Source organism: Phocoena phocoena, chromosome 19 (assembly GCF_963924675.1).
Source record: "Phocoena phocoena chromosome 19, mPhoPho1.1, whole genome shotgun sequence".
Lineage (NCBI taxonomy): Eukaryota > Metazoa > Chordata > Mammalia > Artiodactyla > Phocoenidae > Phocoena > Phocoena phocoena.
This window is the reverse complement of record NC_089237.1, coordinates 25,204,768-25,276,856: the sequence shown is the minus strand read 5'-3', so window position 1 is coordinate 25,276,856 and position 72,089 is coordinate 25,204,768. Positions and strand designations below refer to the sequence as shown.

Here is a 72,089-nt window from a genome sequence, read left to right as displayed (position 1 = left end):
TAAAAGCACACACACACCATCTACATGCTGATAACTCCAATTGATGTCTCTGTTCCCGACATCTCCTCAAATTCAGACGTGTATTCCAATTGCCTACCTGAATCTCCATTAGGAGATCTAATTAATGAAGCCAAACATTCCCCCACCTCTGCCCCAAACCCCACTCTTCCTGCATCTCAGTCAATGGTTATCTTATCCTTCCCGTTGCCCCGGCCAAAACCCTTGGACTCACTCTTCCCTCACCGTCCGACATCCAGTCTGTCAGCAAATACTGTTGTTTCTACCTTCAAAATCCCATCCGTCACCATCCAAGCCCTCCTGACCATCTCAGACACAGCACCTGAGTACACGCCCCATCTTCAGTCACCTGGACCTCCTGACTGGTCCCCAACCCACCCTGGCCCCACAGTCTATCGTCCACAGCAGCCAGGGCAGCCCGTTTAAACCATGAGGAGGCAGGTCTTCTCCACCGATAGCCTGCATCTCCACTGCCCCCTCCGCCAGCCACGCTGCTGTCCTGGCTTTGTTCCTGGTGTGTCTGCCTGGCACGCTCTCCACGTCTCATGCCCACGTGGCTGTCTCCTCCACCCCCTCAGGCCACCGGTCAAACACACTCACCAGCGAGGGCTTCCCCAGACACCATCTTCCATCCATCCTCCCTTCTCTGCTTTATTTCCCTCCCAGCAGCGATCCCATCCTGACACACTGTACAGTTTACATAGTTTCGTGTTTATTGCCTTTTCCTGTTGTTGTTCACCGATTGTGGTCTCACAGGGGTCACAATCAGTGTCTGCGCTGTGTCCCCAGGACAGGGCATGTGACCAGTGCTCACCGAATAGCTGTGCAATGGTGAGTGAGTGGGGGGATGAGTGAGCGACGGCGAATCTCCCGTAACAGAGCCCCAACTGACCAAGGAGAAATCCATTCTCGGCCTGGAGGGCTTCCTGAGAGAAGGATCATCCACAGACAAGGGGCCTTCGTCCAACAGAACGCAGAACTTTCCCGAAGTCTGGGCAAAGTGAAGGTTGACAGACTAACATTTTTGGACGCCTCTGTGGGTTAAGAGGACGAGCTCTGGAGCCCAAAAGGCGGGGCTCAAACCCCAGCTCTGTCACTTACCGCCTGTAGGATGCAGACAAGTGCATGAACATCTCCACGCCCCAGTCTCACAACCGGGAACCAAGGACAGTAAATATAACAGCCTGGCAGGGCTGTCTTGAGGATTAAAGGAGGTCATGCATGTAAAGCCCACGGAACAGTGACTGACACCTAGGAAGTCCTCTGTAAGAGGCCGCTGCTGCAGGTGTTCTGTGCTTCGCATATCTCGTCTGAGGCTTATAGCTACACTGTTGGGTAAGGGGTATCAGCCCATTCTGCAGATCAGAATGTTGAGACTCGGAGACAATCAGTTGCTTACCAAAGGCCTCACAGCTAGTGAGAGAGGATCCCAGCACAGCTCTTTCTGACTCTGTTTCTCTCGAGGGGGTGGGTGGCCGAACACTGAGCCCTGAATCCTGTCCCTGAGCCCCTCCTTCCCCCCGCCCCTCTCTGGTTTCTGCTGCTGCCACAGCCATCAGGGCAGCCTGGTGCTTAACGGTCTCTGCTTTATAGCCCTGGCCCAAGGGAAACACAAACTCTTTCCAGCTCTATTAGCAGCTCCAAGTCAGGCTGGCATCTTAAAGAGAACTTCGCCCAACACTAAAGCAGTCGGGATCCTCAGGTGGTAGTTTCTGTTCCCGAGCTGACTCCCCACCAGCCCTTCCCTGTCCCAGTCGGGAGGAGACCACCAGACATGGGGCAACACCACAGCAGAGGTCCCACTGACCCCACCCACTTCCTGGCCCTACCCTGGGGATTCTTATTCAGTGGGGCTAAGATGGACCTGGAATCTGCATTTTAACAAGCTTCCCAGGTGATTGTTTGTCTCGGGGAAGTTTGAAAACCACTGGCATTGAACTGAAGGCATGGACTCTGGAGTCAGACCACCTGGGTTCAGATGCCAGCTCGGCCCTTTCCTGTGTGACCCTGGACAGTTTTCTCAACCTCTCTGACCCTCCACTTCCTTGTCTGTGAATTGTGGGTCATAAAAGCTGCTAGCTGGCAGGGTTCCATGAAATAATGTGTTTAAAGTGCTGGAGACAGTGGCACTCAGTACACAAGTTATTATTGCTATTGTCGGCATTGTTGCCTTAGGTATGATCCAAAGAGAACATTCCAGATTCTCAGATTCCCTTGGGCGCAAAGCTCAATGCAGTGTGATTCACAAGTCCTTGGTGCCACGCAGACTCGGGGACCCAGCCTCGGGGACTCAGAACAGTAAGGGCATGGCCTCCCCCTCTAGAGGGAGAGCTGACACACGTTATCACCCTGGTAACATCTCCCTGAACCACACGGACCCCTCCCCCTGCAACCAGAGCCGCGCACACAGGAGGGACATGGCCCTCTCGGACACCCTGGGCCTGCACTGAGCTGCAAAGTCACACAGAGGTGCCCGAGGCCAGCAACAGACCCCATAGCCCAGAGGGAAAGGGGCACATGGAGGGTCCTGGGCATCTCCTCTGGGCCTCGGGGAGCCATCTGTCTATGGCCTATGGTTAGGTGCTAACTGACCTCCACGTGTGCCTTGGAACGCAACCTCCTTTGCCTGGAGATAAGCCGCCTTTCAGGAAACCAGTGCTCCCCGGCTAAGAAGATGCTGGCCCTGCGTCAAGTCTGTGTGACTCTCCGACAGAAAGCACAGCAATGGAATTATACCCAATATCTTGTAATAACGTTTAATGGAATATAATCTGCAAAAGTACTAAATCACTATGCCGTACACCCAAAACTAACGCAATGTTGTACTTCAACTGTAATTTTAAAAGAGAAAGAAAACATAGCGATGGACCAGCTTCCCAGCCAGCCAGCGGGAGGCACCATCATGGGACGTCCTGCTCTCTGACGCTGGCCCTCCTGACCCTCCCTTCCCCAGCCCTCCTCTCCTACAGGAAGTGGAGGAGGACGTAACCAGGTATTTGGGGAGCGAGGTGCTGGGCCGGGAGCAGAGGGGGACGCACAAAGGGGCTTAGAAGGTGAGAGACAGGAAGGAAGCTCCTGGCCTTGACCCTGGGTGGGGTCAGGCACCCTCACTCCCGCAGGGTGCTGACTGCTCCCCTCCCCTCTGTGCCCCAGGCTTCAGGCGCCTGCCACGCCCATTCACAGGGCACCCCTCTCTCGCTCTGGTCCAGGCCCTCACTCTGCCCTTCCCCTGACCAGAGGCCTTCCACACAGACCCTCTCATACCAACTGGGCTGAGTCCTTCTTGTCTCCCAGGGTTCAGCCTGAAGTCTCACTCTGCAAAGCCTTCCTGACCTTCCCCCTTCCCCAGTCTGGTTGGTGTCTCCTGGGACCCCTCAGCTCCTGTGCGTGAGACAGCCCCGCTTTGCCCAGCATAACACTGTCCCCGGCGATCGTAACTGCCCTTTGTAGGACCGTCTCCATGCAGACTGGCCTCCTGCAGGGATCGGAGAGTCTGTCTCCGGCCACCTCTCCCCCCAGCACCTCCCACCCAGCACAGCACTGGAGCTGCCAACAGAAGCCGGTGGAAGGAAGGAGGCTCCCAGGAGCCCCTACCCAGAGGACACACCACCTGGCCTCTCAGTGAACTCCTGGTTCAGCCCCTCTCCCCAGCACCCCAGGCCAGATTCCCTTGGTGGCACACTACAAGCCCCCAAGGCCAAAGCTGCAGGTACCACTTCCCACACGAGAAAGCTAACTGGGAGTCCCAGGCTGTGGGCTGAGCATCCCTAGCAGATGAAGTGGTCCAGAGCAGCTGGGAACATCTGGATGAGAGAGAGGCCGTCAGGAGCGCAAAGTGCCCCGCCAAAATGGCCCATCAGTGGAGCTGAAGCCAGCGGGGCCTGGAGACATCAAACCTGCCAGCTAAAACGCCCCATGAATATTTAACAGCCTTCAATATTTAATTAGTGCAGACAGATTAACTCGGAAATCGCACACACTTGGGCTGGGGGAAGGGGGAGCGTTAGAAGGAGAGGGGTGGGCTCGAGGAGGAGGCCGTGCTTATTGCATAGGGCCAGGGAGGCAGCTCACCTTCCCTCCCTACCACCCTTAGCCACCTCTCCCTGCAGAAAGCAAGTGACACTGAGAAAAGTCATAGGGAAAGGGAAACTGGGAGAAGCCAAGGGAGGGGTCTGCATCTCAGGCAAGATTTGGGTAGGGTGGGGTGAGGGTAGTGCTGGGGTGCTCACCCTGTCAGCAGCCCTCCGCTGGGCCTGCTGGACCCCAGCCTGACTTCCGGCAGCAGGTGTCCATGTGTGATTACATCTGCGCCTTTGGCATTCCCGGATTATGCTGTTTGTTTATTGTATTGCAACACTACCATGAGTCTTTTATCCCCTTTGAGTTTCTTCGAGTTTTACCACATCTTGTGCCATTTTTTATCTAATAGAGTTTCCCTGAACTTCATCATCTGGTAATAAATTGTCATCATCGATGTCGCTTTTTTGTCTAAACATTTGGTCAGGGACTTGTAAAATGTCAGAGCCAGACCTGGGCTCAGGCTGCCTGTCTATGCTGGGGGTAACATTCCAGCGCAAAGAGGGCTTGGGTTCCATGAATGGACCAGCTTGCTTCACACCCTCATGTCTTTGGGCACACTGTACTTTCTGCCTTGAGCATCCTTCCCCTCTTCTCCTTCCCCCAAGAATTCACTCAGCGATCTTTACCACCCGGGAAGTTTTCATTGACATCATATTTTGTAACCATCTTTTTGCTTCCCCCAGGCTGAGCTCCTCAAAGACAGTAACCCAAACTTCTAAATACATCATGGGAATGGACATGTTGTGGGTGCTTAATGATTTGTTTTTATTTTTAATAAATTGAGGAAAAGAGAGATTTTAAATAGGAACTAGAGCCCTCCAAGCACATTGTGTCAATGGCTTGTGTACCAGTTAGCTATGCTGCGTAACAAACAACCACAAAAAATCTCAGTGGTATATTATTATGAACATCTATTCTCAGGGATATTCAGATCAGTGGAAACTTGGCTGGTCTAAGTCCAGACAGAAAATTCTGCTTCAAACCATGGTAGCTGGGACAGCTCTGATTCTCCCTGAAAGGCTGGAGTTGGCTGGGGAGGCTGTACTCCAGCTGTGTCTCATCCAGCCTGGATGAGTAGGCTGGCCGAGGCATGTTCATCTCATGGCAGTGTCAAAGGTGCACAAGGAGTTGCCCAACCACACAAGCACATTTCAAGTCCTTGCTTTCTCCATGTTGCTAACATCTCATTGACCAAAGCAAGTCACATGGTCAAGCCCAAGGTCAAGAGGCAGGAAAGTAAACTCCATATGTGAGGAAGCCGTGGCAAGGGTTAGATGAGGTGGGTAAAGACTTTGGGCCAGTGTTTGAATCAATCACAGGTGGGTTCCCACCACACCATGCTCAAGACCCCTCAATGACAGGACCCCAGTGGGACAAGAGCCAGATGAGTCCTACATGCCTCTCCCTCTCTTCCTCACCCTCCCATCCCCACCCCCTGCGGCCTCAGGGTTAACAAAACAGCAACAGACATGAGATGGGAGGTTAAAGAAGCCACTGATGTGAGCCACAAAAAGGAAAGAGAAGGGGATGGAGTCAAAGCTGAAAATCAAAGTCAAGGTCAGTCTCACATGACAAAGGACAGAAGTCAGCGATGAGGGCAAATAATGGGCTTAGGCTGAGAAGTGTGGAAAGCAGAGCTTTGGCCCTCAAGTCAGCTCCAGCTCCCGGTGCTGCCTTGGGTGAGTCACTCCCTGCTCTCAGGCCTCAGTTTCCCGGTGTGATAAGGCCTTTGGACTCTGGGAGCCCGCATACCCCTGAGGACACTGATGCCCTGTGCCCTCGGGCCCATCATTCCTCAAACTCTGCCCCATTTCTTTCTCTTCAACATGCAAAGTCTGAAATCCTCCCTAAATATCTCAAAGTTACAATCAGACAGTCCTCTGTCTATGTCATCAGAATCCCAAGGCTTCAGGACAAAGGACAGTCACTAAAAGTAGGTCATTGGCAGGTGGGTGTCTTTCTCTCTGATGTGTAGAATCAAATCTTGAGAGTTAGAATAAGCAGCTGGTAGAACAGAAGGGAATCCTCTTGGGAATCAGAAAAACGTGGGTCCAAAGTCTACCACTACCATGTGTAGTTGAGTAATCTCGGAGGGACGCATAGACTGAGACTCAGTTTCCTGGCCTGTGAAATGGGCTGGTCATGGAAGCACACAGGGCTGCTAGGGGGATTAAATGATAGGACATTTGCAATGTACCTAGCACGGTGCCAGGCCCCATGAAGGAAGTCAACATACGGTAATATAGTACTTCCTTTCCCTCTTCTATCTCAAGCTCCTGAATCTTCACTGATTCTGTCTCTTCCCTTAAAAGAAAAAAATGTATACATATATATATGTTTAAACATATATATAATTTTATATGTATACATATATTTAATTATATATAATTATATATATATATATATATATATATATATATATATATATAATTAAAACAACTGTCAATGGTTTAATCCTTGCATCTGGATGTGGTGATTCTTTTTTTTTTTTTGACATCTTTATTAGAGTATAATTGCTTTACAATGGTGTGTTAGTTTCTGCTGTATAACAAAGTGAATCAGCCATACATATACATACATCTCCATATCCCCTCCCTCTTGCATCTCCCTCCCACCCTCCCTATCCCACCCCTCTAGGTGGTCACAAAGCACCGAGCTGATCTCCCTGTGCTATGCGGCTGCTTCCCACTAGCTATCTATTTTACATTTGGTAGTGTATATACGGACATGGTGATTTGAACTGGGTCAGCACTATCCAATTTTTCTAAGTATTCTCTTTCCTACCTTTCATCAACTCTATTGACAGGGCTTCTGTCCCTTTCTAATTGCCCATCCCTCGGATTTCTTTTTCTCTTCCTTGTTAAAGACCAATTTTACAAAGCACTTCAGCTGCTCAGCCATTTTTATCATCATCATTAATTTGATTTCCCTTCTCATTTATTAATGGGCCAGGCAGCTCTCAAGGATTCTTTTTCCCCTGATATATTTGTAAAACGCCCTTCTTATTCCCTTTGGTGGCCCCAAGACTCTCTATGCCTTTTATTTCCTCCCTTGGCTGCCCTTCTGTTTCTCCGAAGCCTTTGCTGACTTCAGATCTCCCTCTCTGTATCCGGCTCCCCACCTGTCTCCTGCGGCGCCCCCCTGCCTTGCCCTCCCTCCTCAGACATCCTGGCCTCTGAGGCTTCTCCATCTTGAGGCCCCATTAGCAGCAAGGGTTTTTCAGCCTCCTACCCATCCTTGTTCTGCTCCCACCCCGTGAGCAGAGAGGCCCTTTCATCCACGCTGGCAACCTGATGGAAGGGACCAGAAAAACCTAGGTCCTGCCCTGGTCCCCACCGTCAGCCTCCATCTCCCCAGGATTCCTGATTAAGGAATGCACAGGAGCATCCATTCATTCATTTTTCAAAAACAGGATTGAGGTATAATTTACATACCATACAATTCAACCATTTTAAGTGTTCATTCATTACATTCAATGATTTTTCGGTAACTCTACCAAGTTGTGCAACCATCACCAACAATCCAGTTTGAAACATTCTCATCACCCCAATAAGCTCCTTCACAACCATTTACAGTTAATTCCACTTCCCATCCCCATTCCCAGGCAACAACAGGAAGAAGGAAGTAGGCTGTTTACTCTGCATTATCAATAGCAGTTGTGACAATGAAAAAACCACCAATGTGATGCCACCTCTTGTTTTGTCTAGCATAGCAGGGTCACTAATGCACAGGTCCTAACCCCTGTTCCAGGGACACGTGCAGCCTCTGCACCCAGGCTCCTTACCTTGCACCATCCACCAGGAATGCACGGAGCTCCAGCCCTCCATGTTGCCCATCATGGTTGGAAGTTCCTGGCACTTTTCATTCTCCACTACATTCCCTAATAGATTCTTTTAGTTTCTAACATTGCTGATCTCTCTAACATGTTCTCCCCACCTTGCCCTTTGAACTTGGTTCTTGGCATTGACCTTCCCAGGCCAAGGAACTTGTCAGTCTCTTGCTTATGATTGGAACTTTGCTCCATCTAAATTGTCTCGGAATACCTTGGGGTCTCATCATCTGTCTCCTCCACCTTCAATCCCTCCCCTTCACTCCACCCACCTCATTTCAGCCTATGGGGTCATAGATGGAGCCTTTTTATAGGACTGAACACTCTTCAGAGCAAGCCAAAGTAACAGATACAGAAAAGCAAAAGACACGATCTTATAAAATAAATGTCTCCTATCCCCAAATTACGGTATATGTGGAGTATAATACCTGTTACCTTGCAGGCCAAAAAACAAGTTATTAAGTTTAAGTATAGGGTCGAGGTATCTGAATTTCAAAGACTATCTGTGCTATGCAGAAAAAAATTGCTCCAAGATTAGGAAGAGAGTTGATACAAATGATGACTGACATAGTGCAACCCAGTGGTCCTCAGACTTCGAGATTTGGTAGTTCAGCAAGATTTTTAAAGAGAAAATTGGAGGATTCAACATAAGGTTGCCGGCTTTACAGCCTGCCAAGCATAGAAGCTCAAGAAATCAAGTCTAGTCTACTATCACCACAGTTTCATAAATGTTTTAACACCAAGAAAGGAGGAAAGAGAGAATCCCAGAAGAAAAAAAAGACAATCCTATTGAAAATGAATAAATTTAGCTTTGTGGAAAACTCACTTATGTTTTTCTCACTTCCCCACAAGTGCATGAAAACTTTTGCGTGGGGCACTGGAACACCTAAATTAAACACATATTAATTCTCATAAAATATGCAGAGTCTCGTAAGCTTTCAAACCTCACCCAGATGTTGCCTTTTACACATCTGCACACAAACTGGAGGGGCCCGGCGATGATGTATGAGGGGTGAGGGAGAGGGGTCCTGCCTTGCCCTGGGGACCTCCTTCCTTTGAGAACTGCTCCCTTTGTCTTTTTTAAGCAGCTGAGTTCATCATCATTCCCAGCCTTCCCAAGCTTCTCAATTTTATTTTCCCATCACCAATTTTCCCCACAGGTTTCTGATGACATCCAGCACCACTTTCCAAGGAACTGGTTGCTGGATTTCCAAGAGTGGCCACTTCTCAGTAAACATCAGTTAAGTCTGGGATTAAGGGTAAGGCTCCTCCCTGCTGGGCTCTGCAGCATCTCCTGGTCAAGCACACGTAGAGCCAGACCTTTAACCCTCCAACCCCACCACATTTCCTATTGGTCTATTCTAAACATTTCCCATCATTATATGTGTTACTATTACTATGTGTGGTCGGTATACCTTCCAGGGGGATGGAACATAGTGGGAGTAAATGGTATGAGAAAGGAAGTTGCTTTAGAGTCTACAGAAGTTTAGATGTCATAGAATTATGTGGTTCCTGAGTCAGAAGGGATGGGAGAGTCTATAGCTGCTGCTGGGGCAGTAAAAGCTCAGGAGCTGAGAGATAGAGGGAGGAACCAGCGTGACGCCAAGGCGGTCAGGCGCCTGTGGGCTCCAGCCCTAGTTCCACCAGCCACGTAACTGGGAAGGTCATTAACTTTACTAAACCTCAGTGTTTACACCCACAAAACACACAAGACGACCAGCCTCCAAGGGCTCTGGTGAGGATTAGAGGAGTAAGGTATACAGAGGCACTAGTACTATGCTGGCCCAAAATGGGGGCTCCTCTCTTTCCATCCTTGTTTTCTTAGCTCTAGGGGAGGGTGGCCAGGCAGAACTGACTTGGAGAAGAGAGGTGTGTTAAAGGTCAAGGGCAGAATCTAGGTGAACATGGGACAGATTCAATAATATCACAAATAACTCAACCCTGGGTCCGGCTGGCTTACGTGACCAGGCTCTGTAGCACTGAATTGGTTTCACGTACCTGCCTCGGACACTGAGATGTTCCCGTGATGCAGTGGGGTCCTTGCACCAACTGCCTGAACGTGTGTCAGGCTGGAGGGCAGGCAGCAGCCCCTGCACCTGGGCTGGGTGCTGCGCTAGGTACCTTGCATACAGGAATTTCTGCGAGGCAGATGGTAGCAGCTCTGAGCATCAGGCACACTGCCTAGCGAGAGGGATTTGTAAGCTGCCCCAAGTCTCCAGCTGGTACCTGAGAAAATCCTCATTCAAACTACGTGTGCCCTTGTTCTGGGCACCCCGTGTTGCTCCCGCCTAAGAGAGGAAAAACTACAGGAGAGATATAAGCAGGAGAGCCCTCTCCAAGGCGTCAGTTCAAGAAGAGAAACTCTTGGACCATTTGATGTGTGCTCCTTGAGTTACCCACAGAGGTAGGGCCAGCGGGGGCACGACTGAGGGAGGGCGTTATTTACATGTAGAATTAAATAATATATGAGGAGAGGGGGTGGTGCGGTGGAAATGAGGAGGGATGGAAAGGGAAGTCAGAGTCTTTATCACCACCTCCTGCCTCTCGCCTTCCCCCGCCTCCTCCTCTCCCTCCCCTCTTCTCCCTCTCTTCCCACTCCAAACAGGAGCAGCAGGGAACCCAGCCCACCCTGCCACAGCTCCTGCCTCCCCCAGCCATGGCCCTGGCTCTTCCCCCCTCCCCCAACCTCCCCCACCACCCCCTGTCCCCCGCTTGGCCCAAGAGAACATTCTGCCACCTTCCATTCTCTCTTCTAATAATTGCGCATTTCCCTGAGAGAGACTCAAAGGCAAAGGAGAGAGAAGATGATTTCTCGGTCAATAAGCCCTCAAGCAAGTTTCTCAGAAGGATGCTTTCCTGACAGCCTTGCAGGCCTTGGTTTCCTCCATGATTTCAAATGAAAGCAATGTCACTTATCCTCAACTGATAGAGGTTAATCGATCGGTCATCTCTGAGTGCCAGTGATATGCTTGACACTAGCAGGACACTTAATCCTCACAATAATCCAGGGAGCCCTACCCTCCATCCCACCCCTCACTATACAGAAGAAGAAACTGAGGCTCAGAGAGGTGAAAGGATTTGCCCAAGGTCACAAAACAAAGAAGTAATGGAGACAAATATAGAAAACATTCAAAAGAAAGTTCCTCCATGCTGTCATTGAAATACGTATAAGGCCTAGAGGTGTAGAAGCCAGGTTCTTGAAAGATAAGCTCAATGAAGCGAATGGAACTTTCTTGGAAATATATCTGAGGCTCAAAGAATCAGAAGGGAGGCTGGGGAGTTGGGCTCAGACGTGGATGGGTCCCAGGACCACTTGGAGGGCCAGGTGTGGAAGGGGGAGAGCAGTGTCCCTCTGCTGTGGGCCCTGCCCCGTGGGTGCATGAGCTCCCTGTTTTCTGAGGTTTGTCGCCTCTTTTGTACTCCAGAAGATGCTTTTGGATGGCTGTGCTTATTCACGTGTTGTCCTTTTGGTGACAGGCTCACAGGCTCCAGATTACCATCCCACCAGATTGTAGTTAATGGGGAAGAAGTAAACCCTGAACAAATTCCACCAGGAGAAGACAGTCCACAGTGGTGGGGGATACAGATCAGAGTGGGCATCACAGAGCAGGTGATGCTTAGCCGAGGCTGGAAGGGAAAGCCGTAGCAAACTAATAATGGCTCATCGGGACCGCATTCTGGGAAAGCTGGGACCAGCCCGGGCATTAATTCCTTTACTCCTCCCAGCACCCCTGAGGTAGGGACTGGTATCACCCGCTGCATAGGTGAGGAAACTGAGGCTCCAAAACCTTAGGTTTCTTACCCAAGGCCTCACAGTTATAAGTGACAGTCAGAATTCAGTTCCGGCCTCACTGACTCTAGAATCCAAGCTCTTAACTGCTCTGCTAGCAAATAATGCCTCGCTATTAGAGAGGCTTCCACATGTCAAAGTGCTCCCAGATCCATTATCTCAGCTCACACTCACAGCAACCCTGCAAAGTAGATAGGGCAGGTGTGATTATGCTCATTTCCCTGACAGGCAGATGGGGCCCAGAGATGCTAAGTGACCCACCCAAGGTCACACAGCCGCTTAACAGAAGGGTAAGGCTGCTGCCCCGACTCAGCATCCTCCTCATTGCTGCATATGCTCTGAGGGTCCTCGTGCCCAGCCAGCAAGAGGGACCAGAGTCCAGTCAAGAGAGAACAAGGCAGAGCCGTTCATTTCCAGACTTCAACATTTAATTCCCAGGCAGGCACCTGACCCATCACCCCACGGGAGCACTCGTGGGCCATCCAGTGCCCGGCACGCTGCCGTCTCGGGGTCTGGGCACAACGAAGCACAAACCAGGAATTGGTGCCTAACAAATTAGCAACAGGTAAAAGCCATCAGGCCATCTGTTGCCTCCCACCCACTGCCACCGCCGAATCCCCTTTCTCGGCAGCGTCCGCGGCTCCGTGCTCAAACACAAATTAATATCCTGGCCTTTGCATATGTGTTTATGGCTTCAGGTGGGGAGAGAGCCACAGGAGCAGGTAGCAAGAAGGCAGTCGCTGGAGATGTTTTGCTCGTGCAAAAGTCCTTCGCTAGGGAGGGAAGTCAGCTGAAGGGCGGGGGATGGCTGAGCTGGAAGGCAGACCAAGGGCCTTGAATAGCCAGTTATGGGGGCAGGGAAGGGGGTGGAGGCGCGGCTCTTGGTTCCTCCTGGGAAGCACTCCGCCGGCCCACTCATTCCCCCCCTCCCCCGCTGCCCCGAGGCCTTGCATCATGCATCCCATCAGCCACATTAGAAACGCTGAGGCAAGAGGAGGCCGTACGATTATCCACGGTCAGCAGGAGGCCAGGACGGAGCAGGAAGGAGCCCCAGGCAGCCAGGTGGCCAGCCTGCCTAGGAGACAGCCTTGAGCGGCCTCTCCGAATCTGGGTTTCCTCACTGCAAGTTTCCAAGATGCTCATGTGTGCCAGCCATGCCTAACCAGTTCGACTCAGGAATGAATATGAATATGAATAGAGGCTGGTATTTCCTGGAACTTCATGCTGAGCGCTTTACTTCGTTTTGCCCTTGCAGCAACCGTATGAGGTAGATGTCACTACACCCATTTTGCAAATAAAGAAGCGGAGGTTGCCAGAGAGGTTAAATTCAATGATTTGTAAGTAGGTACTTCTGGTGGACCTAGGCTGGACCAGGCTCCAGGTGGGCCCTTGGGATGCAAAGATGTACAAACTGGAGCCGATCCTTTGTCCCCACGGCAGGGTCAGAATCAGCCACAAGTGTTGCTGAGTAGATGGCAGGGGGACAGTGGCAGATTAGATGGTCTGGGATAGGCAGGCTTCCCTGAAGCCCAAGGTATGAAGAGGAACCATCTAGAAGTGAGGGAAGAGTGTCCCAGGAAGAGGGGACAGTATATGCAAAGGCCCTGAGGAGGGAAGGGATGGGTGAGTGGGGCTGGAGTGGCTGGGACCTGTGCGAAGAGAGGATATAGCTGGCTGCAGCAGAGACAGAGGCAGGCCCAGACCAGGCAGGACCTCACCAGCTCTGTAGAATGTTCCGGATTTTCTCCTAAGTGTGACGAGAGGCTGCTGCCCAATGTCACCCGGATCTGTTGGACTCCAAAGCCAGGTTCCCACTGCCATCCCATGCTGTCCCCTCCCACCTCGTGCTTCTCCTCCTACAAGAGGGACAGGAAGATGGCGGCCACCTCCTTGGAAAGTCTGCCCATTGTCACATGGTGGGCAGAGTGAGGACTCTGGGGGTTCCCAGGCTGGGGTTTTCTTCTCCTAGTCCCAAACCGGGGCTGCACAGAGCTGAGCTAGTGTCCTTAAGATTTTAAAGTCCCAAATTACCCAGGATGGGGACAGCCAAGAAAGGAAGGATCACCCTTCAGTAAGTCCTCCTGGTCGACCAGAAAGATGATTCAGGCTTGTGAAGCACATCTCTGAACGTCCAGGAATCTGTCTGGGGGCAGGGAAGGCAAAGAAAGATCTGAACCCCTACGCTTTCTATCTCATGGTGGGACAGGGTCTGGGAGGGGTCCCAGTCCCTTCAGCATCCCAGCCAAGGGAGTGGGTACAGCCAGACTCCACCCCTTACCAGCAACGTGACCTGGAACAAAACTTTGTTTCTCCACATGGAGAGTGAATTAAGTCTGCCTCACAGAGGCGTGGGGAGGAGAGGATGGCCGTCAAGCACCCAGCTTGATGTCTGCACTTAGGTGCTCAGTCAGTGCTAAGGGACATTACTGTGATCCAGACCTGCTTCCAAGCCACTCCCCTCTCCAGCCAATCAGCATCAACCCTCTATCTCCCATTGTCCCGGAGCTTTGAGGCATCTGAAGTTTCAAATCCCTTGTTAAAAATAAGCTTAAAAAAAAAAAAAGTCAGAAGAGGAGTCAGAAAAGGAAAAAAGGGAGAGGGAGAGAGGAGGAAGGAACTTTTTTCACCTGAAGCCAGATCTCTAATTCTGCTGGTGGCCAGGGACAGCCCTGCCGCCAGCCTCTCTTGCAAATCAAAGGGCCTGCCGAGTAAGCAGCTGCAAATAGAGCGCTGGGCTCTTTGAAGGTGAGGAGCCAGAAGGGAGCTCTTATCATCCTCCTGGGCTCACAGGAATGCCTCAGGCTGGCCCAGGCTGTGCCAGACAGGAGCCTGGTGGGCATGTAACTGGTGGGGAGGGGAGGGCTGTCAGTGCCAGCTCAGGCAAGAGGGAGGGAGGGAGGGGGTGAGACCAGCATTGGCTGTGCTGTCAGACCTGAGTCCTCATCCTGTGATTCCAGCCAGTCACACACATCCTTAGCCTCCATTGTTTCATCTGTGAAATGGGATGATACAGCCACCTGGCAGGCCCCGTGCATAGCACACAGTAGGTGCTCCTTGAGTAGTGCTTCTCATCTCTGCAGACAAAGGGGAGGGATGGGGTGGGCTCAGGTGTCCAATCACCAAGGCTGCTATCCCCCTGCCCCCACCAAGCTGCCCTTCCTCTCTGGCTCCCTAGAAGCATCTTCCCCGTGACTCAGAGACAGACAAGCCTCACATCTGGGCTCTCGCGCCATTATTCTCTCTCTCTCCCCATTCTGACCCCCATGGCTAACCTCCCCACTGTCCTTCTCCTGAGCTGCCCCAGCCACCTCTTCACAGGCCTCTCTGCCTCCAGCCTCCCCCGGGCCCACCGAGCACACAGCTGCACATTCATTTCCCAGAAGCCGAGGTGTGGCTGCTCGCGTCCTCTGTGCAACACCCCGCCTCACTGCCCAGAAGACAAATTCTCTTATCCTTTATCCCTCCAATGTACCATTACAAGGAACAGCTTCTCTGTCCCAAAGCATCCTGTGATCTTAAGTATTGGATCTACTGAGCAATCAGCTATGTCTGTTGTGACTTACTATAAAGTAGTAGCCACTTTTCTTTGAATGCCTCTCATCTCTCCCCGACTCATTTTCTTTTTCCCTATCCTTTTAACTGCCAAGTGAATGCGTGCTGATTGCATCAGAATTCATCCTTGCCTTGGGCTCTGTTTTGATGCAGACCTGTGACAAATGCATTGATGGATGGATAAATGAATAAAACAAATATTTATTATTATACCAAGTATGTCGATATAATATGAGAAGCACTATTATAAAGGTCACATGTAGCCCCTACATCTCAGTCCAGAAATCATAACTGTAAATTTTTTTACAAATGTATATTTTTGGTCCCTTTTTAAAAAAACTTCTTCAGCTTTATTGAGATATAACTGACATATAACATTATGTAAGTTTAGGGTGTACACTGTGATGATTTGATATATGTATATATTGTGAAATGATTAACACAATACAGCTAGTTAACACATCCATCACCTCCATTGCCTTACAGAGTTACTTTTTTTCTTTTTTTTTTTTGGTAAGAACATTTAAGATCTACTCTCTTAGCAATTTTCAAGTATATAAAACAATATTATTAACTCCAGTCACCATACTGTACATTAGATCTCTAGAACTTAACCCTCTTATAGCTGGAAGTTTGCACCCTTTGACCACCTTCACCTGTTTCCCCCACCTCCCCACTCCCCACCCCGGATTCTAGAGGCTGGGAAATCCAAGATCAAGGCACCATCGGATTTGGTGTGTGGTGAGGACCTGCTTCCTGGTTCATAGACAGCTGTCATCTCACTGTGTCCTCACATGGTAGAAGGGGCAAGGGAGTTCTCTGAGATGTATAAGGACACTAATCCCATTTATGAGGGTTCTGCTTTCATGATCTAATCACCTCCCAAAGGCCCCACTTCCAAATTCCATTACACTGGGAATTAGGTTTCAATATGTGAATTTGGGGGAGACACAAACATTCAGTCTTTGGCAGGGGTGATGCTAAAAGAACTATTCCTGTGTAAATTACAGGGTCTCCAAAATAGAAGACAGCAAAACCCAGTGAAGCCTTCAACAATATCTGTATCTAAAGAAAGGAGAAATCCTTAAAATAGCTTCTTTTTGTTTTTACTGGCACCTCTTATCAGCTTGTTTACAAAGATCATTTGTGGACGGGCCCAACTCTGGGAAAATAAACCAGGCTAAAGGCGGCTTTACTGATACTATATCATGAAAAAGAAAAGGTGGCAAAAGTCAACCAACTATGCTTCTAGGAGAAGCTTACAAGTATGTTTGCTTCTTCCCTTGGAAGCGAAGCTCAGGAAAAATGTCAGGAAGAAGACCACACTAGAGAGAGACTATATGTAACTGGGAGGGGGCAGCTGAAATTGAGTAAGACTATAACAGCGAGAACAGAAATAAATTTATTTCCTTGTTACCTGCAGCTTCTATTTTTCTGCAGAAGTGAACAGAGAAAACCATCTGATGGAAGTAAAATAATGCACTCTTCCCACTGTAACCTTATGAGTGGTAATATATAGGAGCATCCCTTTTAGAAACAATTCTTGATTTTAATTTTATCAGTGCCATTCAGGTTTGGAATTCATATTTGATTTAGATTAGGTCCTGTGCTGAATCTGCCATTTAAAAATCATAAATAGACATATATAGAGAGATAGATATGTGATTTGTCTATTTTTATATGCTTTAGGAATGAAAGGATTCAGTGATCTTGATCATTTCTTGAAGCAATAATATAGAGTTGGGAGAGCAAAGGCATTTGAATTCTGAGTCTTTTCTTAAAAGACAAGAAAAAACAAAATAAAATATTTTTGAAAAACACATTGTCTGGCTTCTTCTCACTTTTCAATTCTCTATTTGCTTACCACAGGGCTTAAAGCATTTTTTGGAGTGGTAGGATTAAACAAAAGGCAAGCACGTTTCTCCACAAACTTCCCCATGTTCTCTCACCTCAACTTTTAATTAAAATATTGTCAGCTGGGGATAAGGGGAGCAAAATACAAAAGCAGTTACGTACAGAAAACAAAACAAAACAAAGCATATTTCACCACAGCACAAGCTGTCAGCACTTTCTTAGCTATCTGACCATCTGAATTTAAAATCACATGCTGAGCTCCTGTGAGACACCAGCATCCAACTCTGTGGAGAGGGGGAGTCAACATCAAACCAGGGAAATGGAGCAGATGCCCTTGTGAATGAACCCAAGTCCAGAGCTAAGGACAGGGTGCCAGTCTGTCTATGGTAAATCCACACAGGCCTGAGCCTCATCATAAGGGGCACCGATGGCTAGTCGCAGTCCCTTGCAAGGGACACACAACAGACATGAGTACCTAGGAAAGTAGAAGCCCTGGTTTTCTACAAATGAGGAGGAAGAGAAATCAGCTGTGATCAGTGAGTCCATTGATCGTAATTCCCACCATGTTGTTTGGAGACCATGATTCAAGCAAAAGTTTAAAAGATAATGAAGAGTTCACATGGAGCAAGAGTCAGGCTTGCACCCGCGTCGCCTCCTCTCACTGACACCCCCTGAAGCTCTCCAGAGAACACTAAGGCTCTCCAGAGCACTTTGAAAATCACTGATTTGGGACATAACTGTTGCCAGTGCTTGACTCTCTCTCCAACATGCCTGAGGGATTTAACTTTCTGTCAGTCCTGTCCCTACTCCGCAAATGGGTGGCCAGATTTCCACTGGCTGAAGATTTCCACCTACTTTCCATCAACGAAACTAAAGGTATCTACTTCAGTTGGCTTTGATTCCCTAGTTTGGTTGACTTTGTAATGTTACATCAGAAAAAACATAGGTTTTTTGTTTGTTTGTTTGGTTGGTTTTGTTTTTTTTTTTTTGGCTGTGCCAAGCGGCTTGCGGGACCTTAGCTCCCCCAGCTGGGCCCCGGCAGTGACAGCGCCAAGTCCTAACCACTGGACCGCCAGGGAACTCCCGGAAAACATAGGTTCTTAAAGACTGTTACAAAAAGGAATGTTAATGCGTATTTTTAAACATCTATTATGTGAGAAGTGCTTGAAACAAATTGCTCATTTCATAATCTGGATGAGACACATATTATGTCCATCATTCACATGAGAAAACTCACCTGGGTCACACTGCTTAACCTCCCCGAGCCTCAAACAGTTAATGAAGAATGAAACCTGGATTTGAAATCATACACACACACACACACACACACACACACTTTTACCTCCCCTACAAATGACAACTCACAAGGGCCCTAGGGAACAAGAGTATCTCTCTTCAGATCTTTTTAAGCAGGCCAACTCATCTACTACAGTTCATCTCAAAGAGAGGTGATGAATTTGAGCTGATGATTGGATGTAAACTTTGGTTTAAAGAGGACTTGGAAGAAACTGCAGGAGGCTTCCGGGAAGATGGCGGAAGAGTAAGACGCGGAGATCACCTTCCTCCCCACAGATACACCAGAAATACGTATACACGTGGAACAACTCCTACAGAACACCTACTGAACGCTGGCAGAAGACCTCAGACCCCCCAAAAGGCAAGAAACCCCCCACGTACCTGGGTAGGGCAAAAGAAAAAAGAATAAACAGAGACAAAAGGATAGGGACGGGACCTGCACCAGTGGGAGGGAGCTGTGAAGGAGGAAAGGTTCCCACACACTAGGAAGCCCCTTCGCGGGCGGAGATGGCAGGTGGCGGAGGCGGGGAGCCTCGGGGCCGCGGAGGAGAGCACAGCAACAGGGGTGCGGCGGGCAAAGCAGAGAGATTCCCGCACTCACCAGCCCGAGAGGCTTGTCTGCTCACCCGCCGGGGCAGGCGGGGCTGGGAGTTGAGGCTCAGGCTTCGGTCGGAGCGCAGGGAGAGGACTGGGGTTGGCGGCCTGAACACACAGCCTGCAGGGGGTTAGTGCACCACGGCTAGCCGGGAGGGAGTCCGGGGAAAAGTCTGGACCTGCCGAAGAGGCAAGAGACTTTTTCTTACCTCTTTGTTTCCGGGTGCGCGAGGAGAGGGGATTCAGAGCACCGCCTAAATGAGCTCCAGAGACTGGCGCGAGCCGCGGCTAAAAGCGCGGACCCCAGAGACGGGCATAAGACGCTGAGGCTGTTGTGGTTGCCACCAAGAAGCCTGTGTGCGAGCACAGGTCACTCTCCACACCCCCTTTCGGGGAGCCTGTGCAGCCCGCCACTGCCAGGGGCCCGGGATCCAGGGACAACTTCCCCAGGAGAACGCACGGCGCGCCTCAGGCTGGTGCAACGTCACGCCGGCCGGCACCTCAGGCTGCTGCAACGTCACGCCGGCCTCTGCCGCCGCAGGCCCGCCCCGCACTCCGTGCCCCTCCCTCCCCGCCGCCTGAGTGAGCCAGAGCCCCCGGATTAGCTGCTCCTTTAACCCCGTCCTGTCTCAGCGAAGAACAGTTGCCCTCAGGCGACCTACACGCACAGGCGGGGCCAAATCCAAAGCTGAGCCCCGGGAGCTGTGAGAACGAAGGAGAGAAAGGGAAATCTCCCCCAGCAGCCTCAGAAGCAGTGGATTAAATCTCCACAATCAACTTGATGTACCTGCACCTGTGACAACAAATCATCCCAAATTGAGGAGGTGGACTTTGAGAGCAAGATTTATGATTTTTCCCCTTTTCCTCTTTTTGTGAGTGTGTATGTGTATGCTTCTGTGTGAGATTTTGTCTGTATAGCTTTGCTTCCACCATTCCTAGGGTTCTATCCGTCCATTAAAAAAAATTTTTTTTCTTAATAATTATTTTTTATTTTAATAACTTTATTTTATTTTATCTTACTTTATTTTACTTTATCTTCTTTCTTTCTGTTTTCCTTCCTTCCCTCCTTCCTTCCTTCCTCCCTCCCTCCCTCTCTCCCTCCCTTCTTTCTTTCTACTTCTACTAATTCTTTCTTTCTACTTTTTCTCCCTTTTATTCTGAGCCGTGTGGATGGAAGGCTCTTGGTGCTCCAGCTAGGAGTCAGTGCTGTGCCTCTGAGGTGGGAGAGCCAACTTCAGGACACTGGTCCACAAGAGACCTCCCAGCTCCACATAATATCAAACGGTGAAAATCTCCCAGAGATCTCCATCTCAACACCAGCACCCAGCTTCACTCAACGACCAGCAAGCTACAGTGCTGGACACCCTATGCCAAACAACTAGCAAGACAGGAACACAACACCACCTATTAGCAGAGAGGCTGCCTAAAATCATAATAAGTCAACAGACACCCCCAAACACACCAACAGACGTGGACCTACCCACCAGAAAGACAAGATCCAGTCTCATCCACCAGAACACAGGCACTAGTCCCCTCCACCAGGAAGCCTACAAAACCCACTGAACCAACCTTAGCCACTGGGGACGGACACCAAAAACAACGGGAACTACGAACCTGAAGCCTGCAAAAAGGAGACCCCAAACACAGAAAGATAAGCAAAATGAAAAGACAGAAAAACACAGCAGTTGAAGGAGCAAGATAAAAATCCACCAGACCTAACAAATAAAGAGGAAATAGGCAGTCTACCTGAAAAAGAATTCAGAATAATGATAGTAAAGATGATTCAAAATCTTGGAAATAGAATAGACAAAATGCAAGAAACATTTAACAAGGACCTAGAAGAACTAAAGATGAAACAAACAATGATGAACAACACAATAAATGAAATGAAAAATATTCTAGATGGGATCAATAGCAGAATAACTGAGGCAGAAGAACGGATAAGTGACCTGGAAGATAGAATAGTGGAAATAACTACTGCATAGCAGAATAAAGAAAAAGGAATGAAAAGAACTGAGGACAGTCTCAGAGACTTCTGGGACAACATTAAACGCACCAACATTCGAATTATAGGGGTTTCAGAAGAAGAAGAGAAAAAGAAAGGGACTGAGAAAATATTTGAAGAGATTATAGTTGAAAACTTCCCTAATATGGGAAAGGAAATAGTTAATCAAGTCCAGGAAGCACAGAGAGTTCCATACAGGATAAATCCAAGGAGAAATACGCCAAGACACATATTAATCAAACTGTCAAAAATTAAATACAAAGAAAATATATTTAAAGCAGCAAGGGTAAGACAACAAATAACACACAAGGGAATCCCCATAAGGTTAACACCTGATCTTTCAGCAGAGACTCTGCAAGCCAGAAGGGACTGGCAGGACATATTTAAAGTGATGAGGGACAAAAACCTGCAACCAAGATTACTCTACCCAGCAAGGATCTCATTCAGATTTGATGGAGAAATTAAAACCTTTACAGACAAGCAAAAGCTGAGAGAGTTCAGCACCACCAAACCAGCTCTACAACAACTGCTAAAGGAACTTCTCTAGGCAAGAAACACAAGAGAAGGAAAAGACCTACAATAACGAACCCAAAACAATTAAGAAAATGGGAATAGGAACATACATATCAATAATTACCTTAAATGTAAATGGACTAAATGCTCCCACCAAAAGACACAGATTGGCTGAATGGATACAAAAACAAGACCCATATATTTGCTGTCTACAAGAGACCCACTTCAGACCTAGGGACACATACAGACTGAAAGTGAGGGGATGGAAAAAGATATTCCATGCAAATGGAAACCAAAAGAAAGCTGGGGTAGCAATTCTCATATCAGACAAAATAGACTTTAAAATAAAGACTATTAGAAGAGACAAAGAAGGACACTACATAATGATCAAGGGATCGATCCAAGAAGAAGATATAACAATTGTAAATATCTATGCACCCAACATAGGAGCACCTCAATACATAAGGCAAATACTAGCAGCCATAAAAGGGGAAATCAACAGTAACACATTCATAGTAGGGGACTTTAACACCCCACTTTCACCAACGGACAGATCACCTAAAATGAAAATAAATAAGGAACACAAGCTTTAAATGATACATTAAGCAACATGGACTTAATTGACATTTATAGGACATTCCATCCAAAAACAACAGAATACACATTTTTCTCAAGTGCTCATGGAACATTCTCCAGGATGGATCATATCTTGGGTCACAAATCAAGCCTTGGTAAATTTAAGAAAATTGAAATTGTATCAAGTATATTTTCCAACCACAACGCTATGAGACTAGATATCAATTACAGGAAAAGATCTGTAAAACACACAAACACATGGAGGCTAAACAATACACTACTTAATAACGAAGTGATTACTGAAGAGATCAAAGATGAAATCAAAAAATACCTAGAAACAAATGACAATAGAGACACGACGACCCAAAACCTATGGGATGCAGCAAAAGCAGTTCTAAGAGGGAAGTTTATAGCAATACACTCCTACCTTAAGAAACAGGAAACATCTCGAATAAACAACCTAACCTTGCACCTAAAGCAATTAGAGAAAGAAGAACAAAAAACCCCAAAGTTAGCAGAAGGAAAGAAATCATAAAAATCAGATCAGAAATAAATGAAAAAGAAATGAAGGAAACAATAGCAAAGATGAATAAAACTAAAAGCTGGTTCTTTGAGAAGAAAAACAAAATTGATAAACCATTAGCGAGACTCATCAAGAAAAAAAGGGAGAAGACTCAAATCAGTAGAATTAGAAATGCAAAAGGAGAAGTAACAACTGACACTGCAGAAATACAAAAGATCATGAGAGATTACTACAAGCAACTCTATGCCAATAAAATGGACAACCTGGAAGAAATGGACAAATTCTTAGAAACGCACGACCTGCCAAGACTGAATCAGGAAGAAATAGAAAATATGAACAGACCAATCACAAGCACTGAAATTGAAACTGTGATTAAAAATCTTCCAACAAACAAAAGCCCAGGACCAGATGGCTTCACAGGCAAATTCTATCAAACATGTAGAGAAGAGCTAACACCTATCCTTCTCAAACTCTTCCAAAATACAGCAGAGGGAGGAACACTCCGAAACTCATTCTACGAGGCCACCATCACCTTGATACCAAAACCAGACAAGGATGTAACAAAGAAAGAAAACTACAGGCCAATATCACTGATGAACATAGATACAAAAACCCTCAACAAAATACTAGCAAACACAATCCAACAGCACTTTAAAAGGTTCATACCCCATGATCGAGTGGGGTTTATTCCAGGAATGCAATGGTTCTTCAATATACGCAAATCAATCAACGTGATACACCATATTAACAAATTGAAGGAGAAAAACCATATAATCATCTCAATAGATGCAGAGAAAGCTTTCGTCAAAATTCAACACCCATTTACGATAAAAACCCTGCAGAAAGTAGGCATAGAGGGAACTTTCCTCAACATAATAAAGGCCATATATGACAAACCCACAGCCAACATCGTCCTCAATGGTGAAACACTGAAAGCATTTCCACTAAGATCAGGAAAAAGACAAGGTTGCCCACTCTCAACACTCTTATTCAACATAGTTTTGGAAGTTTTAGCCACAGCAATCAGAGAAGAAAAGGAAATGAAAGGAATCCAAATCGGAAAAGAAGAAGTAAAGCTGTCACTGTTTGCAGTTGACATGATACTATACATAGAGAATCTTAAAGATGCTACCAGAAAACTACTAGAGCTAATCAATGAATTTGGTAAAGTTGCAGGATACAAAATTAATGCACAGAAATCTCTGGCATTCCTATACACTAATGATGAAAAATCTGAAAGTGAAATCAAGAAAACACTCCCATTTACCATTGCAACAAAAAGAATAAAATATCTAGGAATAAGCCTACCTAAGGAGACAAAAGACCTGTATGCAGAAAATTATAAGACACTGATGAAAGAAATAAAAGATGATACAAATAGATGGAGAGATATACCATGTTCTTGGATTGGAAGAATCAACATTGTGAAAATGACTCTACTACCCAAAGCAATCTACAGATTCAATGCAATCCCTATCAAACTACCACTGGCATTTTTCACAGAAGTAGAACAAAAAATTTCACAATTTGTATGGAAACACAGAAGACCCCGAATAGCCAAAGCAATCTTGAGAACGAAAAACGGAGCTGGAGGAATCAGGCTCACTAACCTCATACTATACTACAAAGCTACAGTAATCAAGGCAGTATGGTTCTGGCACAAAAACAGAAAGATAGATCAATGGAACAGGATAGAAAGCCCAGAGATAAACCCACACACATATGGTCACCTTATCTTTGATAAAGGAGGCAGGAATGTACAGTTGAGAAAGGACAGCCTCTTCAATAAATGGTGCTGGGAAAACTGGACAGGTACATGTAAAAGTGTGAGATTAGATCACTCCCTAACACCATACACAAAAATAAGCTCAAAATGGATTAAAGACCTAAATGTAAGGCCAGAAACTATCAAACACTTAGAGGAAAACATAGGCAGAACACTCTATGACATAAATCAGAGCAAGATCCTTTTTGACCCACTTCCTAGAGAAATGGAAATAAAAACAAAAATAAACAAATGAGACCTAATGAAACTTCAAAGCTTTTGCACAGCAAAGGAAACCATAAACAAGACCAAAAGACAGCCCTCAGAATGGGAGAAAATATTTGCAAGTGAAGCAACTGACAAAGGATTAATGTCCAAAATATACAAGCAGCTCATGCAGCTCAGTATCAAAAAAACAAACAACCCAATCCAAAAATGGGCAGAAGACCTAAATAGACATTTCTCCAAAGAAAATATACAGACTGCCAACAAACACATGAAAGAATGCTCAACATCACTAATCATTAGAGAAATGCAAATCAAAACTACAATGAAATATCATCTCACACCAGTCAGAATGGCCATCATCAAAAAATCTAGAAACAATAAATGCTGGAGAGGGTGTGGAGAAAAGGGAACCCTCTTGCACTGTTGGTGGGAATGTAAATTGATACAGCCACTGTGGAGAACAGTATGGAGGTTCCTTAAAAAACTACAAATAGAACTACCATATGACCCAGCAATCCCACTACTGGGCATATACCCTGAGAAAACCATAATTCAAAAAGATTCATGTACCAAAATGTTCATTGCAGCTCTATTTACAGTAGCCCAGAGATGGAAACAACCTAAGTGTCCATCATCGGATGAATAGATAAAGAAGATGTGGCACATATATACAATGGAATATTACTCAGCCATAAAAAGAAACGAAATTGAGCTATTTGTAATGAGGTGGATAGACCTAGAGTCTGTCATACAGAGTGAAGTAAGTCAGAAAGAGAAAGACAAATACCGTATGCTAACACATATGTATGGAATTTAAGGGAAAAAATGTCATGAAGAACCTAGGGGTAAGACAGGAATAAAGACACAGACCTACTAGAGAATGGACTTGAAGATATGGGGAGTGGGAAGGGTAGGCAGTAACAAAGCGAGAGAGAGGCATGGACATATATACACTACCAAATGTAAGGTAGATAGCTAGTGGGAAGCAGCCGCATAGCACAGGGATATCAGCTCGGTGCTTTGTGACCGCCTGGAGGGGTGGGATAGGGAGGGTGGGAGGGAGGGAGATGAAGAGGGAAGAGGTATGGGTACATATGTATATGTATAACTGATTCACTTTGTTATGAAGCAGAAACTAACACACCATTGTAAAGCAATTATACTCCAATAAAGATGTAAAAAAAAAGAAATAAAAAAAGAAAAAGAAACTGCAAAACTGTTTCGCAAAAGGACTGTACCATTTTACATGCTGACCAGCACTGCATTGAGAAGTGCTGACATCCTTGTCAGCACTAAGTATTGCCAATTTAAAATAAATTAATAACCATTGTAAAAAAAAAAAAAGAACTTGATTCCTGTATCAGGGTTCTTAGTGCCAAGCAAAACTGACTCTTGTAAGTTTAATCATAAAATTCATGCATTCATCTCCACTCTTGACTATGTCTGTGTCTTTGGCAACTTACTCAACTCCTTGGACACTCAGCTTTCTCTTCTGTAAAATGGGAATCACAGAGGTTCCCAGATAGAGTGGATGTGAGCTCAGAATTTGATAACCAATATAAAATACCAAAACAGTGTCCAATAATTGTGAGTTCCTTTCCCTGTCCCCATTGTCAGTGCACAAAGGAAGTCTGATCCTGGAGAAGCAGAGGGGAGTTAGCAATGATGTCAGACTGCTTTAGAAAGCCGGAACTTTTAGCAGAAGCAGAAAGCATCTCTACAGAGAAGCTTCATGTCAAGGGCCACATCCACAGACAGCTCCAAATGTAGAGTAACAAGCATCTCCAGTACTTCCAACATTTTTATTCCATCATGTTAAAGGGTAAGTGACACCAGCAGACGTAGAAGCCATATTATTGGCAATTTTCACAAAATGCCCTGAGCAGGCAGAAGAGCAGACTCCAAGGTGAGGTGATGCAAAGTGATGCCAAAGCAAGTACAGCCCACTTCTCTGAGCTGCAGTCTGGATTCTGAGCCCATCGCTGTGTAAATGGACATGGCTGAGGGAGGAAGGGGAGGACAAGGCATTGCAGAATAATTCAAATAAGTGTCCAGATGCAACCAGAAAAGTCTGGAAAATGTTGCTAGAAGTAAAGGAGAGACATCTGAAATATTGGTGCTGGAGAATTTCCAGAGGTAGGTTGGCCCATAAGGATTTTATGATTCTAGGCAATTATATATTCTAGATGATGAACAGCTATAAGGATTACTAGAGAATCTGTGGAAGGAATCTTGAAGGATACCTTAATACAACCTGCTCTTCCAGTGCTCAGTCCTCTCCACCACACATTGGCCAAGTGTTAATGCAGTTTCTAACTGAGCATCTCCAGTTGCCCATACAGCGTTCCAACTGTCACATGGTAAAGTGCTTCCTAAGGTCAGACTGCAATCTTCTTCACGGTGATCAGAACCCATTGTTTCTAGACCGTACTTCCAGAGCAACATAAATGAAGACTCACTCTCCACAGGGAAACCCTCCAAGATCCTGGATCCTCATCCCTGAAAATGTACTGGTTTGTCAACATTCTGCCTAAAGGATGCCAGAAATGCTTACTTTCAGTAGATAACAAGAGCTGAAGGACAGTGGAATTTCCCCCTCCCTCGCCTTTAATATTTTACTTCCATTAACTCATTCTATGCACCCGTTAGTTTTCTGATAAGCCACAACAGATTGAGAATAAGTACACTCAAAATTTATTGAGCTCTTGATATGTGCTTTAGGTACTTTATTATTATCACTTTACTTAATCCTCTTTTCTACCCTGGAAAGTGTTGTTTAAACCATTCATGAGTGAGCTAATTTAAGCCAGTCTGTGGCTATACAGTTAGAAAAAGTTAAAGCTTTCCAAGGTCATATCCAGGTTTGTCTGCTCTAGAATTCATGCTCAAGCCCACCAGTTTCTTATACTGTTCTTGTTCATATGAGCTACAAACACAGACAGAGGTATGTTCAACACTGGTTGCACAGGCATGGTTTAATCTTTGTTAGTCAACAAAGCACTGTGACCTACATCAATTAAAGAAAGATAAGTATTTTCTGACCTTCAGACCTTCGGTGTGCTCAGTTTCATACACAGTTCTATCAGGGAGAGAGGAAAAGGAGAAAAATCGGAGTGGGAGGGATGGAGAGAGAATCTGCCCTTGAGAAACTTTTGATGGAATTAGGAATTTGAAATAAATTAGCTTAATTCAGTTAGAAAAAATTACCAGCACAAAAGATCAATGCAGAAATGAAGTAGTCATGGGGGACTGTACTCAAGAGCTGGAATTTAAATCAGTTCTTATAGGATAAGTCTATATCCTGAATAACAGAAACTGCTGTTATTCAGTCTACCAGGCAGGTTTTAATATGTGCAAATTCTATGCAAATATATGCAAACATGTACAATTCTAATTTATGCAAAAAAGATCTTATTGGAAGGATATATTATACCTCATAGAATCAACAGAAAGCAGAGAACAGAACTAAGAAAATGAGCAGGAACCAAGCGAGGCCGGCATAAAAGTAAAACTCAGCCAAGGTCATTTGGCAGGATGCGTCTGAAGACCACCACTGACATGCAGCCAGAGTAGTCACCGGACAGCTGGTGTCACTACAAATGACCCTTGACCCTGCTGCTGTAATTATGAAATCCTACACTATTCTTCACTGCTGGATAACTCCCTCAGTATTCATGACAAAAGAGCAGGAAGGGAGGAGGGAAAAGGAAGGGAAGGAAGGAAGAGGAGGAAAGAGGAGGCAGAAGAGGAAGTGGGAGCAGAGGGAAAGAGGATGAAGACAAGGAGGAAAAGCTTTTGTTAATAATAAAATGGGGGCTTCCCTGGTGGCGCAGTGGTTGAGAGTCCGCCTGCCGATGCAGGGGACACGGGTTCGTGCCCCAGTCCGGGAGGATCCCGCGTGCCGCGGAGCGGCAGGGCCCGTGAGCCATGGCCGCTGAGCCTGCGCGTCCGGAGCCTGTGCTCCGCAACGAGAGAGGCCACAGCGGTGAGAGGCCCGCGTACCGCAAAAAAAAAAAAAAAATAATAATAATAATAATAAAATGGTGTCGTGAATATACAGATGAAGAAAGAAAGATCCCCTTAACCCTTTACCCAACCCCCTTCAGTTTCTGAAATTGGAGGCACTCCTACACTATATACAATAGGGAACTTATTCTATACAGAAAGTTTGAAATCTGAGTAGCCTCAAAGTTTAAATTCCCGACCCCCCCGCCAACGCCCTTCACTTGAAAACGTCTTGGAGTTTAGGTGTTAAAGGTGTACCAGACAATTAAAAAGGACTAAAATTAAATAGATTATGAAAAGGCCTGTGAAGAAGGTAAACTGGGTGCTAGTTACAGTATTTCAAGAAAATTACTTAACATGCTGACTTTAACTTTCTAAGTGTCTTCTCCATGTGTGTTCACAGGGAAAACCTCTGAAAAGTGACACTGTAGCTTCTTCTAGATTAATGGCTCTGTTGAGAAAAGGTGGGGTGGGAGAAGTTTTCCCATGCTAATGTAAAGGGCCACTCACTTGGTTTTAGACTCTCTTTCCCAGAATGAATTGCTCATCTGCCCCAAACCCCTCCTACAGAAGTTCTGGAGTCATCACTGATTCAGTGGTAACCCCTAATAAGAGAGTGGTGAATTAATAATGAGATGTGAATACTGAGAGTTTGGAGGAAATGGCAACATTTTATTTTATTTTATTGTTTTTCATTTTTTTAGCATCTTTATTGGAATATATTTGCTTTACAATGGTGTGTTAGTTTCTGTTTTATAACAAAGTAAATCAGTTATACATATACATATGTTCCCATATCTCTTCCCTCTTGCGTCTCCCTCCCTCGCACCCTCCCTATCCCACCCCTCTAGGTGGTCACAAACCACCGGGCTGCTGTGACAAAGTGAGAGATTGGCATGGACATATATACGCAACATTTTCAAATAATTGTAAGATGTGTTCCCCTCCCGCCACCCAACTGGTGCTCATTTTGCTGGTCAGCTACTTTTCTTGTCAGCCGTGTGGCCAAAGGGAGGAAGAATGTCTCTCAGACTTCAGCTCTGAGGAGGAAGAGTTCAGATTGCCAGAACTGGATTAGCACTTTTGAATTTCCCAGAATGCCACGTCGTGTGGTTTCCTCGGGAAGCTCTGCATCCTTTCGAATCCCCCTCGGACCCTGGGCTGCTGGAGGTTGGGGCCACTTGGGTCTGCAGCCCAAATCCCGCCTCATTGTTTGGGGCCAGGGAGGGTAGGGAGGAGTTGGGAAGAGGGCCCGGCAGGAGGTAATTGTCGCCTTTGCAAGGGGAAGGATGGCTTGCGCCCTGGGGACTCTGGGAAAAAAGCCCACTCTGGTGGCACGGATTGGATCTCCGCACGAACCTAATAAAGGTGACGTAACTAAAGATGTCATAAATAACGGGTGGAACGTTAGGCGGGGGAGGGGCGCGCGGTGGCTAACGTGAGCGCTGGTGTCGGCACTGGCATAGTGGTTCAGCTCGGATGCAGGATGTGGCTCCGGCTCCTCACTGGCCTGGGTCACTGCGCCTGGGAGCCGCCGCACGTTATGTCCCGGCTGCGCCTTTGGTTGCCACGGCTCTTCCTCACGTGGCTACAACTGTGGCTTCAAGTCCAAGCAGTTCAGCCTCCGGAGTGGGCCCTGGGCCCCGTCCAGGTGACCCCCAACCCCCCGCGGCTGACAGAGGCTTGGTCTTCATACGCCTCAGACCCCCCTCCCAAATTGCCCCATGCCCTTACACCCCTGGCAGAAGCCGGGGGCTTTAATTACTTGACGTCCTCGTCTCCAGTCCAGATGTTGGCCCCGCGTCATCAGGAGTTGACCGAGACTGAGGCTCCATACCCGGACACGGGTTCCGTTGCAGAGCTGCCTACAGGGCCACATCAGTTTGCTGTTCCACATCAGGATCTGAATAACAAGCAAACCCAACATCAAAAGATCCCAGAGGCGGTTCCAGTGCCAGACTGGGATCAGAATCAGCCCTTGGTTCTGCCTTCTCGACACAAAAGTAAGACTGAAAACATAGGTCTAGATCAGGCTGAAGGTCACCAATCAGTTGAAATACCTGTTCCACCTCTAGGTAGTAAGAGCTCAAAACCAATGAAGTTTATTGTTTCACCCCCAAACCTGAAGAAAGATCTACTTCAGCGTCAACGGCTTGCCAAAGCGTCAACAGGCCAATTTGAAAAACACCCTCAGGGTCTAGAACAACAGTTGCAGGGTGATTATTTAGATCCCAGTATGGATGCCTTTCATCCTGAGGAGAGCCTATCTAGGGCTTTTCTGGGTGGCCCAGATGAACCTCCAGAGCCCCCAGAGGAAGCTGAACTTTCTCCATCCCAGAAGGAGGCCCAAATTTGTCATCCAGAGCTCACTGAGGAGGCTGAATCTTTACGCCAGCAAGAGGCCCCTGCCCAGCATCCACAGACCCCTGAGGAGGTTGAATCTTTTTTACCCCAGGTAGAGAAACAGCCTCAGCAACCAGAGCCCACTGAAGAGGTAGAACCACCACCACTTCAGCAGGAGGCTCCATCTCAGCCTTCAAAGGCCCCCGAGGAACTAGAAACTTCAAGTCCTCAGGAGGCCCTCGCCCAGCTCTTGGAGACACATCAGGAGGTTGTAGTTCGACTAGTAGCACACCATGAGGTAAATGAAGCTCAGCAGTCAAACGTGTGCAATGTCACTGTTAAACCTCTGGATCTAGCACTTACCATAACTCCACAGGTCACCAAAGAGGTTGAACCTTCTCCAGTCCAGCAGGACACCCCATCTCAGCCTCCAGAGAGCCCCGAGGAGGTTGAACCTTCTCCAGTCCAGCAGGAGACCACAGGTCAGCCTCCAGAGCCTCTTGTGGAAGCTGAGCCTTCTCCAAGTGAAAAGGAACAACCAACTCAGCCTTCTGAGCCTACAGAGCCTCCAGCAACCCAGCAGGAGACCCCAGCTCAGCTTTCAGAGTCTTTTGGAGAAGCTGAAGCTTCTGCAACCCAGGAGGAAGCCATAGCTCAGCCTCGAGAGCCTCTTGGTGAGTTTGAATCCTCTCCAACTCAGTCTCCAGGGCTCTCTAATGTGACTGTAGTTTTCTCTCCAGAGCATCCTGTGACAACAGTTTCTCCTCTAGGTCAGGATCAAGCTCAGCTTCTGCAGCGGCCCGATGTCACTGTTAAACCTGTGGGTCTTACACTTATCGTAACTCCAGCGTTCACTAATGAGGCTGAAACTTCTCCACCCCAACAAGAAACCTCGGCTCAGTCTACAGTGTCCTCTGAGCAGTTGGAACCTTTGTTAGTCTGGCAGGAATTTTCAGATGAGCATCCAATCCCCTCTGAAAATGTTGAATTTTTTCCAGTTCACCGAGGACCCCCAATTCAACCACCATACCCCGAGATGACATTTCTAAATCCAGAGCAAGTTCAGGCTCACCACCCAACCTTGATTGAGGTCACAATTCAACCATTGGACCTTGGACTGACCAGAAGGCCAGAACCCACTAAGGAGGATGAACCTTCTCCAGTCATGCAGGAGACCTTAACCCAGCCTGCAGAACCACCTAAGGAGGTTTTTGTAGCTCAGCCTCCAGTATATCATAATCGAATAGTTCCAACACCAGATCAGGATCACACTGAGCCTCCAACATCACCCAGTATCACAGTTAAACCTTTGAACCTGGAGCTTACCACAACTCCAGAACCTACTACAGAGTCTGAACATTCTACAGCCCGGCAGCAGACTACAGCTCCCCCTCCAAAACACCCTGAGGTGACACTTGAACAACCAAACCTGTCTCAAGTCACAGTTCCACCTGTGGACCTGGGAGTTAACATATCTCAGCAACCAAGGCCATCTGAGACGGTTCTTTTTCCTTCGTCTCAGAATTCAGTATCCACAGGTCTTCCTGGTATAAAATATACCCCAGAAAAGAAGCAGCCGGAACAGAATGCCACCACAAACATCAGCATATGTGAGCTGTGTACCTGCAAAAATGAGATGCTGTCGTGTGTTGGTCTCAGCCCAAAGCAGAAGCTCCACAGAGTGCCTGAGCCAGAGCCTAATGCCTACAACGGCACCTTCACCATCCTGTAAGAATTACCCTTCCTCATTTGTTCTCTGCATCCTGCCTGAACTGGCAGCCTTTCTTCAGGTCTTCCTGGGTCCTCCTTATCTCCCCAATCCACATTGACTGACTTTGTGTTTCCACCTTTTGTTTGTCAATGATTCCTTATCTTCATTCTCCTTCTTACTATTTTTCCCCCTCCTCCAGTCTTTTACTTTTAATTGCCCTTATTTTTTCCTTTTCCATTTTTTTCCCCATTATTTAATTCCTTAAGATTTACTCTTCTCCCACCTTTACTCCATCCTCTTTACAGCAACATGTCCTCTCCCCATCTCATTGGTGGTAATACAACAATGTGTTTAAGAGTAGAGATTCCGGAGCCAGACTACCTGGCTTTGAACCCAGGTCTGTCATTTATTAGCTTTATGACTCAACTTCCTCATCTGTAAAATGGGGATTATGGTAGTCATCATCTCATAGGATGACTCCTATGACTGCTAAATCTCCCAATGACTCCAATCTCATTGGGAGATTTAGATGAGTTAATATAAGTAAAGCTCTTCTATCAGTGCCTAGCATATATTTTAGTGTTAGCTATTATTATTATTAAATCCCTCAGTTATATCTAGAACTCATCTTTGTCCCCTGGCTTTCTATATGTAGCACCCATTTTGTGCCCAACCCAGGGCTAAGTACTGTGGGAGGCACAGAAGTATATGTCATTGTCTCCAGAACATGACAATGACAAGTGGGAAGAAAGGGGATATGCCTTAAAAGGGAGGTAATATATAATTAAGTATTAAGAGAAATACAGATACGTGCTGTAATTCACCAGAACCTGTAATCACAGGGGTGTAGAGGTCACAGAAGGCTGCATGGATAAGCTAAATTTTTAGGTGGGACTTAAAGATTGGCTGTGATTTGTCAGAGAAATAATAGGCAGTACAGTCTAGGCAAAGGTGTGACTGCAGGGATGATCAGAATTTAATAGATTAGTCTGGCTGTAAAGAACTGGGTTAGGCAACAATGAAAGATAGGATCATAAAATATCTTGACTATCGGCAATGGGGGTTTGAAAGTTATGCTGTGAGATATGGGGAGCCACTGCAAGTATTCAAGCAAGAGAGACAAATGATTAAACCAAGAGGCTGATTTTAGATTTCATACGTAGAGCGATCTAGAGAGGAAAGCTTGATTCAGGGAGACCAAATAGAATGCTTTATCAAAATCTAGGAGTAAAGTGAGAAGGGGCCGAATTAGAGTAGTTGTGATGGAAGTAGAAAGAAAATCCTGAGAGTACTACAGAGGAAAACCTGACAAGATGTAGTAATTGACTGGAGTTGGGGGATTGTAGTACAGGAAAGAGAAAAATCACATGTGTTGATGGGCAGAATGATGATGGTATAACAGGTGGAAATACAGCAGTTGGGAAGCAGAGTCAGTTTGAGGGAGATGAGTTCAGTCTTAGGCATCTTTTATTGGTGAGCATAAAGCAACCAGAAGGCTCTGTTTGAGTGGAAATGTCCCTCAGGCAGATGGGCAGACAGGTATCCGTTTTGACTTATTTCTGACTCCCGTGAAAAATGTGCATATAAACTGAATAGTTCCATTGTTGCTGAGGGAAGAGGACAAAGCTAAAGCTAAAGATTCAGTCATCCACTGAGTTAGTGGTTCAAACTGAACCTCAGGCATTTAACAGCTTCTTTTAAACACGTCTAATTCATGGATACATTCTCACTGTTTAAAAAAAGAAACGTCACAGAAGTATATAGGGTAAAATGTGAAAATTCCACCCCACCTTCCCTACCACCAATAAGGTAACTCCTGTTACTGTTTTGATGTGTGTCCTTCCTTCCGATCTCTTTCCTTTGCATTTTGTTCCCCTAATGAGGTAATAACTTTATTCCTTGCTCAGTGACTTGTGCTTTTCCCTACGCAATATGTTTAAGAGCTATTTTCGTATTAGTCCCTCTAATTTCTAATTGCCCGTATCCTTCTAACACCTGGAGAGATTCTGAGGGCACTGGGCCAAAGCTTTGGTGTTGCCATAGGATTTCTTAATATTTATTTGCTGATATTGATAAATGTTTGCCATTTTTCTCATTGATTTGCAGGAGTCATTTTAGACACATAAGTGATTTGGGAAAAAAAGTAATTGGCATTATGTATCCCAGAATTTGGACAGACAGGAAGTTCAGGTTCTGAGGGGATGCCTCATTGTTTGTGCCAGTGGCCTCACAGTATGTTTTTATTACTTGTACACACTGGGAAGCTGTGGGAATTAAAAAGCTGGTCTTTTCTGCATTTGAATATTCCCTACATGGTAGCCATGATTCTTTTCCTTATTCTCTACATTCTTTTCCTACCTATTCAAGCATATGAACTGTGTTTCTTCACAGAAATTTCCAAGGAAACTCTATTTCTTACATTGATGAAGGTATATGGAAGGCATACTGCTGGGCTGAGAAGCTGTGAGTATACTCTCCCCAAATATGAATACAAAAACCTAACTGCATTATAAGATCCTTCTTGGTCCAGAATTTTGAGGTCAATACCTGTGAGCAAAGGTATTTCCCCTTCCATATCCCAAAGCAACCTAATGATTGAAATTCTGTGTTTATTTTAAAAATTAAATTTGGCAGGACCTCTTTAAAATCAGTAAGAGACAATTTAAACTTATTTTCCATTATACAAGTAATACATGATTATATTCTCAATATATAACAGTGAAATAACAGGTATAGTGAAAACCCTCCTTTTGCCCTAATCCCACACCCGCTACTTTGAGTTTAGTATTAATCCTTCCAGACTCTTTTCCATACGTTTGAGTACATACATATTTACAGATAGCAAAAGAGGTTTGTGTGTTTTTCTTATCTTTTTTTACATAATTAATATCCTGAAACTTGATTCCTTCATTTCATGATATGTCTTAGATTTCTTTCCTTCCCAGTACATAGAGGGTTACCCCATTCCTTTAAACTCCTGCATAATATTCCATAGTATGAATGTGTTATAGTTTAATAATGCCCCTGTTGAAGGAGGTTTAGATTATGTCCAGTTTTCTTGTTACTTGCACTGCTGCAATGAATATCCTTGTACGTGCATTTTTGTGAGCCTGGTCGTTTATTTCTATAGAATAGTTATCTAGAAATGGGATTGTTGGGGTGAAGACTATTTAGGTATAAAATTTTAATTGCCTTCAAAAAATTTGTGCCAGAAAAAAAAAAAAAAGTTGTACCAGCTTATCCTCCACTCATCATGCTGTGATGACATTCATTTCCCCACACCCTTCCACCACTGGAGAGTCTCACTTTTTGGGTTTTTTTTTTGCTAATCTGACAGATGAATAAAAGGGGTCCTGTCTGAATTTGAATTTTCTTATTATTTGCGAAATTAAATATCTTTATATGTTTACTGAACATTTGTATTTTATCCCTGAATTGTCTGTCCTTTGCCCATTTTTCTGTTACTATTTTTTTATTGATTTGTAGAAAAAGTCAGTTTAGACACATAAGTTATTTTGGAAAAAAAAACATTCAAAGTAATTTTCATGACAGTCTGTGGTCATATCCTTAGTTCAACTTGAATAGATGTCATAAATGACTTCTGAATTAATAACAAAAGACATAACAGTCAATCTAAAAACTGGTATTATGACCACCCTTAAAGATATGCCCCCTTAGTCTGATATCTTATTGGTAATGAAAAAAATGCTAGAACCAAGCACTTTTTTAAATTTACAGATTTCCTAAATACTATATGTAGTTTATATTTCCCATGATAGTACCTAACTTGGAGATTTTATTTCCCAATCTTGTAAGAAAAATGAAAGTCATTTGGCACAAGAAATAGATAACTTAATTTCCTCTGGGAGTGGAGGGGGGTGGTAGACTGAGGGACAGAGGTAAGAGAAAAAGTTTGAATTGTGTGCTACATATTTTTGGAATTTTGAGATGTGAATATATATTACATATTTTTTAAAGATAAATTCAAATTAAAAATTTAATTTTTAAAAAGCATGTGTTTGTGAGGCGGTACACTATAACACGAGTCTGGTAAGGTTTGAAGATTTCTAAGTCAGCTTGAGGTTTATACCTTATAAGCAGAGGTTCCTAACTTGAGGTCAGTGGTTCCCCAAAGCAGAATTTCTTAACCTCCCTCCTGCTCCCCCGTGTATAACTCTTTGGCAAGCTGCAGAAGCTTATGTTCTTGGGATAATGTTTTAAAATGTATAATAAGTCAAAATATATACAAAAACAAAGGAAACCAACTATATTGAAATAGTTTTCAGAATTTTTAAAATTAGTGAAATAGTAATAAATATGCTTCTCTTAACACTTTAAATAACAAGATATAGTGGTAGGTCTAATAAATATTATAACTCCAGGGTAGTGATGAGAATAAATGATATTTTGTGGTATCTGCAGCATATACGTGATATGAAGTGACCTGTGATTTCTATTGGGGACCAAATTAACTATACTGCTGATCTACTGTGGTTCGTTGCCTACATTCATAATGGAAGGAAGTGCTGGTTTTAGTTAGAGATTTGTGAAAACTGAGATGTACTTTTATTTCCCATCCAAGGTTGGCACTCTGCATTCAGTCCTCTCTATTCACAGACCTCTGCCCTAAAAGGATGATCCACAAGTCGAAATTGCGTGCACACTTCTGCGTGTGTTCAAGAAAGTGCAGTTTTTTAGGGAAAAGCACCATTGCTTTTATGAAATTCTCAAAGGATTCTTGCCTCAAAAGATTGAGTCACAAATGTAGGGGAGAAAAAAGACATTTCTTTTCCCGTAATTATCCTCATGAGTGATGATAAACGGATAACTTGTTTTAAATAAAAGTATCTGATAGTTGATAATTTGTCACTTTCTGAATTCACTCAATAAATATTTTTCGAGTACGTACTATATGCCACGAACTGTTTTACATGCTAGGGTTACAGACCCAAGAATGAAACAGCCCAAGTATCCCAGTTCTCAGGGGGTTTACAGATAAATAGAAATAAGTATATAAGTATAATAAATAGATAGATATAATTTCAAGCATTGCTAAGTACTTTGGAGAGAAAGAAAGGAGGGGAAGGAGAGTAAATCAGTTCCAGAAAGGCCTATTGTTTGCATTATATATATAGTTAAATCAATCAAACAAACAAACTCTGAGCCCTCTCAATTTCCTACAAGATTCGGAGGTGGAGAGAAGGTTAATTGTCAGTAATACAGAATCAAGAATGAATGTGAAATTCAGAAGATTGCCTTAGACCTGAACCCTGGTCTTTCTTAAATGTTACTTCATGCCTAGTTTTGATATTTTCATGGTGTGAGAAAGTTTTAGATCTGGCTTTAACTCTGATTCCCCATAGTTTTAAAATATTTTCTTCAGTCAAAATGAATATTTGAAGTTCTACAGATTAATGTATTTTATTTCAGTTATTCAGTTATTGCTTATTTGAAGCCCCTTTTTGGGTAATTTTTTGGTGACTGACTCATTCTCAGTCTAAACTTTACTTCCAGGTTGAATTTACCATTGTTAGTTTTAAAATTTCTACTGTCCTGTCATGCAAACATCTTCACAGAAAGAAACCCAATTAATTTGAAATACATACTGTTTGGTTAGCCCCTGTCCAACCATGATATTCAAACTCTAACCAATCTGATATGGGCATCAGCCAATCAGAGAAGACAGTGCCGGAGAGAGTTGAGGACCAGCCCCATCTCTTTGCTGTACTTACTGAATCCTTGTCAACGTTCAAAATTATAATTAGTATATATGAGCTCCACTTTTGTGTAGCCTTTCTTCATACACCGTCATTTCCTGTGATGTTTGTATATCATTTATGGTATATACATACAGTTTTGTTATGCGATATGGGGAGGTAGAGTTTTTTCCTAGCTTTGATGGTATGAAAAGGGTTACCATACATGTCGTTGGACATATTGATTTGGTTTTTTTCTTTTTGAATCATTTCCATGGAAATATGAAACCACTACTTAGAGGTGAGAAAACAATCTTAACATCATCTGTTGACCATTCCCCCTAACATATATTCTGACAATCACTGCGATTCCTCCTAAAATGGTGAATTTCAAATTGAGGTCAGGGTCTTTGAATCATGCTCAGGGCTCCAAGAGTTCTTTGTGGGAATTGAAGTCTTTTGTGTTTTTGTTTTAGTGATCTTTTAAAAATGTGTGTGACTATATTCTCTATAATATGAACCACCTTAATAACTGAGTTGCAGAGTTTCCAGGTAGTAATATTTTAATTCTCATAAGCTATGAGTAAAGAATTAATTTATGAGCTGAAATTAAGCTATGAGATGGAATTAATATAAATATATGACCAAGAGACACCGTGAGTGAAAAGCAGAACGTTTTAAATGCAGAATTCAGTGGAGATAGTTTCACAAGGCAACATAACCTGTGCTCAGATCCCCAAGCCTCCTGAAGGATGTACCACTGTGAATATCACCTGCAAGGAAGGGAATTCTTCCAGGCAAGAGAAACCTACCTTTGACATCTTATAGAGTTTCTTCCGTACTGGCTCTCTCTACCACTCCCTCACTCCACTCTTGGGATACAGGCTATGTGCCTTCCTGCTTATCAGATATAAGAAACTGGTGCAAACCACCACCCCCTCCTCCCCGCAGCATGTTCCTAGTCTTTAGTGTGAGACCAGCGGAAGCAAAGTGCTTGACATTCCTCGGGCAGACCCAGGGGTCAGGCTTGACGGTGAATCCTTCTTGCTCCCTTCGTTCTGCATTCTTGAGAAGTCATTGGCTGGATCTTTCAGTTTCCTAATTTATTCTTTAACTGTCATTTCTGCTGCTCATATACTGAGTTCTTTTCTTATTATTGCTAACACTTTTCATTCGTATATTCCTGAGTTGATTAATGGATGTATTATCTGCTTACATCTGTCTGAGGGTAATAATTGTGCTGTCCTAAGGTTCTCTTGTGCTTTGTTAACTCTGATTCATTGGCTATAAGCTCTTATGTTTGTTTTTGTTTTCTGTCCTTAATGGAGTTGGCTTTCTCACATTGTTTGGTCATTCCTGAGTGTAATTCATCTTTGTAGTTGAGATTCTACTGCGTTTGTTTCCCAGCTTTAGGGGAGAAGTGAAATGAGCTGTTGGGGCTTATTACTCCCAATGGGTTCCCCTGAGAATAAGGCAGAGGTGGAAGGTGCCTTCTGGTGGCTAGTCAGGGAGTGCATACCTTTCTTCCAGGGTTCTGGGACCTTGTCCCCTTTATAACACCAATTGCTCCTGCCTAGAGGAAGACACCTTTTGCTGCCTGGACCAAGGAGGGAAGATGTGGGGTTGATGTGTGCTGTAGGCTGCTCCTACCACACTATTCCAACGGCTCACCCTGTAGGTAGCTCCGGGCCGTTTCTGGTAGGGGGGCATTTGTGCAGCTGCCCCCACACATTGAGCTAAGGTTGTGAATTTTATGTTATATCTTTTGTATTATTCTTAGCGATTTTGGTGGAAGTTGAAGGGGTGGAGACCTGACATGTTTCAACCTGCCAGCTTGAAATAGCACAACTTTTAGGAAACAGTTTTGTATCCCTAATACATCCTAGACAAACTCAGACAAATATGTATCAGGATACAAATACAAGAATGTTCAAAGCAGTACTGTTTTTAATAAATAAAAACTAGAAAAATCTCAGTCTACACCAACAGTTGAATGAATGAAGTGTGGTATAATCATACTCAGAAGTCATACACTTCATCAGAAACATAATGCAAGCCACATAAGTAATCTTAAGTTTTCTGATAGCCACTTAAAAATAAAATGAAACAGATGAAATATATGTTAATTTCTTTTACTTAACCCTTATATCCAAAATATTATCATTTTAACATGTACTCATTTTATACATTATTAATAATATATTCTACGTTGTTTTCATACTAAGTACTTTAAAATATCCAAAGTAATATCATATCTACATGTCTCAATATAAAAGTTAATGAGAGAGAGAGTCATGGACATATACACACTAACAAACGTAGTAAGGTAGATAGCTAGTGGGAAGCAGCCCATGGCACAGGGATATCGGCTCGGTGCTTTGTGACAGCCTGGAGGGGTGGGATAGGGAGGGTGGGAGGGAGGGAGACGCAAGAGGGAAGACATATGGGAACATATGTATATGTATAACTGATTCACTGTTATGAAGCAGAAACTAACACACCATTGTAAAGCAATTATACCCCAATAAAGATGTTAAAAAAAAAAAAAAGTTAATGAGAGAATCTACATTTCTTTCCCATACTAACTCTTTGAAATCACAATTTGGTTTCTAAATTTTACTACAAATACTTGATCGGTATTTATATTTCATAAAATTTACAGTCGAAAAAGTAATATCACATATGCAAATTGTTGCTAACATATTTTCCAATAATTACATTGAGTATCAGTTTTTTTTAATTTTAGAATAATTAAAGTTAATTAAATTAAAAATTCAACTCCTTAGTCACATTAGCCACTTTCAAATACTCAGAAGCCTCAGGTAGCTGGACATGCAACACTACATACTACAGGCAAAAATGAAATAATTTTACAAAATAGTGTTGAATGAAAGAAGCAATGTGGCAAATAATACATATAATATGATTCCACTTATATAAAGTTCAAGAACAAGCAAGACTAAACTGTGTTGTTTATGGCTGATAGAGAAAAGGCAAAACTACATTTAAAAAGCAAGGAAATTATTATTAAAGTCAGGATAGTGGTTACCTCTAGGAAGTCAGAGAGAGGGTTGTGACTGGAAAAGGGCACACAGGGGGCTTCTGGGATGCTGGCAGGATTCTTTCTTGACATGAATGGTGTTACGTGGGGATCTGTTTTGTAATTATTAAACAGTTGAACAGTTGTTCAATTGAATTATTGAAGTTATGTATATTTTATGCACAGATTAGTTTTCAAAAAAATTTTAATGGGGGAAAAATTCAGATGGCTTCATTTGCCCTGATACAGTTCTGTGTGGGACTTCCCATTAAGGTTTGGGGAAAGAGAGGAGGGAAGGGCAGCTCTGCAACGTTGATGCCACCCACAGCTGGGTTCTAACAGAGACTTTGTGATCTAGAGAGTAGACATTAACTATATGATTTGGTAGGAAGAGTGGGTGGTGTGTGTGTGTGTGTGTGTGTGTGTGTGCGTGTGCAGGCACATGTGCGTGATGGAGAGAGATGGACACAAAGGAGGACGTGAAAAGAAGGTATAAGTGAAAACAGAGCAGAAATCACCATCCCTAAATTAAATAAGAATTAGGTTGTTTAGGTGGCATCATTACCCAGCTTTCCTTCACATATAGGAGTTAGTCCTATGTAGTATATAGTTGTAGTTATTTTGCATTTTGATCCAGAGATAACCTTTTCATCTTTCAGAAATCTCAGTGAAAATTATTTGACTGAATTACATAAAGACTCATTTGAAGGCTTGCTACCCCTCCGATATTTGTAAGTTAATCATATTTATTTATGAGTTCTTATCTATAAAGTAGATTATCTATAAAGTAATTAAGGGGTTCAAGTTAGATAATCTCTTCAATTTCTTCTAGCAATAAACTTCTACAGCTCTGTAAGTCTGTGTAGGGCCCCAGCCCATCACTAGCCCTTAATATCTCCTATTCATTTTTAATTTTTTAATTATATAGGCAAGGTATAGATAGAAAAATACACTTTAGTTGTAGAGGAAAAGAGGTAATGAGGTCTGAGCAATTATAGACTCCCATATGAACCTTGTTATATAAGTGTTCATATAATCTCCACCTGTATTTATATTTTGTTTATGACCTATGCATCAAATGTGGCCCACAGTCCGTTTTTATACAGCCCATAAGTTAAAAGTGATTTTTAAAGGGCTGTAAATGAGAAAAAAAAGAAACGAAGAAAAATAAGTGACACACACTGTATGTGGCCTGCAAAGCCTAAAATATTTACTTATCTGGCCTTTACAGCAAAGGTTTGAAAAAGTTGGTTTAGTGAAATGAGAGGAATTAAAGTTAACCTCAAATTGTCACCTACAGGACAAGAAAATATAGACCCTTTACATTAATATGAATGCTATTAACTCATAACTTTGATAATTTAATCTAAATTGAATTAACATTTAAATATTAAATATTTATGCAGATGAATTATGTAAACAGTATTGTCAAGGGACTTCCCTGGTGGTCCAGTGGTTAAGACTTTGCCTTCCAATGCAGGGGGTGCGGGTTCGATCCCTGATCAGGGAGCTAAGATCCCACATGCCTCATGGCCACAAAACCAAAACATAAAAAAAAAGAAGCAATATGGTAACAAATTCAATAAAGACCTTAAAAATGGTCCACATCAAAAAAAAAAAATCTTAAAAAAAGAATGTGTATTGTTAAGAACACATTAAGTTACCAAAAGAACAAGCTGTTGTTGAGGATTTCAATGCAGGAATTGTGATGCCAATATTAAGAATGTTTAAGATGATGGTTAAGTGGTATATTTACAAATGTTTACACTAAATAAGCATATCAATAATGCCCCTAACAAAAATCTCTCCAGTCTTTTTTTTCTTGTTTTTTGTTTGTTTGGTTTGGTTTTGGGGCCACACCACAGGACTTGTGGGATCTTAGTTCCCGGACCAGGGATTGAACCCAGGTCCCCAGCAGTGGAAGCGCCCACTCCTAACCCCTGGACAGCCAGGGAATTCCCTCTCCAGCTTCTTTATCAAAGAGGAAATGCTTGCCTAGTATTTCTTTTTATTTAGGGATAAGGAGATAACAGTGTTTTTTGCTATAAAAGCTCAGTTTTTGTCCTTTGTCCATGGCATCCAAAGCTGTGTATGTCATTAATCCTTATTAAACCAATTAATGATCCTCTTTAGCAAATAGATTCTTCTTGCAAATGTTAAAGGCTTAAGGGAAGTGGGTATAAAGAGACTCACATGACCCTAAAAATAGTTCTTTTAATTATCAAACCTTCCAAGCCTTAAGGGACAATCACCTTTATATTAATCTCTTCTCTGCCATCTGGGCTCCAACCCTTACAAACACAGTTTGGAAAAAAACAAATAAGATAAGTGCTCAGTGGACAAGGCCCTTCATTACTTCTACTATGAAATACTTTATAATCTGATTATTTCACGTTAGCATAAGTATTCTCATTCTTAAAAAAAAAAAGCCAATCAATAAAAAAGCGAAAAAAGAATATGCTAATAAGCACTATGCCTAGTGTTGTAAACACGACGACGGGTAAGACAGGTTTCCTTTTAGCAGCTCATGATCTCACAGGGAAAATAAACATATAAGGTCAAACCATAATGACAAAGTGCTGTGGAGGCATCATGAAGTAATAAAATCACATTGCTTTTAAAACAGTCATTTCCTCCTTCTATCCACTCTCCAGCTATATTTTGATTTTATAAATATTTGAGTTTGCTTTAGGTCCACGCGTTGGCTTTAAACATGATAGACGATGCACATAAGCAGGATCTAGTCCATACTTTGAAGGAGTTTATGCTCAGAGGAAATGGGTTGCAAAAATAGCTATATTTAAAGAAAGAAATGAATATGGGCAATGAGAGCTATAAGTTGGTACTGGAGCACAAAAGAGGGAAAGAAGACTTCAAATTGCATCAGGGAAGATGTTACTAGAGCAATGCTCTTTAAATGGGACCTCAAAGGGCCATTGGGTATCAATGACAGACATCTTGGGAAGAATAAGCTTGCAGAAGGAAAGTGGGAGAAAGGCAGAACACAGGAAAAATACTCTGAGTACCTGTAGAGTACAAGTGGGAAGAGTAGGAGATGAGAGCCAGATCATCTAGGGCTTTGGAGGCCAAGCCAAGGATAACATGCCCAGCTACCATGTTACCACAGCAGGTCTTTAGGACAAGCTTGAGCCTGCAACAGAACCAACCACTGGGAGGGCTTGTGAAAACACAAGCTCCACCCCCATAGTTACTGATTCAAGAGGTCCCCAGTAGGGCTGAATATTTGTATCTTCAATAAATTCACAAGTGATGCTGGTATTTGAGAACAACTTCCAGAGAGTTAATCTGGGGATCGTGTGGAGGATGGCTTAGAAACGGAGAGCGAAGAGATGGAAACACCAGTCAGAAGACAGTTATACCCATCCAGGTGAAATGAGAGACTAAGCTGGAATCAATGGAAATAACATAGCTATAGTCAAGACTAGGTATTTTCGAATAAAAGTCAATATGATAGAAAGTGTAATACTGAATTAAAGTTACATATTAATTGAGAGGAGTAACTTCCTTTCAAGTTGTGTGAAAGGGTATCTTTTATTTCTTCTGGTAATGAATTGGCCTAGAAAAACAGAACTATACTGGGAAGTGTGTAAATATAAGAATATTTCTTTGAATATTAGAAATTATAATGATATATAGAGATAAAAACTTTGAGCTCATAATCTAGAATTTGATAAGACCACAAAAGGTGGAATCTAATCAATGCTTCTGCTCTCAGGAAAGATTACCTCCAAAATCTATCAAGATCTATAGTTGTATATTTAATTTATGAAGATCCTCAAGGTGAGACTCTTAAGAGAGGTAAAGGCAGGGTTAGGGGCTCTGGAAGGTCCAAATAATAACTCCTAAGGTTTGGAATTTAGACCAAAGCTTCTTATTTATTATTATCATTCTAACCTCTACTAGTTATTCCTACTAATTAGATATCTAATAGCTAATTGAAGCAATATTCTCCTTTTACTTTTCCTAGAGATTTATCCTGCAATAAAATACAGTCTATCGAAAGACGTACATTTGAACCACTACCTTTTTTGCAGTTTATGTAAGTTACAACTATAACTTCATTATATTTGGAATTTTTATAAAGCTTAATTTTTATAAAATTAATTTGTTACTCATTTTGAAATATAATTAAAATTCCTACTGAAATTTTGTAGCAAATCCTTTTTGTCTCTAGCAAAGCTTAGTGTGAGAGTTATTAAACGGATCAGAGTGAATCATTGTAGAGCAGTGGTTCTCAACCAGGGTGATTTTGCACGCAGGTGACATTTGGTAGTGTCTGGAGACATTTTTGCTTGTCAGAACTGTATATGCTCCTGGCATCTAGTGGACAGAGGCCACAGATGCTACTAAACATCCAACAGTGTACAGGAGAGCCTCCCACAGCAAAGAATTATCCAGCCCAAAATGTCAATAGTGCTGCCTTTCTAGAGAAATAAAGATCACTTAACACAAGTATTTAATGAGCATTTACTATTTTGTATCTAATGCACCACATATAAAATCATGAAAGTATAAATCATAGTATCTTCCACAGTGAGATTTCATTAGTGTATGGAGGGAGTAGAGATGTTATGTTTCATCATATGTAAATTAGAATTATTGCCAAACGATAACTGTTCTGAAAGAATATGTATTTTTCTTCTTCTTTTGCTTGTGTCTCTTTTTGTAGAAATCTTGGTTGCAATTCACTCACAGAACTGAGCTTTGGAACGTTTCAGGCCTGGCATGGAATGCGCTTTTTACACACGTTGTAAGTGAAAAAGAAGATGAATACATGTAAAAAACTGTGTGTAAAAACACCATGAAGTTATTGGTTAGCTCGGTGTAAGCCCAGTTTGAATTCTGGAAAGTATGTCTTGAGAGCCATTTATTTTTTTTTCAAATGAGGAAACTAAGGTACAAAGAGGCCAAGAGACTTGTTTAACCCATATATATGTAACGCTCTGCTTTCCATAGTACTGATCTTTGGCACGGGCAATAAAAGGCACCCAGCAAAAACGCTCAGATTAGCGTTGTCATGGAATCCCACTGATGCCTCTCCACTATGCGAGTGGTCCGTGAAGTTCCGCTTTTGAATTTAACTTTGATTCCTGCTCATGTGCAAAGTTCCTAACTGCTTAAAAGGTATGCAACCCAGAGCTGCAAAGAACTAAGTTTAGCACCCAGTTCTTCAGGGAGCAAAAGGTGTGGGTGCTTCCCCAACCATTATTAGCTCTTTTAAATGGTAAAGCAGAAAGAACTCCTGAACACACACCACAGGGCTCTCCCCAGCCACCCAGAACATTATTTTTCAAAAAGCATATATCTCTGAAGTGAATTATCTGTTGCCAGTAGGAACCTTTGCGGTATGGAAAAAGATGTTGTGTTCAGCTGTAGTGTGAAAAATATAAGGAAAATACATTGTTGTAGCCTAATTCAATATACTTTCTTTGCTGACTACTCTTCAATAAGAAGTGTGGGTTTTACACCCCTTCAGCTCAAAAATTCTGTGATTTCTCATGACACAAGGAAATGATAGTGGGTACGTTCAGTGGCCCGAAGGCGATTTTAGACTCAAGGTAAAGAGCTCTTCTACACCTGGCTTTGGAAAAGACTCTCTTACCTGTCTTGTGGTTCAGAAATCCAGTTTCACACAGTTCACACATTTTGGTTAATGAAGGTGTTGAGGCTGTGTCTGGAGCTGGATTAGCAATTCCTGCAGATGCCTATCTTTAGCGGCCTCCTTCCTTTCCCTTGTTAGTTTGCTGATGCCTACCTTGGGGAGAGAGCACCAGGGTCAGGTTTTCTTTTGCCAGCACAACGGAGAGCAGGCTCATGACACCCCTTCACCAGGAGATTTTAGTAGCGTCAATACAACGTCTTAAACTCACCACCTTTCCTAAACATCCTATAACACCAAGAGTTCCTTATAAGCATCTGAGTTTCACTATAGTTATGTAGGCAACCCAGGAAAATACATTGTGGAAATAAATAAATAAATCACAGTTTAAAAATTAATGAATTCATTCAAAAACATTCCCTGAGTGTCATGCCCACTGTGTGTCACCACTGTACTAGCTGCTGGGGATACAAAGACGCATAGGGCAGGGACTTTGTCCCCAAGAAGCTTTCATGCTGGAAGGAGAAAGATGGATGTTGATGGGAAAACATATATGAGAGCCATATATGGCTCTTGTGGTCTTCTAGCATCTATGCAGCAGGGTAACAAGGTGAGGGAGGGGAGTGATGAAGTAGAAAATGGGTGGTAAGTTAGAAAAAATTTGTAATGGAAGAGGCACCAACTTGTTCCTTTGGAATTTGTGTGCCTCTTAAATGACAGAAAAAGGTAGTGAAAGAATCAGAACTATCTGGTGTTGGAAAGAAATTAGTACTCGACTCCTAAAACTCGTTCACAGTTACTCTCAAAAGATTGTCCCAGTATAGTCAGTCTTTGTTTGGGGCTAAGTCTTTCTAATAGAAAAAGCTAATTTGCTTCAGGAAACATTTGCCATGATGAGATATAAACTTTATTGCATCTCTTTCCAAAGGCAAGCCACCAAGGGAAGATGCCACCCTGTTAGGTCATTTTACTACCCTATAATCACGTATTACTGGGGTGTTTATAAGTTGCCTGCATTAAATAAGTTTGGAAAAAGGCCCCAGCTGAGGTGGATTTATCACAAATTCAATGAAGCTTAGGTTTCCGGGCTCCTCACCTGCATAGCTCCCTTGCAAGGTCTTCAGAGGGGTCCTAGCAGTTTTTGTATTCATAACTTTGCATGTTTTTATTAGATATGATTTCCCAAAGTAGATGAGGTTCAGGCCCCACAAAACCTTGATTCATCACTGGGTTTCAGGTAATTGTAAGACAGTAGGTTTCTTGAATGAAGCCTCGATGTTATTGACAAGCTAAGGTGAAGTAGTTAGCAGTGTGGTAGTCTATTTTAAATCCGAAATCTACCTCAAAGATGAGCCAAGAGCTTATTCGTTAATAAAGTACCACTCTTTGAATGGTGGTAGTAATCATATCTCTTTCAGATAAAATCAGGAATGAAATATATTATGGAAAACCAGCAGTGGTTGATGATCCTAAATGTTAAGTATACTTTTTTTTTCCTGACTTTAAAGTGTTTCTCCTTCATTCACCTATGCAGGTGCAGACTGATGGCTTATTTTTAAAAATTCTTTTAGTCACTTCATTGGTTCTAACAATACAAGCTCCATGATTTTAGGAACTGAAGAACTCTACAATGTAGAAAGTCTATGTAACTTAACCAGTCAGAGCACATTCACATGCTGGCTTGTCTGTGGTACATCAATATTGTACCAAGAACATAAGCACTGTGAGAGAATAAGAGGAAAATCAAAGCCTTATTATCCCTATTGAATTATTTACCCCATTGTTGAGAATATCAGTGAGGGAGGTGAGGCCACACCATGAAGGCAAATTGAGCTGTGGTCACAGAGCCGCCCTAATGCTCCCCCATTCAGCTAGCCTTGGTTTCCTTTCGATAGCTATGTACACACAAAAGCTTACACACTTCAGGGTGCTGTCATCGCTTTTTGCTATGTACTAGAATCCTGGCTGCTTCTCAGATTTACAAAGGCATAAACGCTAAAAACAAAAATAACTTGGGTCTGCCCTTTGGGGTGATTCAGGGTGGCTGTTTTATTTGTAATACTTCAAAATTTTGAGATTTTCACACCTAGCAACTACTATACTTTTCTTCTCCCAACTGCATCTTATTCTTCCCACCTGTAGTATTTTCTCCCATGCTGTATGTTTTCTCACTTTCTTGATAGTGTCCTTGGAAGCACAACCTTTTTAATTTTTATGAAATCCAACTCATCCATTTTTCCTTTGGTTGTTTGTGCTTCTGGTGTCATATCTAAGAAACTGTTGTCTAATGCGAGGTCATAAAGATTTACTCCTGTGTTTTCTTCTAGGAGTTTTATAGCCTTAGCTCTTACATTTGGATATTTGATCCATTTGGAGTTAATTTTCATATACGATGTGAAGTGTAGGATTCCAGCTTCATTATTTTGTGTGTGGATGTACAGTTGTCCCAGCATCATTTGAAAAGACTGTTCTTTCCACATTGAATTGTTTTGGCACCCTTGTTGAAAATCAATAGACCATAAATTGGAGGGTTTATTTCTATACTGTCAGTTCTGTTCCATTGATTTACATGTCTGTTCTTATTCCAGTACCACGCTGTGATTGCAGTAGCTTTGGACTGAGTTTTGAAACCAGGATGTGTGAGTCCTCCCACTTTGTACTTTACCAACATTGTTTTGGTTTATTCTGTTTCCTTTAATTGCTATATGAATTTTAGAATTAGCTTGGCAGTTTCTGGAAAGAAGTCAGCTGGGATTTTGATAGGAATTGCAATGGAACCATAGGTCGATTTGGGAAATTAGTGAAATTAGTGAAATTTTAATAAGATTATCTTCCAGTCCATGAATCCAGCATGTCTTTATATTTATTTAGATCTTCTTCAATTTCTTTCAACAGTTTTGTACTTTTCAGTGTGAATCTTGCACTTACTTGGTTAAATTTTTCCATAAGTATTATATTTGTTTTGATGCTGTTACACGTGGAATTGTTTTCTTAATTTCTTTTCTGGATTACTCATTGCTGGTGTGTAGAAATAATATTGATCTTATATCCTACAACCTTGCTGAACTCATTTATTAATGCTAACAGTTATTTTCCTAGATTCCCAGGAATATGTCTTGTGGTCTTCCAGTTTCCCAGGAATACATTGGAACATTTCAAAGTCTCTGTGGACATTTCATTCCTCAGCTTTTCTTTTTAAGCTTTTCGGTTGGGCTGTTTTTTGCCCCCAACTCTTATCCATTGCCTCATGCAACCACCATGTTAAAATATTTGCTTGAAAATGTTTTTCAGAAATGCCACCTGAGGAGAGGCTTTTCTCACTAGACAGCTCTGAGTCAGCTCAATGGCAAGCCTTTCAAGTGAGGTCTTCCAGGGGACCACCAGACATGTAAAACAATGACAGTTCTTTGGGAATGAGGCTTTGAAGGACCTCCCAGTCCATGCTGCTCCTTCTGGTACCAGGGATGTGGGCTGTTTCTCAAGGCTACCACTGGCATGGAAAGCAAAGTTCAAGGACAAGTTAAAGCAACACAGATCTCATTTTTCTTACACAAATTAATTTGTTTTCTTTGAATAAATTGCTCCCCAATTTGCTGCCAGCATGTTGGTTAAATTTCCAGAGTTCAGAAGTTGATTCTGACCATTTTTGCCAGTTTTGTTGTTGTAGTTATTGTTATTTTTGCTTCTATGGAGGGATGAATTTTCAGATGTCCTTCCTCCATCATTTTTACTGATTTTCCTGCAATTAAAAAAAAATCTATAAAGTCTCAATGTCCATACACTAATTAAATATTTCTCATGAGAGATGATTAAGGTAAAAATAAATAAAAAGAGAAAATATAATTCTCATAGAGGCTTTCCCAGATGGGTAGATGAAGTTTGAAAAGGTATTTCTATATTTAGTGCTCTGCAAATTAAGGTTAAAGTAACAGATGTTTTAACACCCCCCCCCCTTTTCTTTTCATTCAGGTTAAACACAGGCTTTAGAGTCAGAACTAAGTTCAAATTCTAGCTCGGCTTCTTACTAGCTTGATGACTTACGACAAGTTATGTAACTTCTCTGTGCCTCAGTTTCCTCATTTGTACAATGGTGTAATATATATATCACATAAGGTTACTGTGAGGATTAAATGTTAAGTGCTGATCACAGATGCCTGGCAACCCAAAATATATTAGTTTTGATAATTATCTTTATAATATTCTGCAAAACTACGCTAATAATTCTTGAGTAGAGTTAACCTAAAGTCAGATATTCTTTTCTTCCTGTTTCTTTTGGGTTTTTTTCCTCCCCTTATTTGTTTTAAAGAACTAAGAAAAAAAAAAAGAAAGAAAGAAAGAAAGAAAAAACTGAGAAGAAAATCTATTCCAGGATTTTGGAATAAAATTTTGTTCCCCAAAATTAATTTGTTTATTTTATTGATATATAAACAAAATGTTATTTATTTATTCAGTAAACATTTATTAAATAACTAGTAAATACTAGGCACTATGTCAGTCACAGGAATAAAAATGACAATAAAGTGTGACCTCTGCTCTCAAGTTGCTGACAATCTAGGAGAGTGACAAGTAAACAGCTGATTGCATACACAGTAACAAAGGCTATGATACAAGAATACACACGGGACTATGTGATGGGAGTATGGCTTTCACCAGTTCCTCTTGGATTTATCTCTTCTTCTTTGGCTCCAGAACCAAGGAATTAGCCCTATTTTTGTCTTTAGCTGGGTAGTTTAAATCATGAAATTTAAAAAAATTTGTAGAGATGAGAGAAAAACACCTTGAATTATGGAAGACACTAGAAATAGTACTTTTTTACAGAGCAAGGGCTTCCTACCAGCATAGTCACTTCGAGGGTTTTTAACCTAAAAAGTTCTTTGGCATATTTTTTCTTTGCTGGCCACTTTTTTTCTATTTTATTGTTTGTTTGCTTGCTTCTCTTCTCCACTTTATCATCTAGAGACCTGGGTAGTTCCCAGTGAAAGAGTGTTTTACAGATTCTAAGGGTGATTTATAGGTAAAGACAGAAAATGATTTTTTTTTAACCTTCAAGTTCCATACCAAAAAAAATGAATATAAGCTTTCATGGAAGTAATTGAAAATGCAGATAATTTTAATTCCACTCCATTTTTCAGAATTCTCAATCGTAATCCTTTGACAACAGTTGAAGATTCTCATCTTTTTAAATTGCCAGCATTAAAGTATTTGTAAGTATTGCAACAGTTTCATGGCTCATGAGATAATTTCTGCTCCTTTTTACTTTCGTCAAAGATTGAGTACTTTAGCTAAAAAGTCATAATTTAGATTTTAACTGGGTTATTGAAAATAAGAGTTATTGGCAAAGAAAAGGATTAAGAAAAAATATATATGGATAAGACAGCCCCCAGAGTATGAAAACAGTGTTGAAGAACACATATAGATATGGAACATGTAGATGCATATAGGAATATTATTTATCCCAGAAAGAAAAAAGGAATAAGGGGTACATTATTTTTTTTAAAGAGTGATCAAAAGAGGTAGATGCAATTGAAAATGAGAAGTTAGGATAACAGAAAATGATTGTACTGTTCAGCACCAAGGTCATTAATTTTATGATGCAAACTTAAATTTCTTCAATAAGAGCTGTTTTGGATTATCATCCATGGCAAGTAAGAAGCCAGAATTGAAGTAATCACATGTTAAGTATCTTTTTAAGTTTAGAACTTTTGTCTTTGGGTTTTCTGTCACGCCTGTTTGGGCTTCTCCTTCAGAGACATGGGAACAACACAAGTGTCACTTACAACAATTGAAAGCATCCTCATGATGACCCTTGAATTGGAAAAACTGTAAGTTGATTTTTCTTACATTTATTTTCACTCAGTTGTTTTTTTAGGTTTGTTTTATTATTTTCTTAAGTCAGGCCTATTTATGTATAATTTTCATTTAACAAAATTCACTATTTTTAAATATACAGTGTGATGTGTTTTGACAAACGTATAGTTCTGTAGCCACCACCACATTTGAGGTAAAGAAAACTTCTGCACTCTCAAAAGACTGCTCATGTCCCTCTGTAGTCAATCCATCCTCCTCTCTCTACCAGCCCCTGGCAACCACCGATCTGATTTTTGTCTGTATAATGTTGCCTTTTCCAGGATATTTTATGAATGAAATCATGTGGTATGTAGCTTTTTGTTTCTGGCTTCTTTCACTTAGCCCATCTGTTTGGAGATTCATCTGTTTTGTTGCACCTGTCAGTAGTTCATTCCTTTTTATTGGTGAGCAGTATTCTAGTTGACTGGATACACGGTTTGTTTACGCATTCGTCGTTTGATGAACATTTGAGTTTTTTCTAGTTTTTTGGCTATGATGAACAAAGCCTCTGAAAACAGTCACATGTGTGTCTGAACATATGTTTTGTGCGAGCATATGTTTTCATTTCTTTGGGGTAAAATCCCTAAGGGTGGGATTGCTTCATCATATGCTAACTGCATATTTAACTTTTTAAGAAACTGCTAGACTGTTTTCTAAAGTGCCTGTGCCAGTTTGCTTCCCCACTGGCAGTCTATGAGTGTTGCAGTTGCTCCACATCTTCACCTGATTCTTATATTTAAAAAAAAAAATTTTAGCCTTTCTAGTAGGTGTATAGTTGCATCTCATGGTTTTTGCCACATTTTGCGTTTCTGTAATAGCTGATGATGTTGAGGGTCTATTCATGTGCAAATATATTTTAAAATGAAGTGTCTGTTCAAATCCATTTTTTTTTTTTTTTTTTTTTTTTTTTTGCGGTACGCGGGCCTCTCACCGTTGTGGCCTCTCCCGTTGCAGAGCACAGGCTCCGGATGCGCAGGCTCAGCGACCCAGCTGCTCTGTGGCATGTGGGATCTTCCCAGACTGGGGCACGAACCCGTGTCCCCTGCATCGGCAGGCCGACTCTCAACCACTGCGCCACCAGGGAAGCCCTCATCTGTTTTGTTCTAGAAGTTTTATGTTTTACATTTAGATCTTTGAACCAATTTGAGTTCATTTCTGTATATGGTTTGGATGGAAGTTCTTTTTTTTTTTCTTTTTCACCTGGATATTCAATTTTTCCAGTATCATTTGTTGAAAAGACTATCGTTTCTCCACTTAAATACTTTTGAACCTGAAAGTCAGTTCTCCACATCTCTCTTCTTTCTATTCTGTTCCTTTGATCTTTTTGTCTATCTTTACACTACTATCACAATGTCTTAAAGGTGTAGCTTCATAAGCCTTGAAATCAGTTACTGTTAGTTCTTCAACTTTGTTCTTTTTCAAAGTTGTTTTAGTTATTCTAAATTTTATTTCCATATGAATTCTAGAATTAGCTTGTCAATTTCTATAGAAAAGCCTACTGGGATTTTGATCTATAAATCGATTTGGGGAGAATTGATGTCTCAACAGTATTGAATCTTCTGATCCATGAATACTTTATATCTCTCCATTTATTTAGGTCTTCCTTAATTTCCCCCAGCAACATTTTACAGTTTTCAGTGTGCAAGTCTTTTACATCTTTCGTCAGATTTATTCTAAATATTTTATATGTTTGATTCTATTATACGTGGTATTTTAAAACTTTGATCTCTGATTGTTTGTTGATATAAATTAATCTTTTTGTATGTTGATCGTGTACCCTGCAAACTTGATAAACTCATTTGTTAGTTCCAGTAGTATTTTAGTAGATTCTATCAGGTTTTCTACATAATCATGTTATCTGCAAATAAAGATAGATTTACTTCTTCCTTTCCATTCTGAATATCTCTTTTCTTTTTGTTGCCCTATTGCACTGGCTAGAACCTTCAGTGCAATGTCAAATAGAAGTAATGAGAGCAGACATCCTTGCCTTTGTCCTGATCCTGGAGAGAAAGTATTTTGTCCTTCACCATTAAATATGATGTTAGGTATTTTGTAGAAGTCATTTATCAAGTTGAGGAAGTCTCCTTCCTTTCCTAGTCTAATGAGGGCTGTTCTTTTCTTTAATCTGGAATGGATGTTAGATTCTTTCATTCTTTTCCTGCATCTATTGCAATGACTATGTGATTTTCCCCTTCTTTTCTTTTCTTAATTTGTTTACTTATTTTTGGCTGCATTGGGTCTTCTTTGCTGCATGCAGGCTTTCTCTAGTTGTGGCGAGCAGGGACTACTCTTCGTTGCAGTATGCAGGCTTCTCATTGCGGTGGCTTCGCTTGTTGCAGAGCACTGGCTCTAGGTGCACGGGCTTCACTAGTTGTGGCACATGGGCTCAGTAGTTGTGGGTCACGGGCTCTAGAGCACAGGCTCAGTAGCTGTGGTGCACAGGCTTAGTTGCTCCGTGGCATGTGGGATCTTCCCAGACCAGGGTTCAAACCCATGTCCCCTGCACCGGCAGGTGGATTCTTAACCACTGCCCCACCAGAGATGTCCTGATTTTTCTTTTTTAGTGTACTAAGTTGGGTAAGTTGATTTTCAAATATTAAAGCAACCTTTCATTCTTGAGATAAACCCCACTTGGTCATGATGTATCATCTTTTTATATATTATTGGATTTGATATGCTAAAATTTTGTTAAGAATTTTTGCCTCTGAATTCATGAGAGATATTGGTCTATAGTTTTCTTGTAATGTCATTGTCTAATCTTGGTATAGTGAAAGTTGGCCTTATAAATAAGTTGGGAAGTATTCCCTTCTCTTCAAGTTTCTGGTAGAGTTTGTGTACAATTGGCATTATTTTATTCCTTAAGTGTTCGGTAGAATTTATCAGTTAAGCCACCTGGACTTGACGCTTTCTTTGTTGGAAGGTTTTAAACTGCATATCCAATTTCTTTAATATCTTTATTCTTGAATAAACTTTACTAGTGCATGTCTTTCAAGGAATTTGTCCATTTCATCTTGAATTTATTGGTATAAAGTATTCTATAATATTCTCTTATTGTCCTTTTAATATTTATAGTACTTTTCTATTTTGCAGTTTATTTATTTCTACTTTGATCTTTATTGTGTTCTTTCTTCTCTTACTCTGTGATTAATTTGCTCTCGTTTTTCCAGTTTAAGATGGAAGTTGAGGAAGCTGAGTACAGCATTAGCAATATCCCACATATTGACATAATATGTTTTCAGTTTCAGTGAGTTCAAAATAGTTTTTGATTTCCCTTTTGATTTCTTCTTTGACCACAAAGTTACTCAGAATTGTGTTGTTTAGTTTCCAAATATTTGGAGCTTTTTCAGCATTTTTAATTTCTAATTTAATTCCATTGTGGTCAGAGACATATACTGATTGACTAAAATCCTTTAAAAATTTTTTTAAAGTATTTTTTTAAGTTATTTTTTTGCTGCGTTGAGTCTTTTTTGCTTTGCCTGGGCTTTTTCTAGTTGCGGCGAGCAGGGGCTACCCTTCGTTGTGGTGCACCGGCTTCTCATTGGATGGCTTCTCTTGTTGCAGAGCACAGTCTCTAGGTGCGTGGGCTTCAGTAGTTGTGGCACACAGGCTCTAGAGTGCAGGCTCAGTAGTTGTGGTGTACGGGCTTAGTTGTTCTGCAGCATGTGGGATCTTCCCTGACCAAGGATTGAACCCGTGTCCCCTGCGTTGGCAGGCAGATTCTTAACCACTGAACCACCAGGGAAGTCCCAATTCCAGTATTCTTAATCTTTTGTGTAGATCCATATTCCAATCTGGTGTCATTTTCCTTCTGCTTAAAAATACTTCTTTTAACATTTCTTATAGTGAAAGTTTACTAGTAATGAGTTCTTTCAGCTTTTGTATGTCTGAGATAGTCTTTATTTTGCTTTTGTTTTGACAGATGTGGGTACAGAATTCTAGCTTGATAGAATTCAATTCACTACTTTAAAGATGTTATTCCACTGAGTTCTCGTTTACATTGTTTCCAACAAGAATTCTGCTGTCATTGTTATCTTTGTTCCTCTGTATGTAGTGTATAGTTTTTTCCTCTGGCTGCTTTTAAATTTTTCTCTTTATTGCTGGTTTTGAGCAATTTGATTATTTTTTGTGCCTTGGTGTAGTTTTGTCCATGTTTCTTATGCTTAAAGTTCATTGATCTTCTTGGCTTTGTGTGGTTTTTTGTTTGTTTTTTGCGGTACGCGGGCCTCTCACCGCTGCAGCCTCTCAAGTTGCGGAGCACAGGCTCTGGACACGCAGGCCCAGCGGCCATGGCTCATGGGCCAAGCCGCTCCACAGCATGCGGGATCCTCCAAGACCGGGGCACGAACCCACGTCCCCTGCATCGGCAGGCGGACTCTCAACCACTGCGCCACCAGGGAAGCCCACTTTGTGTGTTTATAGTGTTTACTAATGTAGAAAAATTTGGGGTATTATTTCTTCAAATTTTTGTATTTCTCCTCTCCTTCATGGACTCTAAGTACACATGTATTAGACCACTTGAAGTTGTTGCACAATTTGCTGATGCTCTATTCATTTGTGTTGTTGTTTTGTTTTGTTACACGTTTTGTTTCATTTTGAATAGCTTCTATTACTATACCTTAATGTTCACTGACCCTTTCTTCTGCAGTGTCTAATCTGCCATTAACCTCATTCAATGTCTTTTTCATTTAGACATTGTTTTTAATCTCTAGAAGCTCAATTTGGGTCTGTTTTACATTTTCCATGCCTCTACTTAACATTTTGTGTTTCAGTTCAGTGTCTGGGTTTCTTAACAACTGAAATACAGTTCTAATAACTTCTCTTCATGTATAATAACTTTTTTTTTTTTTTTTTTTGTGGTACACGGGCCGCTCACTGTTGTGGCCTTTCTCGTGGTGGACCACAGACTCCGGATGCGCAGGCTCAGGAGAGCCCCATGTGTAATACCTTTTTTTTTTTTTTTTTTTTTTTTGCGGTACGCGGGCCTCTCACTGTCGTGGCCTCTCCCGTTGTGAAGCACCGGCTCCGGACGCGCAGGCCCAGTGGCCATGGCTCACGGGCCCAGCCGCTCCGCGGCACGTGGGATCTTCCCGGACCGGGGCACGAACCCGGGTCCCCTGCATCGGCAGGCGGACTCTCAACCACTGCGCCACCAGGGAAGCCCTGTAATACCTTTTTAAATGTTCTTTTCTACCAATTCTAACATCTGCGTAGATTATGGGTTAGTTTTGATTGGTTGCCTTTTCTCCTCAGTATGGCTCATATTTTCCTACGTCTTTGCATGCTTGGCCATTTTTCATATGATAACAGATGTTGTGAGTTTAGTTTATTGTGTGCTATATATATTTATATACCTGTAAAATGCTTGGGCTTTGTTTTGTGCGAAATTAAGTTACTCAAAACAGTTTAATCTTTTACGTCTAGCTGTTAAGATTCGCTGGGTGGGAGTCCACATAGCCTTTAGTCTGGAGCTCATTATTTGCAACTACTGAGACAAGTCCTTTCTGAGTATCATGAGGTCTTCCAGTCTGACTTGTAGGAAGAGGTACTGTTCCTACAACCCTGTGTGATATCCAGTTCTTCGTATTATTAATCCTTTCTTGTGGTTCTTTTCCTGGCATCAAGTAATTCCTCACACAAATGTACTGACCAATACTGTGTTGAATTCTCAAGAGATCCCTCTGCATACCTCCAGAGTTCTTTGTCTGTGCACTTCTTTTCTCTCTGATACTCTGCTTTGTGAACTCTAGTTACCTTGGTTTTCCCAGACCCTCAGCTCCATTTCCTCAGTCAGGGCGTACACCAGTCTCGGCCTGGACTTCTCTTCCCTGTACCATGACCTGGAAACTCTCTCAGAGAAGTAAGTTAGGGCTATTATACATATCACTTCATTCATTTTCCATCTCCTGGGGATCACTGAACTGTATTGCCTGAGGTCCAGTTGCTTGAAAACTGTTGTTTCATATGTTCTGCCTGATGCTTTCATTGTTTCAGGTGGGAGGTTAAATTGGTCCTTGTTACTTCATCTTGGCCAGTAGCCAATAACATTCTGTAAGTCTGTTTTATTTTGATACAGGGTCCAATTAAAGATTAGTCATTGCATGTCATATCTTTGTTTCCTTTAATCTAGAATATTTCCCTACTATTTTTTTTTTGGTCTTTTATGACATTGGCATTTTTGAAGAGTCTAAGCCAGTTGTCTTGTAAATTGCCCCACAATCTGGATTCGTCTGTTTCCTCATTTGATTCAAGGTAAACGTTTTGGGGAAGAATACTATATAGGGGATGTGTTCTTCATACTTCATCACTTCAGGTGGCCCAGTGCTAAGTTTGATCACTTGATTAAGGTGGTATCTTCCATATCTCTCCATTGTGAAGTTATTTTTCCCCTTGGTAATTGATCAATCATATGAGGTGCCATGCTTTGGGATCAGTGGAGATCCTACTTTCAAACAACTCTTCACCCAGCTGTGCATCAATGATGATCCTTGTCCGAATCGATTATTACATTGATAGTTGCAAAATGACACTTTCCTGATCTATCATTCCTTTTGCATTTATTAGCTGACATGATTCTATAAAGAAGAGATCCCCCACTTTTCATTTGAAGTATCATTATGAGCTCATGTGCTTTTTTTAAAATTAACTATGTTATACCTTATTATAATGATCATGTTATTCTTTGGAATGTTCCTTTTGTCTAGATTTGGCCAATGTGATCTCTGTTATTGTTTAACCAAATGACGCTGTTTTATTACGAGAATAATTTCTAATATATTACTACTGACAAATAGGACCTGAGAAAGGGACTCCAGAAGGTGCGGCCTTACTCAGACTCTTCTTAGAAGTCTGCCTTCTTCCTGTGTACTCTCAACCCAAAGGCTTTTGGGTTGTAAGGAGATACTTCTGAACCAAATTACAGATCAATGTCACCCAATTCTAATCCCTATTCCCTTTTTTCTAGGAATGCCATACCTACTGCCATCCTAATCCTTCTGTTGGGCACCTCTCTCCTCCTCTATATTTATTTACAACAGTCAAGAGCAGCAATTGGCCAACCGACATCTATCCTTTTCTCCAGCCCATGAGCCCCAAGAACTCCTTTTTGCACTGGTCTGTGGTGGCCTTGGACTACCCCTTCTACCTACTCAAGTAACTCTTTTATCACAAATTTAATTACCAATGTTTCCATTTATAGGATCTTACCTAGCCGCATGGCCTGCTGCCTCTGCCAATTTAAAGATACTATTGAGGTTGTCTGTAAGACACTCAAGCTGCATTGTGACAGTGAATGCCTGACAGACATGACACGCTGTGGTGAGTCTCAATTGTGGGATAATAAATTTTTAATTTAATTTTTTAATTTTTATTTTTAATCAAGGATGATAAATGTTAAAATTAATGATGTAATTGCATTATTTTAATTCATTCATTCAGAGTTCCAGCTCCCTAAGTTTCTAAGAACCACCCCCTTGCTAAAAATCAGATTCTTGGTTACATTATTAAGCTAATAAGAGCTCAGGTACCTTGTTAGCTTAATAATGTAACTGATCCGCATACATAAAGGAACGAGAGAAAGGAATGGAAGGGGGAAGGGAATTCACATCAATGACCACATATCCTATGCTGTGCTCTCTGCAAATGAGAACTTATTCATATAGCGCATCACATTTTGTAAACTGATTTATATACATTAAGTCTCAGGTACTCTTTGTCTCATAGGAGAGGTGTAAATATATTTTTGTTTATTTTGTGTGTTTCTGCAGTTTTATAAAGAGTACAGGTGATGCTGTTTTATGTCCTATTTGGAGCCTGAGATTTTCTGGTTCCATAACCAGAAGCTGCTACCTAGCCCTTCTAATGGATGGGAGAACTAGTTTATTCTTAGACTGTCTAGCTCTGAGCTTGCTCTGAATCTCAAGCTTTTCTATCCACAAAACACTCAGGGGGTTTCAACTATTTTTCTATATATTAGATTTATTGGCACTAACTTGATGACTTCCAAAATGTGCTTTCATGCCCAGGTAGCTTGAATACAAGTCTCTTTCAGTGATCTAGAGCACATCCTACAAATAACACTTTGCTACTTATATAAAGACAATATTGCTGATTTTTCAACACGTTTTTTTTTTTTTTTCTGGCCGTGCCACACAGCTTGTGGGATCTTAGTTTCCCAACCAGGGATTGAACCCAGGCCACAGCAGGGAAAGTGCCGTGTCCTAACCACCAGACCACCAGGGAACTCCCCCAGACAACTTTTTTTTACTAATTATATTACTCCCTTCTCCCCCAGATGTGGGCAGAAAAGGCATTTTTAATCTCCTTTTACAGGTGAGAAAAAACAAGATGAGAGGTGTTAAGTGCTATGACCCTAGTGCCCCGATCTCCTGTCCCCAGTTTGGGGCTCTCTGCAAGCCCATGCTCCTCCTTTCTCATGACCCTCCCCTCCTCCTTTGACCCTCACCAAAACTACTTTTAATCCTTTTGGAAGAGAAGCCCAGCTACACAATGGTACACATTACCTTCACACAGTCAGAAGCTTTGGATGGTTCTCCAAGTAAAGCTGGAAATGTTAGAAGTAAAATGAAATGAAAGCAAAGTAGCCAGCTGAGAGAAGTTGCTTGTTCCCTTCTGCAGTTGAGGACCTCAAGTATTATTCCATTGATTTGTTGAACATTCCACATTGGCACATAATCTGGCAAATCTCTTAATTTATACCCCAGATCCCGCCCAAATTTTAGCAAAGAGCCAGGGCAGACATAGTGTTCTTTTCTGTATAGAGCCTTCTGTTATGGGCGCTGGGATATATGGAAGCAGGGACTGAGCAAAGGACTCGGTGGGCGGATGGAGAAGGACATGTCCAGATGACGACCTGTTAGTGGCGGTTGTTGTCGTGGTCATCTGTGATAGCAGCAAGACCACAAGCACACTGAGGGGGTGGAGAGAGGAAGCCTCACCCTCCCCTGCCTCTGAGGCAGGACAGGATGGGGTATGTGAATGTGAGGAGTCACAGTAGATCTGCAGAGAGTCCAGCTGAGTAGGGGAATATTTGTCTTCCAGCCTTGCCTTTCCTTGAGTACTGGCCCCTGGGAACCAGTGGAGTAATCCTGAATATAGTTACTATATTTCACGCTACAGAATTTTCTGAGTAGATAGCCACTTTTTCAAGAGATATCTTTTTCATATTTTGTTGTTGCCAGTCATAGGCTTAAGTGCGGGTTTCTTTATCTCCTCAGTGGCACTCAAACTTTGACTGATTCCTAATTCATTTGGCTGTGGACTGACAAAAAGCTGTCCCAATAGTTTTCGATGATCAAAAACAGTCCCTTCTTTTTTGACAGATGAAGAAACATCTATAGGGAATGCAGAAGGATCGTTGATGAAGGTGTTACAAGCTCGCAAGAAGAACACCACCTCTGAGCTGACTATTGAGTCCGAGAGGGCGTCGTCAGAGAACAGTGCTGTCAGCTTGTCAGGCTTCATGAATGAGCAGCTGGACTTTAATAATAAAAGTGATATTATCAGTGCACTAAGTTACATACTGCCCTATATCCCAAAGGGAAATCTAGGAGATGTGGAATCAGCATTATTACCATTCATTCAACTTCTTTTCTCAAATACACCAGATGGAGATATGCCGCAGGGCCTTCTGAAAGGCAATACAAGGAGCCGTTCTGTTAAACCTGTAGCCAAGAATTCAACTAATAAAAACAAATCGAGGAAACTCCATTTTGCAGAAAATTTGTTAGCTGCAGAAACTCAAGAAAAAGTTGATGAGGTTAAAAAGGAAGAAAAACCTGCCACGCGTAGGCATTCCAACATTTCAAGTGCCATGTTTCATCGCTACATCTTTCAAAAGAAACTGCAAACTGCCCAACCACAGAAAGACAGCCTAGCAAAGATTGAGAGTACAGAGGAAAGGCTGCTGAGAGCAAACAGGGTCCTCAAGGGCCCAAGGGGCATACAGAAAATGCACCTCAAAGCAGTGGGAGATGAGAGCGTCAGGGGGAAACAGAATGCCCAGCCATCTGAGGCGAACACTGCCGAAGAAAGAAGCCTCAGGAGGCCATCCCCAAGAAAGCTGAAACAGCTTCTCATGGTGCAGAGTCCCAGGAAGCTGGTGGGAAAGTCCTCCAACGCAGAGTCTGCATTCCTAAAGGAACACAAGGCAGCAGGCTCCTCTTCCCTGAAACAGTCCTTCAAGGGCAGGCCTTCTGCCTCCATCCCTCCAAAATCCCCGTCTGAGGTTAAAAGCAGATCAAAAGACTTAGCCAACACTATTCATGTTTTAGAGGATGCGAAGGCTAGTGTTAGAAATATTAAGGACTTCGAACTAATCTCACATACTGGAAAAAAATACATCTTCCATAAAATTAGGTCTCATCGGGTCCACAGAAAACCCAAAGGCAAAAGGAGTCGAAAGTTCAGAAAGAAAAGTTCACTCAATAGAATTATGCTTGCAAGCCCTCCGTTCTCGGTACTGAGGAGTCTCATAAATTCCCCTCCACGAGAGGCTCTTTCATCTTCAGGAGAAGTGACTTCTCAGGAAAAAGAATTATTTTCTCTTTCAGACCCTTCTACAGAAAACACTACTTCAGGAAACAATACTGCACACAATGTTTCTGAACAAATTATTTCTCCAGGAAGCTCTACTCTGCCAGGAGGAACCGGCCCTGGAAACACTACCCATAGGAACGTGTCCCCTGCACCTTCTACTGTTGCTGCAGACAACAGTATGCCGACTGTTCAACACACCAACCAAACACGATGGGAGGACCACAACACGGGCACTGAATTATCCTCTAAGCCCACAGGCTTCGCTTTCCCAGGGCTCACATCCCCGGGTGATCAAGTTGAAACTCAGCTAAACCAGCAGCTACGGTCCCTCATCCCCAACAATGACGTGCGAAGGCTCATTTCTCATGTTATCCAGGCTTTAAAGATGAACTGCTCGGAGACCCACGTGCAGCTGGCCTGTGCCAACCTCGTCTCTAGAACAGGCCTCCTGTTGAAGCTTCTCAGCAAGCAGCAGGAAGCAAATGTGTCCGAAGCGGAATGGTATACGGACCGGTGGAAAGCTGACAGCTATATCAGTGAGAGCACAGAAGCCCAGAGTGAGCAGAAAGGGCAGGAGTCAAGTGAGGTGAGGATAACCCCCGACACATGGGAGCTGGACTTTTACTCAGTTTAGGACACGCCATTAACGTGCCCAAGCAGGAATGCCACGGGCTCCTAGTCTGTATCTTATCTTCAGCCATGAAACGGGCTAAGACAGTGATCTCCCACTTTGCTCATTTAGACAGTGTGCCACTCTTCCTAGGGTAGACGAGAAAAGGCATAACACAAGATAAATAAATTGTAGAAGAAAATGCTAATGATAAGATTAATAACATTAAATTTATAGTAGTTTAAGAATAGTTAGCTATTGTTTAGAATAGGTTTAAGAACAGTAAGTTTTCATCCCTTCTATCTCCTTGTTTTTAAAAAAATTGTTATTTATTTTTTTAGCTCCCAAAAGAAGTTCCAGGATATGGCTATAACAACAAACTCATCTTGGCAATATCCGTATCTGTAGTAGTGACGATTTGGGTTACAATTCTCTGTCTCATTGAGGTAAGGACAATAATTAATTCAGATTCAGAACCCACAAACTGAGAATTAAATCCACCTTTCCACCTACTACTACTTGATTCTTCTCTTTAGTCATGAGGACTGACATACACTTTGTTCTTTTACTGAAAAGTATATTCCTAGATGTTTTTTTGTGGGGTTTTTTTTTTTTTTTTTTTGGCTGCGTTGGGGCTTCATTGTGGTGCACGGGCTTCTCATTGAGGTGGCTTCTCTTGTTGTGGAGTACGGGCTCTTGGCGCATAGGCTCAGGAGTTGTGGCGCACGGACTTAGTTGCTCCGCAGCATGTGGGACCTTCCCAGACCAGGGATCGAACCCGTGTCCCCTGCGCTGGCAGGCGGATTCTTAATCACTGCGCCACCAGGGAAGTCCCCACAGGATTTTTAAAGGAACTGCACTCCCAGGAAATCTCTATGGAATTGGATCCATGATAACAAGCCATTGGACTATTTTGACAAGTTAGGTTTATAAGAAGGCCAGAGTTGACGTGATAGTAAAATTCCTTCAACTCCAAACACTATGCTGATTTGATGTACTCACCAGTCACTCTCATTCTACTTTTGATTTCTTTCCTTGTTGGCTGAAATGATGAGAGGTATACGATCTCCAAAGTCGTGGAGCTATTAGTCACCCTGGGAGCGGTAAAAGGACATTCCTAAAAGATAAAAGTGTGATCTTATCAATTCCTTAGGTTTACTTAGCATCTTTCTTCTCCGGTGTACTAGGAATTGTGTAGATAGGTTCCATTAAACCACTGCAAGTAAAATTCTGCAGCAGGCTACCCTAAAGTATGTCATATTTATAGTAGCCTATTCCTGGAGGTAGCCTGTCTACCTTTTGTTCAGTTACACAGTGGTTTATTACTTTTCCCCACAGGCAGTTGCTAACATTAAGAGAGTGGTTTTAATAAGCTGACAATCTTGATTCTGCCCTACGAATCCAACCTGCTTTATTGACCTTTTCTCTTGTAATGGCCTCCCTCCATTCCAGCCAAAGCAGCTCTTCACTATACACTAGTTACACCATACCCATTCCTACTTTGGTCTGTGCCTTTGCCCATCTAAAATTCCTTTATTTTGCTTTGCCTGTGGAAGTCCTATGAATCTCTGAAAAGCCAACTCAAGTTCAGATATCTTTCTTCATAAAGACTTCCCTGAATACTCCAGCCCTCCTGATCCTAGTCCTGTGAGGTTTGTCACCATTTCTTAGGGGCCATAGCAAAGCAGTCCCCTCCCCTCAGAACTCAAAAAAGTGGTAAGCAGTTTTTAAAAGGCAGCCCCCCAAGGGAGAAACACCAAGGTTAGCACATCACGGAGCTGAGCAGAGATGTGTAAGGACCAATGGCTTTCTGGCCTAGCAGACTTGAATAAAACCTGACATGATATACAAACTTCTAAAGAGAAATGTGTCTATCTGCAGGAGGGTTGGCCAGTAGTGAAAGCATAGAAAAGATGAGGAGAGACCAACATGGGCAGTGCCCATCCTCACATTGCCCGAGAGTAGAGAGGGCACCTTAGGCAGCATAACTGAAGAGTCAGGCCCACTAGCCAGGCTGCACCTGTTGAGGAGATGGACGGATCCAGCTACCTCAGGCCTTCCCATTAAATTCTCGATTCAGCTGATTCCTTTTCTAATTCTGTTCTCACCAAGTAGCCTTCGATTGTTTGATTGTGCTTTAGTGTGCCACGGAGTCCTGTCCCACAGAAGGTAATTCTCTCATTGTGTAGACACGGATGCCCTGTGTGTAGAACAGATGTATTTCCCATTGTCAAGTAATAATTTGGCATTCTGATTTTTGATCAATCCTGTGATATTGATAAAGTGAGACGGCCACAACAGGAAGACGTGAGTTCTCTCTTGGTGAGGAAGAGTATGATTTCTGAGCCAGGAGGCTGGGGACTGGCATGGGATCAGCTTGCTAGTCATTGGCCATTGCCCAGACTGTACCCTCTACATCTCCAGGTGGCATATGGCCTTTTGCTTTTTTAGAATTTCTGGAAAGTCCCCTTTTTATTGTTTTTAACTTCTATGTAGTTTAACCTTGCATTTGTTTTGTTTTGTTTTGGCCTGTGGGATCTTCGTTCCCCAAGTAGGGATTGAACCTGTACCCTCGGCAGTGAAAGCGAGGAGTCCTAACCGTTATTTCCTCTCCCCGCTTATATGATAAGCTTTTTGAGGACAGGGGCCATGCAGTGTTCTTCCTATGGTAGACAATAATGGGGTTCAACGGAAGAGAGATGAGGCATTATGTCAATTCCACAGTGAGGAATAATGCAGCCGAATATTTATTTGAAGTAGCATAGAGTCCAGCAATAGACCCATGTTTTCTTAAGACTTTTGAAATGTCATGTTTTAATATTTGAATCAGTGGAAAAAAATGAATTAATGGTGATAGAATAGCTGCCTAACTCTTTGGGGGGTAAATAATAGCAGATCCCCATTTTTCATCTTAAATAAACATATTTCCATAAATGTGAAGAAAGACCACATAAAGGTATTAGAAGAAAATAAAAGCAATATTTTTATAATCTTATGGTGCGAAAGAGCCTTCAGAGCCTGATGCCACAAGCAGAGCCTTTGATATATTCCACCATCTTGTCTGTGACACCAGCTTAGCACTGATTCATGCCAAGCGTAAGATGAAGCGTTTTCCATATATTGTCTGATTTAATGCCCACAGTCCTGTAAGGATGATATTACTATCCCTCCTTCATAGATGAAGGAGACCAATGTAAGGCCCCAGTGGCCAAACCAAAAGCAGAAGCAAGTTTCACCCGACTGCAAAGCTTGTGCTCCCTACTCCACTCTTTTGTCGTGTCTCCTTAGAGACAAAAACACTGGAAAGATTCGAAACACTGAAATTCAATGAAAGCCAGTATTTCTTTACTATGAAGAGTTGTTTGTTTGTTTGGGGGTGGCGGGGTTTGACCATGCTCTGCAGCTTGCGGGATCTTATTTCCCTGACCAGGGATTGAACCTCAGGCCACAGCAGTGAAAATGCCAAGCCCTTACCACTGGTCCACTAGGGAACTCCCAAGAGTTTCATAAGTCAACAAGAAGAAGACAAAGAGTCAAGGGGAAAGGGGGCAAGGGCTGTGAAGAGTAGGTGTGTTGACAGTCTGCCACCATATCTGCCTGTCCTCTCCTCATGGCTCATGTGGGGTGGGTTTTGTTAGCGAGGCCTTTGTCACCTCATGACGTAAAAATCATCTCTAATATTTTCTTCAAGTACTTTTATAATCTGTCTAGAATTTGTTGTATTTCTTTTTTAGTGTGTTTGAGGTAGGGGATCTAACTTTTTCCCCCTACATGAAGATCTAGTTGTTTTCAAATCTTTCACTGAATGGTTTATTCTTTCTTCCCTGGTCTAATATACTATCTTCATCTGGACTCTATTTTGTGATCCAGTTATCTTGTCCTGTACCAGTACCAGTATCACACTGCTTAATTCTAGTTGCTCTATAACATATTTTATATCTGGTAGGGCAAGGTCCTACTCTTTGACCTTCTTTTTCATACATTTCACAACTATTCTTACATATATTCCCTACCAAGTATCAGCTGGCTAGGTTTTATTTAAAAATTATTTTGGATATAAATGGATTGCATTGAATTTGTAGGTTAATTTGAGGAGAACTGACCTCTTTACAACATTCTAAGAGGATGGTATCTCATGCCATGTAAGTATTTCTTCTTAAGGTCCTTCAGAAAAGTTTTAATATTTTCATCACATAGGTCTTACAAATTTTTGGTTAAGTTTATTCCTAGGTACTTTATGCATTCTTATGGATATAGTAAGTGGGATGTTTCTTCTGTTTTTTAGTTAGTTATTTGTGTTATATGGGAAAGCTATTGAGGCTTATATGTTGATCTCTTGATTTTGTATGGAGCCATCTTCCTCACGTTACTTCCAATAAAATTTTGGTTGATTCTTTTGGTCTTTTTAGGTCCCTCATTTCATATGCAAATATGTTTGTCTCTTTCTTTCCAATACTTCATTTTTCTTATCTTACTGATGAAGACCTCCTCCACAATGATCAGTAGTAGCAGTGATCATGGGCATCCTACTCTTGTTCTTGACTTTAAAACAAAGTTTAGGGGCTTCCCTGGTGGTGCAGTGGTTGAGAGTCTGCCTGCCGGTGCAGGGGACACGGGTTCGTGCCCCAGTCCGGGAAGATCCCACATGCCACGGAGCGGCTGGGCCCATGAGCCATGGCCGCTGAGCCTGCGCGTCCGGAGCCTGTGCTCCGCAACGGGAGAGGCCACAACAGTGAGTAGGCCCGCGTACCGCAAAAACAAACAAACAAAAAACAAAAACAAAGCTTAGGTTTCTGCTAGATACTTTTATTTTCTTTTCCTACTTCTAAGAGTTTTTATCAGGAATTATCTGTTGAACGTTATCTAAAACAGTTAATAAAATATATCGTGGGCTGCGTGCAAGACCCTAAGTTAGGTACTGTGGAAGAGTCAAAGGATTTTTAAACAGGGTAGAATTCCTTTCCTTAAAAAAGTTATCATCTCACTGGGTAGATAAGATTTAAAGTAAAAAAGGAATGAATAAGGATTTGGAAATCGTTGTAATGGATAATCACGATCATGTTTTCTTTCAAAACAGACTTATTCTCATAAAACTGCAAGAGGGGAGGATAAAAGAAGAAGCAGAAGGTAAATATTGGTCTTTGAAAGCAGAATTTTACGACTAGAGGAGAACTTAGCACTCATCTATTTCAATTTCCTCACTAAAGGCAGGAAGAATGTTTAATTACCCTAATGGTTTACCCTAATTTATGTATCAGCAGAATTAGCTCCCCAGCCCAAGCTGAGTTAGAACAGGACTGGCACAGATTCATCTGCTTTCACTAGTCCTTCAAGGAAAGAGGGTGGACGGGCAGGGGTTTTGGTTGTACCTGTTCCTGCTGGCCTGACGCCTGGTTCCTAGGCATCAGGCCAGACCAGAGGCCTTCTAGGAGTCTCTGGGGTCGGGAGGGCCACATGGTTGGGGATTTAGGGGCTGGCCTCACTCAAAGCTGACGAAAGGGAGAACATATCAGTCTCTTCTGTAAACTGGCAAGAAAACTTCCCTTCTCATCCTACTGTTTTTCAGGCCCCTACTCTCTATTCCCTTTATCCAAACCTCATAGAATTTTAACCGGGAGAAACTTTAGACTGTAGTTTGTCTCATCCTTTTAGAATAAGGAACTGGAGAAAGAGAAAGGGAAAATATCTTGCCCCGTGGTCATACTGCTAGTGATTATCAAAAAGAAGAGGGTCCCTTTCCACTGAGGACTTCTCTACTGATCACACTGTGCTTGGGCTGTGAGCTACGTTTTATGTCACAATTCAGTAGACACATACTATATGGACAAAAGTAGTTTCTGAAACACACTTATTGGGCACTCTGATTTTTTTTCTATTCTATTTGTATTCAAAAAGAGTATTTTGTGTTTCCCTGCTGGTCATGGCCTTTAAACTGATTTCACAATTCACTGACCCCTCAGTGACACCCTGCAGTGTGAAAGTCAGAGAGGTATAGATAACTTTGCTCGTTGGTTTCAGGTGTTTACTGGGTGTGATTCAACTTATAGGATAGAGCAGCCAGGACAGTAAAAGCACCTTCTCCCCACACCCACACCCCCAGCAAAGGCTGCATGTGCGACCAAGTCCGAAGCGGACTGGTGTGAAGCGCATCTAGAGAGTAACGTGTTTCTGCCCAGCGCCGTTGTGCAGTGTTTTCATCGCACGAGGGCACTTGGCCAAGGGCCAGGAAAGGTGAACGGGGCTGAAAATCCTGCCTATACTCCATGCTAAGCCACATGCAATGGTCTCCCGGAGACACTGGAGGGCCATTTTGGACAGACACAGAGAACTTCTGGAAGGCCAGCACACGTGGAATGATTTTCAAGATCCCGGGCCTGTGGTGATTTTGTTCATTGTGATTATGGACTGAGGTACCCGTTTAGTCCTAATAAGACCAGAGATAACACATTGTGAGAGAGGTGAAAAATGACATGTAACACTAACTGTGTGTGTTTTCCTCCAAGGGGCTTTTTTCGATTTCTGCTGTGTAAGAGAAGCTCAGGGGAAAGTGAAAGTCAGGTAAATTTGAGGAGGATAAAGAACTGTGGCCAGAGAAAGCAGGGGAGATGCAGAATTAATATTTCCCTTTCTGTGTTCTAGGAGGGCTCTTTCGGGAGAAGGCGGCCACTTTGGCTTAGGGATACGTATAGGCCCCTCAACGCCACACGCATGGAAAACATGGCACAAAAGCTACACGACAGGGAGTCTTCTGATGAGAATGAGATATTCTATAAGGATGCAGGGTAAATGATAGGGGACAGTATAAAATTCTCATCTAAAATGAGGAAATAAGGAAAACTGTATTTGTTCCTTTCAAAAGTAAAAGCCTTGGCATTACTCTTCTTACCCCAGGGAAGTCATCAAAGCCCACGCAGAGAAGCTTCTGGCTGCCGATTGGATCGATGAAGAGGCGGGTGAGGAAAGTTAGCACACGAGATTGCCGCAGAGTGAGCCCTGTTCTGCCTCAAGCCACCTGCAAATGTTATTTTCTTCTTTCTTTTTTTTTTTTATTACTTCTTACATTGGCTTCTCAGCACTGCCTGTAAAAATACATATTTTATATTAAAATGTATATTAAAATGTATAACCAAGTTTAATCATGTGGTGAAGGAATTAAAATGTAAATAGTTGAATATTTACATACCAATAACAAGGCCTGCAAGAAGAAGCAGGGCTGAAACTAGAATCCCTCATTGTAGCCAGTACTTCCACAAGAGGAAATGGGGGCAAAGGAGGATGAGTAGAAGGATGAAGAGGGGCTTCCCTCCCTTGTTTCCCCAGTATCATCAGTCCCTGGGAACTGGAAAACATACCATCCTCAAGGGGCATAGATCATTAAATCAAATAACAATTTATTCTGGTGCCCTCTCTCTCCTGGTTCATCAAGTACCAGTTATTTACAACATGCTCGACCTCCTGCCCACGGAGGATCATCTACTTCTGGCCCCTCACGTACGGTCACTGGGGATGCGAGAATATTTGGATCACTGGGCCTCCCTCCACTGTGGAGCCAAGGCCTGACTTTTCTCCCAAGTTCTCAAACTCAGGTACAAATGTGTACCCTGTCTTGGCAGGGGGTTCTCCACCATTTCAAGCTGGTGGAAAATTCCCATTTGGTTGTTTTTTTTCTTTAAAAAAAAATCCCAACCCTTGGATAACTAGCCGGGAGGTGCCAAAAAGACAGGGTAAAGAAGAACGTGTGAGAGCAGCCATTGCCCAAGACGGCCCTCCTCAGGCCCTGGCCTCTCCTGACCCCACTGCGGGTCAGCTGTGTCCTGCTCGGCTCCCTGCAGCTCAGCCCAGCACCAAACCTACCCACGTCCTGCCTCACCCAGCACAGGCCCCAGGCTGCACGATTCCAAGTGATTCTATAATGACAGTGCCACCCGCAGAAGGTGCAAAGGCTCTTCCACTCCTGCCGAGAAAGTCATTAATCACATTTATTAAGTCAGTGAGAGTTAAATACAGTAATGAGTAAAAGAAATTCTGGATGAACACGAT

At 42.7% G+C, this 72,089-nt stretch overlaps 1 protein-coding gene across 1 annotated transcript; it reads left to right on the top strand.

Annotated features, from left to right (window-relative positions):
* The first annotated feature begins 30,114 nt into the window (after positions 1–30,114).
* On the top strand, positions 30,115–71,016 carry LOC136139078 (leucine-rich repeat-containing protein 37A2-like). The gene is made up of 14 exons (XM_065897993.1): positions 30,115–30,972; positions 31,102–32,699; positions 35,074–35,145; positions 42,078–42,149; positions 45,407–45,478; positions 46,109–46,189; positions 52,171–52,242; positions 52,786–52,860; positions 60,081–60,199; positions 62,224–62,502; positions 62,770–64,025; positions 64,391–64,528; positions 70,689–70,831; positions 70,941–71,016. Exons 1-14 carry the CDS (start codon positions 30,115–30,117, stop codon positions 71,014–71,016), a joined length of 4,911 nt encoding a protein of 1,636 aa, XP_065754065.1.
* Positions 71,017–72,089: the final 1,073 nt, after the last annotated feature.

Excerpts from the sequence above, each read along its gene's own strand:
- LOC136139078 (XM_065897993.1), top strand. The coding sequence starts at position 30,115 with ATGTGGCTCCGGCTCCTCACTGGCCTGGGTCACTGCGCCTGGGAGCCG. Across the intron at positions 64,529-70,688 it reads TTAATTCAGATTCAGAACCC|GAGGGCTCTTTCGGGAGAAG; the intron begins ACAAACTGAGAA and ends TCTGTGTTCTAG. Across the intron at positions 70,832-70,940 it reads ATATTCTATAAGGATGCAGG|GGAAGTCATCAAAGCCCACG; the intron begins GTAAATGATAGG and ends TTCTTACCCCAG.